Raw genomic sequence first — 72089 nt, forward strand, 5'->3', positions numbered from 1 at the left:
ATTTCAAGCTGGCTTCTAGTTTCTGCAGGAACGAAAAAGAATATGGAGGTGCCGCGATATATGTGAGACGCGACATTCAATTCAACGTACTTCGTAGTGTGAACAATCTCTCAGTGAAGGGTGTTTTTGAATGTGCTGCAATAACTACTAAAATAGGGAACAAGAATTTCGTTGCCGTTTCGGTATACCGACCATCAGGTAAACCTCTAGATGTTTTCTTCGAGAGGCTAGAGAGAATGTGTTAGAACATTTTTGACTGTGAAAAAACAGTTTTCATTTCGGGTGATTTCAATGTTGACCTTAAGTCTAATGATAGTGTTGACTTAATTGTCCTTATGAATACCTATGGGCTCAAACAAACTATTTTTGAGTGTACACGCATAAAAAGTTGTATTGACAACATTCTTACGAACCATGAAATATTAAGTACAGAAGTGTTTGATGATCATATTTCCGATCATGCGGGACAAAAGGCAATTTTTGAGGTTGAGAGAATAGAATCACAATCAAAAACGAGGACATTTTAAATTTTAAGTTCAATCTCCGACAGCAAGATTGCGAGAATATTCTCGACATATCGCTACCGGATGTGAATTCTCAGTGGGACAGCTTCATCGGTGATTTCCTTAGATTTTTCAATCAAAGTTTTCCTCTCAAAAGAGTTCATAAGAAACCGAGAAGAGCTGTTTCATGTTCTGATGAGACTTCGCGTCTGAAGCGGGAATTAGATGTGTTGCTACCTCTGTCACAGTCAAATGATTATTATAGATCTCTGTATAAGCAAACCAAATCAAAGTATGATAAATCATTACTTTCAGATCGGAAAAGGTGCTATGCCGAACGCATTGAAAAATCTGACAATAAGTCCAGGTGTTTGTGGTCCATTTGTAATGAGATATCTGGAAAAAAAAGACAGGGTGGTGATTGTCAAATCGAGGGCGTTGATTCTGAGATAGCCGACTCATATAACGATCATTTAGCATACACAATTCCTAAACTACTAGAAAAGCTTCCGCTTTCTCAGTTTCAATGCTCCCTTGAGGAGAACAATCAGTCTATTCACTTTACACCACTTACATCTACTGAGCTCATAAATTACGGATCGAAACTTAAGAATAAAAAAACTAGTGGTCAAGACGGCATCCCCACATCGTTAATAAAAGCATGCTTGGAAGATATTCAGGATATCTTATGTCACATTATAAATAACTCCTTAAAATACGGTGTTTTTCCCGAGCAGCTGAAATTGGCACAGATTATACCCCTTTTCAAAAAAGGCGATCCTCATAAACTTGAAAATTATCGTCCTATTAGTTTATTACAGAGTTTTTCAAAATTATTCGAAATTATTGTCCTTTCTAAATTACTAGCGTTTTTTAATAGCTGCAACATCATAAATACGAATCAACATGGCTCAATAAAAAATAAATCTACAACCACAGCTATCTTTGATTTCACTCAAAAAATTGTCGAGCAGCTCGAGAGGGGAAATTTGACTTTGGGGATGTTTTTGGACCTTTCCAAGGCATTTGACTGCATCAATATAGAAATACTTCTGAAGAAACTGTATGCTTATGGAGTGAGAGGTCCGGCATACTCTTGGTTGTCCACTTATTTAAATGGAAGGAAACAATATGTTTCAATAAACAGATCAGGCAGAAATTTCATTTCTCGTGTTGTTGAATTGATGGTAGGCATTCCACAGGGCAGTATTCTGGGCCCCTTGCTCTTTTTGATCTACATAAACGATCTAAGCCTTGTTTTGTACCAGCTGTTGAAATATGTTGATGATACAGATATCCTAGTGTGGAGTGATATTCTTAGCAATATTGAGGAAATAGCATCCGAACAACTAAATTCAGTGACAAAATGGTTTTCAAATAACCGATTGGTTCTAAACACTGATAAGACAACCTCTATTTTGTTTCGGACAAAGAGGTCAAGGGTAGATTTACCTGAAAACCTGACTATAGATGGCATGCAAATCAAATTAGAAAAGAACCATAAATTTTTAAGTATCTACATTAATGAATTTCTTGATTGGGGAACTCATATTGACTATTTATGCCATAAACTGAGCACCACATCTTTCGCAATCAAAAATGTTTCAAAAGTTATAGACATCAAGCAATCTATTGTTCTCTACCATGCATGTTTGGAATCTGTTGTTAGATACGGCATTGTATTTTGGGGGACAAATGCAAAGGTTCAAAAAATTTTCATTATTCAAAAAAGAGTCTTACGCTATATAAATAAGATGAAGTTCAGAGATAGTTGTAGGGGAGTGTTCAGACAGAATAAAATATTTACCATCTATGCATTGTACATATATGAATGCCTCCTATTTCTATTCAAATACAATGAAACTTTTTCATCTCAGGCCAGTCACAATTATGCCACAACAGGACTAAATATAAATTATCCTCCTCATTCATTGTCAATAACAGAAAGGAGTACGTATTATAGATGCATCAAATTTTATAACTGTCTTCCAAATCAAATAAAGTCATTACGATTTGATAGTGTTTTCAAGAAAAAAGTTAAGGAATATCTGATAAATTTGGAACCTTATTGTCTTAATGATTTCTTGGCTTCAAGGGGGGTACCTTAGGTTAAGAAAGTATTGTTTTCATGACGCCATTTCTTTATAATTTGTAAATTATTCTGGAATAAAGAGATTTATTTATTTATTTATTTATTTATTTAATATTGGGTGAATGCGTCTGAGGTAACAGGCTTTGCTTTCTATAACTACTATTCAACCCCATCTCCTCCATATCAAAAAGCTCAGAAAAAATAGTTCTCACAAGGAAGAAATCGTTTTGAAATTGAGATCGTATCAGCTGTCATATCTGAACTCTCGTCAGCTAATAATCCGGTTAACACATTGGTATGCTGTTTATTGAAATCTTCCCTGAGATTATCGATTTCTCCGAATCGTATTTTGAAAAGCGTGTGTTTAGTTTTATCCGATTTAGCTTCAATGGCTAAAGCTTTCAAGGTTTCCATTTCAGAAATATCAATGGCTCTGGTTAGTTTGGCCTTTTTCAAACGCGTATCAGTCATGATGAAATATATTATATGAACAGTAGCGTAAAGTAAACAAGTTGAGTCCAACAATGGATTAAGGAGCGAATTCAACAAATGCGAATATTGCGAAGAATATTTCAAAAGGTAATTCGAGTGATTTACGAAGAGCGGTGCGATTTCAAAGCGTAATAATTTCGAAATGCGAGCAATTTATCCTCAGAAGGAGAATCGAAAAATGTGTTGACTTTGTTTATATTCACCCAACGACCGGTGAAAGCAGACTAGTTTGTCAAAGCGAAATGCGGACCAATCAAAGGCTGCGAGAAAGTCACCTGAGAGAAATTGGATTTGCGTGAGCGCGAACAACGTACACTTGCGCCTTGAAAATTTTCAAGAACTCCAACGAAACGAGTGAAATACAAAATGCGACGAAAAAAAAGATTTCAAAATGGAGATCTATGAAATGAAATGCGTATGAAAAGATGTAGGTATTCTAGGAACATCAACGATTAAGTTTGCGTTTTTCAAGTGGTTCACTGTCAGATAAATCACGAGACAAATCAAATAACCCTCCGGCCGCGAAAAAAAGCAAAAAAAAACCTCACTATAAAAGATATATGAATGTTCAGTAATGAAACCTACATTCAGAATGTACTCCAAAAGACCTCTGAAGGAGGCCCAAAGGACCAATAAATGTTGGCGTTTTACCGTATTTAATATACGTAGAGCTAGTGTGGACTGTATTTTCGGAGATGTTGCGAAAGCAGACACAAGTATAGATTTCAAATCATAAAGAGACTGAACATAAAAGTCTTACCGACAGCCAATGGTGTTGGGGGCTTCCTTGAACTTGCAGGCCGGGAGGGATCCCTCAAATATGACCAGTCACTTTCCATACACTGGACACTGGACGAATTCTGAATGCTTCAATTGAAGCTAACTAACTCTAAGGCACTGTCTCTATCAGTTAACAATTTGTTCAGATGAATGCGGTTTTCACACAAGTTAAACGAAAAATATCGAATAAGCGAAATCACTGTTTGATTTATCAAAAAATGCAGAAAATGCAATAACTATCGAAATGCACTGGTGCAGTTTCTTAAGACGACTGTTCTCTTCACAGTTTAACACCACTGTTAGCAATTGACTTTATTTATTATCCATTTTCAGGGAGAAGTGGACTGTATAAGTTGTTTATTAGATCGTAGTTTCTTGGAAAGCAGGAAGAAAGACTTTTCAATTAACAATGATATTTATTCGTTGTCAAAGTCGAATACAATCTGCCTATTCACATTATCTCAATCTCCGTCAACATATGTCGAGATTCTTCCGCTGCATGCGTGATGGAAATATAAATTAAATGCATTTTTACAGTGACGGATCTGTGGATACGAATATAATACTTATTGATCCTTAACATTCCACCCACTTCATTTTATATAGGTAAAATGACAAAGCTGATAGAAAAAATAATACTAATACACACAGCATATTAGACAAATCGAAAATAAATGGGAATATTGTATTTAATAAGGGCATGAGAGGCAAAAAGAAATTGTAGTCAACACAAATATCCAAATGAAAATAGCTGTGAATACAAAGATACATCAAAAAATTATTAAGACGGTGTTAACGGTTCGTAATTTTACTACGCGAACCAAGTCATCTTTACCACGAAATACTTCTACAACTCGTGCCAAAGGCCTATTGGGGGGGGAGTATTTTCAGCTGCAATCAAAACAAGGTCATTCGATTGAAGAGAAGGCTGATTGAACTGCCATTTATTTCTAACTTGAAGTGATTGCAGATATTCTCTCGACCATTGTTTCCACCAATGAGCAAGCATTTGCTGAACAATTTTCCATCTCTCAGAAGGAGAAATTTTGAAATCTGAACAAGAAGGTTCAGGAACGATGAAAGAAGGTGCATTTATCAAAAAATGTGCCGGAGTAAGCGGCTGTATGTCACTAATATCATCGTACAAGCTCGTTAAAGGTCTAGAGTTCAAGCAGGCTTCTACCTGCGTCAGCAGTGTATAAAATTCTTCGAATGTAAAGCTGCATTCACAATCAATTCGCGGGCCGAAGTGCACTTCGGCACGAAATTTACCATTCGCAATAATCTTGGAACCAAATACTCAAATGAATCAAAAATGTAACTGATCAAAACATAAGCATCAGCATCATCCATAGCCGGCACGAAATTCCTTGCCGAAGTGATAGTTTGCAACTTGCAAGAAATTTTGTCTTGAATTTCATTGTGAATGGTAACAGAGAACGCCATCTGCTAAGCTTCCGTGCCGAAGTGCACTTCGGCCCGTGAATTGATTGTGAATGTAGCTTTAGAGTATGCGAGGCTACAACTCGTCGCAGATGGTGTTTGGCAGACTGTGACGAGGCAGATTTTACCCCGCCACGAAAAGGAAATTTCTCTACCGATACTTTCTTAATAGGACCTGACAATCGAAGTATTTCGGAAGAAAACCGTTAAATTATCATAGGGGGGATTTACCGATTGATTTCATGTCATTGTTTTCCACCGACCAGTCCCATATTTGTAGCGGAGACCGAATATATCTTGTTTTCAGAATTCATATATTTTAGAATTCTTTCCGTTGAACCGTACTTTTTCTGACTCGAATAAGGTCTTTCAACTTGTTCCATTTTTCCTTCTCTTCAATTGTTTCTGTCTCTTTCCGAGCCCGTTGATTTACCAAACAATTTGAGTTTATCCAATGGGGGACTGAGTTACCCATGGTGGGGACAATTTTCCGGGGTACCTACTTCTTCGAGTTCCGTCGCTGAAGGTCAAGATCAGTATGAATCGTTGTTGAGAGTTGAACGAGTGAGGTGATTGTCAAGTGAAAACCGTACTTACGAGACACAAAGGAATTTGTAAGGCAAGTGATATTTGAAATTATTACCGCTTCATTGCACCTTTGTGGAATAATATTCTCCCTAGACTTGTGCTTGGCTGAAAACCGTGAGCTAACCATTTCCTGCTGTATATAGCTTTCCGTTACCGTAGGGTGGCATTTGGGTCCCAGGAGGACGTTGGGCCCCCCTGATTTTTCCGATTCCTGAATATTTGACCGTTTCATCCCGATTTCCAACCGTTTGAATTATAGTTATAGGTTAGATTCGCCGAGCATAGAGTTGGGATTCCATAACCGTCAAATACCCTCACCGCCGGACTCTGTGGCCGCTGTTTGACAGTCAGCCAGCTTGAGGTCACCGAGAGAGAGAGAGAGAGAGAGTCCGAGGGACACCGGATCATGGACAAACCACCGAGACAGAGATAGAGGGCGTACCCCGGTGAACTGGTGTTTTTAAATTTTGACCTGACTGAATTCCGTTTATTATTTTAAAACCGTTCGTACTTTTCATTCAATTGTGTCTTGCCTTAGTTGAAATATTTTTCCGAAACCGTGCATGTTTCTTTACACTCAGTTTAGTTGAGACTTGACTTACTTCCGTATATTTCCGGAACCGTCCATTTTCCTGAAGTGAAATTTTGCCAGCCGTCCTGCGCCGACCAGACACAGCCGTTGACGTCCACGATTTGGTCTACCTGTATATTCTCTTTTGTGTACAGTTTATTTTAATAGAAATAAATAGTTGAACATTTATTTTTGTTGCCAATTATTTTGCCAGTGAGAGTCTATTTATTAAATCAGTTTCATCTAAGAGTTTAGTTAGAAGAGGTAAGTACTCTTTCTGACGCCTAAAGACCGTTGAAAAGCAGACACTGAGAAGACGCTACCGCCCTAGTCTTCATCGATACCCTTCTCCACTGATACTCAAGTCTACCCGGGCTCTCCAATTCTTTGGGGATTCTGTGAGAGACGTGGGGTTTGACTGATTGCCCCACTGGCGCCCGAGCAACCGTAAGGAGCTGCCAGAGTACGAAAAGTCTATCACATCTGGCGCCCGAGCAGGGACTTCTGCTGTTCTGTGAGTAGTTCCTGTTACCGTAACCGTACCGTTTTTTTTTAATGAGAAATATAGTCACAATACCATCCACCAACCATTACTCTAAGTTCTAACATTATTATTCATTAGACTATCATAAATTTTGCTGAGGTGTTGAGTATCCTCCCTGAAGTTAACTGTATTGTGTGTTCTGATGTGAATCATTTCACTAATTAACCTTCTGTTGTAATGTTGTTCTACGTCCAATATTGTAACCCCGCCAAAGTCAAATCTGTGTCCTTCTGTGTGAGTGTGTGCCGTCAGTGCCGTCTTTTGTGTATTGTCAAATCTCCTTGAGTCAATAGTATGTTGTCTGATTCGTTCTTGTAGAAGTTGTTTTGTTTGTCCTATGTAGCATTTTTGGCAATTAGAGCATTCAATCTTATAGACCAGTTCTGATTGTTTCAAAAGAGGTGTTTTGTCCTTTAATTTGGTGTAAAACAATCTTTTATTATCCATTTTGTTATAGAACGCAGCAGTTCAATTGTGTTCTCTAAAAATTTTATTAATTTTATATGACAAAATTGGGTAGAATACTAACTTGGAAAATTTTTTCAATGTGGTCTGTGATGATGATGTTTGTTGGTGTGGTCTGTCTGTATTGTCCTGAGTGTCAGCATTTGTTGTCATATTTGGTCTTCTTGTTTGCCGATAGTTATTGATACATGTTTTTACATAATGTATCGGATAGTTATTACTTGTCAGTATTTTTGTGACCTTTTGGAGATTTTCAAAATGATATTCTTCATTACTCAACACCACTGCTCTGTTTATTAAATTCATTGCAATGTTTTTCTTTTGTGAGGCACTATGGTTGGAAAAGTAGTTAATACATCTATTTGAATTTGTGGGTTTTATGTACCAGTTAGTTTTGAGTTCATTTTTATCTCTGATTATTACTATGTCCAAGAAGGTAATGCTAAAATATAATATAATAGTGTTCAACAAACCAGGCAAAGATAAAAAATTCCCCCAAAACTACAGGCCGAAAAGTTTATTGTCCGCCCTAGGAAAAGTAGTAGAAAGGGTAATCGCTAGGAGGCTTACAGAAGAAACTGAAAATCTGAATCTCATTCCAGCAGAGCAATTCGGATTCAGAAGAGACCACTCAACTGAACAGCAATTACTGAGACTCACAGAATACATAACAGAAGGATTCCAAAATAAACAAGCAACCGGTCTTGTACTACTAGATGTCGCCAGAGCATTCGACAGAGTATGGCATGAAGGATTGATTTACAAAATGAGATATGCTGGATATTCAATGAAACTGTGCAAGTTGATTAGGAATTATTTGAGGAACAGAAGATTCTACGTGAAAGTGGAAGGAGAAAACTCCACAACCAGATATATGGAAGCAGGGGTGCCTCAAGGGTCAGTACTTGGGCCGTTACTGTATAACATATATATTCACGATATACCAAAATCTCCAAGGACTATGCTGACACTATATGCCGACGACACAGGAATCGCAATGCGACATCGCAAGCCAGAAATCATAGTAGGAATATTACAAGAAGCTATAGATGAAATAAATGACTGGTGTATTAAATGGAAAATAAAGCTCAACGGACAAAAGAGCCAAGCGATATTACTGCAGAAGAGGAGACTAAGAACTACAACAAATCTAGAGGTAGATGGAGAAGAAATCGAATGGAAAAACGAAGCGAAATATTTAGGTATCACCCTAGACAAAGGTCTAACATGGAGAAGCCATATCAAACAAGCCGTTGACAAAACCAAGGCAGCGATGAATATGCTCTACCCGCTGATAGGTAGAAAGAGCCACATGTCAAATGAGACAAAATTGAAAATAATCAAAGCCGTTGCTAGACCGCAACTGACTTATGGATCAGGTGCTTGGGGATTCGCGGCAAAGAGCCATATACAAAGAATTCAGGCAACAGAAAACAAGCTACTACGATGTGCTATAGATGCGCCTTGGTTTGTCAGGAACAAACAGATATATCGAGATTTGAAGTGGGAAACCATCACCGAATTTATGAAGAGGAAAGCTGAAAAGTTATTCGAAACAGCGAAGGAACATCCAAACGAAGAACTCAGGAGACTAGTGGACTACGATCCGGAGGAAGACAGAAGAAGAATGAGAATTTCCAAAAGGAGACCGCGAGATCAATTGAGGAGAGATTAAAATGAGTTCGAAAACTTATTAAAACTATACTAAGAAGAGATATCCGAAATGGACGAACATAAAAACCCTAGCACGACAATGTGCAAGAAGAAATTAACCGATTAAGGGATAAATGGTTTATAGGCAAATGCCCGGAACCAATAAAAAGCAGGTTAGGTTTAGTGGGTCGCGAACTCAGGAGAGTGAGTAACCCCACAGTGTTCCCTAGAAATGGGTTCCTCTGGGCGAGAGATAGAGCCCCGTGTTTTCACGGTCGCAGATTCCCCATGCTATAAAAAAAAAAAGTTCCTTTTTCTAATGCGAGATCAAAGTATCAAGAGTTCAGTTGCTATAGTTATAGCAAAGAAAAGATAGATGACAAGATATTTTGTCTAGAGGAGTAAAAAATTGTAGAGCTACGAATAATAAACGTTCTGCTTATAAAATTGAAATAGTCTTTATTACTTGAACCTGTATATCGACATCAACAGGATCAATTCTCTTAAGCAGCTCAGCTCCAGTAGATGCACCACTCTGTTTTTCTTTAGAAGTGATAATGAGAGATAAAGTTATTCTTCAGGAATTAAAACCAAGGCTTCGGATATTTTCCGAGACTCTCTTGTTGCTTGTGATGAGTATCACGCTGTTGTCCTCACTGAGACTTGGGTTGATTCGTCGGTTTCGAGTGCTGAGTTGTTTGACACCCAAGTGTTTTTCGCTGTGACAGAGACTGTCACAGAGAGCTATCTAACACTTCAAGGGGTGGAGGGGTCCTAGCTGCCATCCGCAACGATATAGGGGCAACCAAAGTCGATCTTCATAGTATGCTTCATACCAATTTTTCTGAACTTCATTTTACCGAGGTTTTATGCATTAAGCTGCATTCACAATCAATTCGCGGCCCGAAGTGCACTTCGGCAGGAAATTTACAATTCGCAATAATCTTGGAACCAAATACTCAAATGAATAAAAAATGTAATTGATCAAAACATAAGCATCAGTATCATCTATAGCCGGCACGAAATTCCTTGCCGAAGTGATAGTTTGCAACTTGCAAGAAATTTTGTCTTGAATTTCATTGTGAATGGTAACGGAGAACGCCATCTGCTAAGCTTCCGTGCCGAAGTGCACTTCGGCCTGTGAATTGATTGTGAATGTAGCTTCAGAGTAAATTACAACCATTTTAAATTTCATTTGCTCATTGTCTATACTTCTCCAGCCACCACATTGAGGGATTATGAGCTGTTGTTTGACTCCATTGAGTGTCTTGATTTCCTTTACGACCATGACATATTGCTCTTGGGTGACTTTAATATTACTGAGTTCTACGATGACTTTGTTACCTCTTCCAAGTCACCTCGTTCTCAGAGCATTTCTGACTTGGCTAGTTTTTTCTCGCTGCAGCAGTATAATTTTATACTTAATGACAATAACAGACTATTGGACTTAGTATTGGGTTCGAGAAAGTGTGAAGTATCTGAACCTATGCTGTTGATAACTCAGAGGACTCACCATCATCCTCCTTTATCAATTGATTACGAAATCGCATCGATACAGAAATCTTAGGGCTGATAGACAGGAGACGATGAAGTCGTTTAATTTCAAGAAGGCTGACTTCCTACCTTTATACGATGCACTTGCGCGTCTTGACTGGGATTTTCTCGGTGACTGCATGTCGGCGGAGTAGGCACTTGACGCACTCTACGAAACGCTTCACAATGTTTTTTGCGAATTTCTGCCTAGAAAAAAAGCTCCAGTTGGAAACTATCCATCCTGGTTCAATCCCGATATAATTGCATTGATTAAGCGGAAGAGGAAGGCTCGTATTGCGTTGAGGAAAGAACCGAGCAGTGATAATTCCAGAGCCTTTAAAACTTTGCGAACCTCTTTGGCTAACAAAATACGCTCAGCCTATTCTGAGTATATTAATCGGACTGAAGCTGCTTTCAGAGAGGAGCCGAAGTCGTTTTGGAATTTCATCAACCAGAAACGTCAGATAAGATCAGTTCCAAATTCCATGCACATTGATGGAAGGGTATTCTCCAATTCCAGAGATATTGTTGACACATTCGCTGATCTCTTTGCCGGAACTTTCAGTTCGTCGACCAGTTGTGACATTTCGGGCGACTCGGTGAACTCCGATTTGTTGCTTGTTAATAGTTTTTCTGAAGGTGAGGTCTTTGTTGCGTGTAGGAAGACTAAGCCGAATATGACCCCTGGACCTTATGGTATTCCCGCATTTCTCATCCATGACTCTGCTGCACCCCTTACATATATTTTTAACATCATTCTTAGGAACAATGCTTTTCCACGACAATGGAAAACCTCTCGAGTGACTTCTATTTTCAAGAATGGTGACCGCGAACAGTTTGGTAACTACAGGCCTGTGTCAATAGTCTGCAACTTCGCTAAGATATTTGAGATCACACTTAACGAGTATATTATTAATTATAGTAGAAATCGGCTGTGTATCCATCAGCATGGCTTCCTGCCGGGTAGGTCAACTGTTACTAACTTGGTTGATGTAACTGAAAATATAATTGAATGGGGGTGGTCAGGTTGATGTGATATACACTGATTTTGCCAAAGCCTTCGATAAGGTCGATCACGGTTTGCTCTGTTCTAAGCTTGCTCGTTTCGGATTTGCCCCTTCTTTGGTGAAGTTGATTCAATCCTATCTTGACAATCGAATAATGTATGTGGAATGTTGCGGCAATAGGTCGCGTGAATTTGTGCAGTCGTCCGGGGTTCCACAGGAAACAGTTTTGGCTTCTATTCTGTTTATTATATTTATCGATGACCTCACCTTTGAACTAACGGATTATTTTTCTCTTTACGCCGATGATCTGAAGACCTATTTGAGAATTAATTCTTTATTTGATTGTCTGACTCTTCAGGAAAACCTCGAGGCGGTTGTGAGGTGGAGTGTTATGAATAGAATTCCTCTCAATGCTGAGAAATGCGATGTCATGAGCTTCACCAAGAAGAGACTCACTAGAGTTTTTCATTATAACTTTGGTTCAATTGTGTTGGGGAGACCCGAGTACGTCAAAGATCTTGGAGTCACATTCGATAGAAAACTTTCGTTCGGCAAACATGTTGAGATCATTACTGCTAGAGCGAAGAAGAATCTAGGTTTAATCTGTCGAAATGTACGACATTTTTCGGACGTGGACTGCATGAAGTCCCTCTATTATTGCTTGGTGAGATCTGGCCTGGAGTATGGAACCCACACCATCGTATTTACGCTGAGTCGCTTGAGAGGGTTCAAAGAAGATTCTTGAAATATCTTTCCTTCAGACGGGATAAATCTTATCCACCTCGGGGTACCCCTGAGGGTATATTGCTTCTGAGACATCAGTTTCTGTCTTTGGAGGATCGTCGACTGCTCCACAGTGTAATGTTTTTGTTCAATGTTCTTCGTAATTCCATACACTGTCCCACTATCTTGCAGAGGCTTAATTTTCGTATCCCTCGTCTGTCTGGTCGCGGTCAAAGCTTGTTCTACGGGCTCAGATCTCGTACTGACCTTTTGAAGTTTTCACCTGTCAACCATATGATATCGTGTTATTCGTCGATTGAGGACCAATGTGATATTTTGGCTCCTTTGACCAAGTACTCCTTCAAGAGGTCAGTCATTCAGGTTCTCAGGACCAATCAGTTGTGATGGTTTATATCTTTGTTCTAATGTGTTTTGTGTTGAAAATTCTGTTTTATCGCTTTTTTATTTTTTATATTGATTTCTGTATCTCTCTTTACGCATTGTTTTAGTGTTCACTGACTTTTAAATTGTCTTATAATTGAATATTTGTATTCGCTAGACAATAAATTATTATTATTATTATTATAAAAACAACGAAAAAGCTCTGGAATAGTTGTTTTTACCGCTTTTTTTCCTCTTTTGGCTTTTTTTTTCTTATTTTTACTCTTTCCTTTTTCTTCTTATTTTCCCTTTCCTCCCATTTTTCCTCTTTTTTTCTGGGGGGAGGGGCACCGTCGACATCTGGGAGGGACACAGCATCCCTGCCCCCCATATTTCCGCCTATGGATCCATATACCAGCTTGTTTTCAACATAGCCAAGGTCAAAGGTCATCCATGCACTATAATGTCAAAATCCAATCAGTTTGACTCTGTTTTTTCTATAAGTGTTTGTGAGTGCAATAAACTGGATGAAGGTTTAAGGTTCAATTCAAACATGCCATCTTCGAAATTGAAATAACAGGTAGATATTTATCTGCTTTCAATATACATATCGGGATAAATCAGCCATCGAATCGCAGAAATACCGAAAAATCGGTATTCTTGGGCAAAATTCGTTGTTTACTGAGAGGATCTCGAGAACTATAGCAGCTAGAAAAAAACGGATGACACATTTCCGAGCTCTTTTTCGAAGAAACAAAGAATGGTGAAAACCGCAACCTCCTACGATACTTCGTTTTTGAGTTTGACAATTTCGTAAGTTCACCCCAATCCGAATTTATCTTTTTCGGCATATTTGCCACAAATTACACAATTTCCTGGCATGCCGACAAGGAAATTCTTGATCTCAAGTCTTTGAAAGAAACACTAGTACATCGAACACAAATACGATAATTAACATTCAAATATTGGGGTAAACGTAAACAAACATGGCGTAGATGCCATAGACTTATGAATACCATGGACTCCGCATGTGAGAGAGAAGTCGGTTGGTTGAATAAGATGGAGAGTTTGTGGGCAAGCTGTCAAAACAAAAGCATAAACGTCAAAAGTTTATCGAACTCTCTAGAACTTGGAGTGTTTTTGTTTATTGTTTATTTTGTACGTGTTTCGTGAGAAGAAATAGTATACTCGTTTTTTCAGTTCTTTTGAGAGCTAGGAATAGTAAATCATAATGCCACAATCTTGTGTAGCTTACAATTGTTACATCAGACATAGGAAAGGGGGAAATTTGAAATTTCATACGTAAGTAGTATCGCTAATATTCAATTATGGCAACACAAATGCATTGAAAACTGATGATTAATTGAATTTACAGTTTTCCAAAAACAGGATTATTGAGGGATAAATGGATAGCAGCGTTAGGAAGAGCTGATTTTGTACCTTCTACATATTCAAGAATATGTAGCAAACATTTTCATGAGAATGATTATGAGATAAACGCTCATGGAAAAAAAGTTTTGAAGAAGGATGCAATTCCTTCTAAATTTTGCTTTGTAAATAGCATTGCAAGATCCTCAGATGCAAATGTATAAGGTTAGTATATATTTACGCAACTAATTATTTTAGATGCTTCTTATTTGAATTGATGACATTATAATCTGACAAGCTTCTTTATTGAATGTTGTCTCTTAAAATAGTTCCAGAGGTTAGCAACTTTCTGTTGGAGGAACATATTACAACAGATGCACCGATTTCGGTGCCTACAGACCCTACAGTGATAGAATCCCGATCACTAACGAGAACAAAAGAGCCTGCCTTACCTTGCAGTATCATTAGAAAAAGGTGAAGGAGAAATTCAACTTACACTTCTCATGAAACCCTGTATTACTACTATTATCACTCATTAACTTCTTCATTATCTTTAGAAAGAGATCAGTTCCTGTGTATGTGGGAGATTTCGTAGAAGCTGACCTCAAAAATCCAGTAAAACGTCGTAGATATTGGAATGTTTCACAAACTGTTATTACTGTTATTTCTAATTTGAGAAAATCCAATAAAAAACACTGTGCCCTGGTTAGCAAATACAAGAAAAAAATTGAAAACTTGAACGATCTATGGTAGATGCACAGTAAATGTCAACAAAAACATAGAGGTGTTGGACACACTTTTCTTGTTGTTTACGTTATCTTCCCCTTCCTCTATCTACGGGGTGACCAGACGTCCGTCATTGTGACGGACTGTCCGTTAATCGTACAGAATGTCCGTCACTGGAAAACGTCCGTCAAAATGTCCGTCAAAATCTTGAATTTAATTCAGTATTTTTCTCTCGAAAATTTGAGATGGATCTTAAAAAAAGAAAGTACGAATTTACGGAAGATCTTTCAAAATAATTTCCATCATTCGATTCGAGCATGCGTGTGTTGTAGACGTGTTCTACCCTGCTCCTCAAAAAAGTTTTAAATTCTACAGTTCAATAAAGTCAAGAATTGTTTCAACCTCTGCAATTTGGTTTATAAAGTGTGGATTGTGAAACGGTCCAAAAAGTTGTCCATTATCATTTCCACAATGAGTACCAGGAACAGAACATTGGCTGACCTTGAGAAACATTTTCTGAATCAAATGAGGGAATTCGAAGAGAAGCTTAAGAGTATTCAGGAACCTATCACTTGCGAATCAATCTGTAGTGCCTGCTCAATAACATCGTTAAGAGCCGAGTTTGAGACATTTAAGTTGGAGATAACACAAAAATTAGAAAATTTTGTGGATGTAGTGTCGCAAAAGGATATCTCCAAAAACGTCCTCATATATGGCGTCAAAGAGAATCCAGAGGAAGATATTTACACTACTCTTTCTAATATAATCAAAAATAAATTGAATATAGATGTAAATAAACATCAATTAAATAATTGTTATCGTTTGGACAAGAATGCAGATGGCCGGAAAGAAAACACACGGAGAAACCGACCGATCGTAGTGGAATTCAGTTGTCAGTGGATGAAGGATGCTGTGTTTTCAATTAAATCTAAATTCAAAGGTAGCGGTGTTGTTTTAGTGGAAATGTTATCGAAGTGCAAGTTGAATCTCTTCAAGAAAGTGAGAGAAAAATATAAGAATAACTGTTGGACTATAAAAGGTAACATCAAATTATTTGTAAACAACAAAATTTTGCAGATTGACAGTTATGAACAGTTCAACCAAATTAAGAGTACTTAGTTTTATTTTCATTGTATTATAACTTGGGCTAAAGTATTTTGATCACTGTGACGATTTCTTCAATCGTTTTGAGCAATTCGAGGCTAATCTCAGGTGTAGATAATTTTGGGGTGTACGGGGTGTTATCGTTAAGTGCTAAACCACTTTTTTTTTGCTGTGAGCATTCAATTTTGCCGTGCCTGGGATTGATTGATTTGCGGAGTTTCGAAGACGAGTTGAATTTTCCTTACAGCTTTAATTCTTTCATAACTCAAAATCTTTTATTCGTTTTGGAAATTTAATACTTTCAGAAATATTTTCTTTCCTTTCATGTTTTATATCCTATGAATGAATTTTTCAATGATGGGATTGTTTAGCCCAGATAGGCTTCTCTGGATATAAAGAACGATTTGATTTTGAACTTTTATAGATGGATAAACTGAGACTAGCTCATTTGAATGTCAGAACACTTGTTGGTCACTTTGCGGATTTTAAAAATATGGTATTGTCAAATTCTTTGGATGTTGTGGTGGTGAATGAAACTAGATTAGACGGCACAATAACCGATGATATAGTAGGTATCGATGGATATAGCCTGGTTCGTTGTGATCGGAATAGGCGTGGTGGCGGTGTGGGGTTGTACATTAGGTTGGGCATAATGAGAATGATAAAAAATTCTGGTCAAGCCTCAGATCCTTGAATATACGACATAAAAATTCGAATTATATTCCTGAAAACCTGAAAGATTCAAACATTATCAATCAACATTTTATCGAATCCATTCCAAAAATAACGATGGATAGTGATCTGTTTTCGTTTTATTCCACCAACGTCAAGAATCCAGCATGAAGCAGTTTTCATTTTCGGAGGTTGCAGAATTCGATATCTTTAAAATAATTCAAAAAATAAAGTCTAAAGCGATGGGTCATGACGGTGTCAATATGGCGACAATTCAACTCTGTTCTCCTTTTATTCTGCCGTATGTGACGCATGTGGTGAATTACTGCCTGAGAAATTCTGTTTCTCCTTCTGCTTGGAAAAAGGCATTAGTGACTCCGTTTCCCAAAACCTCCCATCCGGAAACTTTGAATGATTTGCGACCGATAATTATACTCCCAGCTCTATCCAAGATCATAGAGCAAGTTATTCGAAAACAATTGCGAGAACATTTAGAAAAATATAAAATCATTCCCGCCACACAATCTGGCTTTAGACCTGGACACAGTTGTTGTACTGCCCTGCTCAATATTACTGACGAGATATTCAAGTCTATCGATCAGGGAGATCTCACTATTTTGACCTTGCTAGATTTTTCGAAGGCTTTTGATTCAATAAATTGTAATGAAGTCCAGTTTTCTGAGGAAAATTGGAATTCATTTTAGTGCATTCCTTCCGTTTTAAAGTACACGCTACGTGATCTGTATATATGTGGCACTTCGAGGAATTCCCCAAAGTGACCACTTGTTCCTCGAAGTGACCGTTCTGTATATGATTTGTTCCCCGAACTGACCGCAACGCATACATATATATATATATATATATATATATATTTTTTTTTTTTTTTTTTTTTTTTAATCACCATATAGGGTAGGCAGCTCTGGGGCAGCCGAGCACATCATCTGCCAAGGCTGCCTCAAAGGGACGTTAGGAACTTCCTCACTATCCTTGTATTTGCGAGGATGACTTCTTTTTGCGCCAGGCTTATCAGCTTTCTGTCCAAGCCCATTCGTAGGGTGTTCTCCACAAGATGCCTCTCAACCAGTCCGTTCGTTGATATGACTAGTGGAAGTATAGATGTTGACTTCAGGCCATAGATTGTCTTCATCTCGAACGCCAGATCATGATACTTGGTTAGCTTCTCAACGAATGCTCTAGGCACATTATCGTCGGCGGGGATAGCAACGTCCAGGATTTCAACTGTTTTGTTTTTCTTATCGAACAGCAAAATATCGGGCCTATTATGTTTTATTGCCCGGTCCGTTGTGATGAAAGTATCTCAATACAGCTTATAATTCTCATTCTCCAGGATGTTACATGGTCGATATTCAAATGGCTTCATGATTTTCCTTATTAGCCCACACTTCAAGGCGATTTCCTGGTGATAGACTCTAGCCATCGCGTCGTGCCGCTGTGTATAATCCACCAATGCCAAAACAGAGCAGGATGATGTAACGTGCTGTATGGACTCAGTCATCTGGGAGCACTTTCGGCATTTATCTGTTGGTATATTCCTTCCCGTAATGTTCTTGATATATGATCTCGTCGAAACCACTTGGTCCTGGATGGCGACTAACCTGCCCTCTGTTTCAGGAAACAGATATCCAGCTTTCAGGTAAGTAAGTGATTCCGACTTATCAACGTGACTATTTTTCAGACTCCCAGGGTATCTTCCGTGGAGCGCCTTGCCGTGCCACTCCTGTATGAGCCCCTCGTTCGTGAGTCGCACCGGTTCCAGTTGGCCTGCCAAGTTTAACGGACTCAAGTTTTCATCTTCCTGACATAGAGCACTGTAGAAAGGTGAGTTTTTTGATAGAAAATACTCTCTCATACTGCGCACTGTTTTATCATGTACCATTTCCAGGTTCTGCAGCCCACGCCCGCCGTCCTGTCTTGGGATGTAAAGCCTATTCACGGACGCATGTGGATGGTGAATGCCATGTCTGGTGAGTAGTGCTCTTACTTTTTGGTCGATATCTCTCAACTCTGTATTGGACCATCTCACCACCCCGAAGGAGTAGGCTATGCATGGTACCGCCCATATGTTTACAGCCTCAAACATTGATTTGGAGTTGAGCTTACTCTGAAGCACCTTTTTTAGCCTGCTAAGAAACTTATCTCTAAAGATCTTCTTCATGTCGACTATCTTTATGTCTAGGGCCTGTTGCACGCCCAGGTATTTATACGTCTCCTGCGCTCCCAATTCAGGTATCTCCAGGTTCTCCATCACCCTAAAGACCTCTCCCTCCTGCACTCGACCTCTTTTTACATGCACAACAGCACACTTTTCCACCCCCAACTCCATTCCTATTGCCTCAGAGAACGCTGCCACTATTCGAATTTGCTTCCTGAGTTGTTCCTCATTCGTAGCATAGAGCTTAAGATCGTCTATGTACAACTGGTGGTTAATTCTCATGTTCTGCGCCCTTTGTAACTTATATCCGTAGATCTGCTTCTTCAGTAGTCTACTCAGGGGGTTCAGAGCCAGACAAAACCAAAGAGTGCTCAGTGTGTCTCCCTGGAAAATTCCTCTTCGGATTTTGATCTCGGTGGTTTTATAGTATTTGTTTTTTGTGTTTATCACCAGTTGTGTGCGCCATGTCTTCATTAGATGTTCTAGAAGAGTGATGACTGGCTTCGATATACCATACAATTGTAGTGCTTTGATCAGCCAAGTGTGTGGAACGGAATCGAAAGCTTTCCGGTAGTCGACCCATGCTACCGATATATTCCTCTGTTTCTTCTTGACCTGTTTAGTTATTATGAGGTCGGTTATCAAGAGCTCTTTGCATCCTCGGGCGTTTCCACGACATCCATTTTGTTCTCGTGCTAATATGTTATTTTCATTCACGTGTTTCCAAAGGTTTCGGGTAAGAACTGCTGTTAAAATCTTATAAATGCTTGGGAGGCAGGTGATCGGCCTGTAGTTTTTGGGGTCTGTGGTGTCATTTCCTTTTGGCAGCATGTAGGATATACCAAGCGTGAAGAAACCTGGTATCTTTGTCGGGTCCAACAAAACTTCCCGAAACAGCCTTGCAAGGTGACAGTGCGCAGCCGTGAAGTGCTTCCACCAATAATTTTGTATCTTATCCACGCCAGGAGCTGACCAGTTATTCGTCTTTTTCAATGCGTCTTTTATATCTTTCTCCGTGATTTCTATGTCCTCCATGTGGTACTCATTGGACTCTCTCTCTAGGTCTGTAATCCAATGTGCTTGTTCGTCATGCCTTTTTTCTTCCTCCCACATTTTCTTCCAGAACAGGTGCATAGATCCCTCATCGGGCGGGTTTAACTCTTTAGAGGTCTCTTGTTCGAGGTGGCGGAAAAATTGCTGTCTGTTCTTGTAGTAGAGCTGGTTGTTTTTGTACCTTTTTACCCGTTCGTTGTACCGTTGGATTCTACTACCTAATGCTTTTATCCTTTGTTTTAGCCTGTCAAAAACCACCATTATGCTTTGCCTGAAGTTACCACTCCGTGCTTTGATCTTGAACTCCGATGCAATCTGACGGGTCAGCCTTTCGACTCTATTGGACGGCGTTTCCGTATTCAGGTAAGTATGCAGTATGCCAATGCTCCTTCTTATGTTATTGATCTTCTTTTCCAGGCGGTATTTCCAAGGAGGCGTTGTTTCGCCTTTTTTCGGTAGCGCATCTTCGATTTTCATTCCCAGCTCAGAGCATACTGTGAATGCGCCCGCGTACACGAAATCTGTGATATCTTCTAGGCGCAAGGTTGCTGGTAACTGGCGCTTCATTATTTCATTTTATATATATATATATATATATATATATATATATATATATATATATATATATATATATATATATATATATATATATATATATATATATTTTTTTTTTTTTTTTTTTTTTTTTTTTTTTTTTTTTTTCTCCACCATTTCGGGTAAGGCTATTGAGGATGCCGGGTCACCGCAGACCAAAGCGTTCCTCAATTGCTCGTCAGGAACCTACGCACGATGCGTGTAGTCCATAGGATCACTTCCTTCTGTGCGTCATCAATCACATGTTCTTCGAGGCCGAGCTTTTTAGTGTTTTCCAGCAGATGTGTTTCAACCAGGCCATTGGTGGTGATAATCAGTGGAAGAATTGTGGTACAGGTAAGTCTATTAATTTCTTTCAGTTCGAAGGCAAGGTCATGATATTTCACTATCTTCTCCGTATATGCCTTCTCGATGTTGTCATCAGCTGGTACTGTTATGTCTGCAATCGTTACTTTCCTCTGTGTCTTTTCGAAAAGTACGATGTCTGGACGATTATGAGGAATTGATCTGTCCGTTACAAGTGGGTGGTCCCAGTAGAGTTTTACCTGTTCATTCTCCAGTATTTCCTTAGGTAAGTACTTATAAACTGGTAGAGTTGATTTGACTAATCCATACTTTTTGGCAATAGCTTGATGGTATGCCTTCGCCATAGCGTTGTGGCGGTCTGTGTACTCTTTGGGTGCGAGGATGGGGCAGGATGACGTTACATGCTGTATAGTCTCAGGTGATAGCGAGCATTTGCGACACTTATCTGTGGTTAACTTTTTCCCGATTATGTTTTTCTGATACGCTCTGGTGGGTATAACCTGATCCTGAATTGCTGTTAATCTGCCTTCAGTTTCTGGGAAAAGGTAACCAGCCCTTAGGTACGTGAGCGATCTTTGTTTGTCGACTTTCTTATGTTTTAGTGCTGTTGGGAATCTGCCATGAAGTGCTTTGCCATGCCATATGTTGGATAACTCTTGGATGTTGGATGGTTCACTAGGATAACTGTTAGATGACAGGTTGAGTGCTGTTATATTGTCATCTTCTGCTGATAGTGCTTTAAGGAGAGGTGAGTTTTTCGATTTAAAATATTTCTTCATTTCCTTCACAGTGTTATAATGAGCCATTTCAATGTTCGGTAGTCCTCTTCCTCCATCTTTTCTAGATATATAGAGCCTGTTGCTGGAGGCGTTTGGATGGTGTATTCCATACTTAGTTAAAAGCTTCCTTACTTGGATGTCAATGGCTCTTAGGTCGGTGGTTGACCACTTTATTATTCCAAAGGAATATGCTAAGCATGGCACTACCCAAGTGCTGATGGATGTGAACATTGCTTTGGAGTTGAGCTTGCTTTGTAATATTTTCTTCAGTCTGCCAAAGAATTTGTGCTTGAAGGTAGTCTTGGCCTCGTTAGTGTTTATTTCTAAGCCCTGTTGGATACCCAGGTATTTGTAAGTTTCCTCTGGGCTCAATGTTCGGATTGTTAGTTGCTCCTGTATTTCTAGCGCTTCTCCTTCTCGTATCTTTCCTCTCCTCATGTGTACCACAGCGCACTTATCCAGTCCCATCTCCATTTTAATGGCGTCAGTGAAGGATGCCACTATTTTCAGTTCTCTTGTCAGTTGATCTTCGTTGGCAGCATACAGTTTGAGATCGTCGATGTATAGTTGGTGGTTGATTTTGGTGTTGTTTCTTCTCTCTATTACGTAGCCATATTTGGATTGGTTCAGCAGCTTACTTAGGAGATTTATAGAGAGGCAGAACCATAAGGTGCTCAACTTGTCCCCTTGGAATATTCCTCTTTGGATCCTGATTTCTTCCGTTGTATAGTTCCCTTTGTTCGTATCCACACTCAGTTTAGTTCTCCATGTTTGCATCAGATGTTCGAGTAGATTGATTACTGTTTCCGATACGCCATATAATTTTAGAACTTTCTTAAGCCACGAGTGTGGTATGGAGTCGTATGCTTTCTTGTAATCAATCCACGCCATGGACAAGTTACGCTGTTTTTTCCTTGCCTGCTTTGTTATTATTGTGTCAGCGATTAATAGGTCTTTACACCCTTTTGCATCTCGTCGACATCCGTTTTGTTCTCGTGCCATGATGTTGTATTTTCCCACATGCCGCCACAGCTTTTGAGTGAGAACTCCTGTTAGTATTTTGTATATCGTCGGCAGGCATGTTATTGGTCGGTAGTTTCTAGGGTCTTCATTATCAGTTCCTTTGGGAAGCATGTAGGTGATGCCAAGTGTGCAGGAATCAGGTATAATTGATGGGTTCTTTAGGGCTTCCTGAAAAAGCTTCGCCAGGTTGTCATGTGTTGAGTTGAAATACTTCCACCAGTAGTTATGTATACCATCTGTTCCGGGTGCAGACCAGTTGTTTGTTTTTTTGAGTACTGTTTTTATGTCTTCCTTAGTTATGATAACTTGTTCCATGGTATATTTATGCGATTCAGTTTCCGCTTCCCTGATCCAAAAGGCCTCGTCATCGTGATCTCCTGCATGGCCCCATATCTCTTTCCACGTTGCATGCATTCTTTCTGGCGTTGGATTAGTTTTATTGTCCGTTGTTGTCCCATCCAGTGTGCGGTAGAATTGATTGGTATTCTTGTAATAGAGTTGGTTATTTCGGTATCTCCTAACCCGTTCGTTATATCGCCTTATGCGATTTCCTAATGCCTTAATTTTCTGTTTCAGGGTATCGCTTAGTATTACAAGTTGCTGCCGTAAATTCTCCTTGCGGCCCTTTATGTGATGTTCTGAGGCTATGCGCGATACTTTCTTGCATATTTTCTTTGTCGGTTGGCTGTTATTCAGGTAAGTATGTATCGTGCCTATCGTTCTTCTGATACTGATAATTTTTCTTTCCAGGCGTATTCTCCACGGCGGTGTTCTTTCCTCTTTCGGCCTGGATTCTTCACGACAAAGTTGAATTCCATTTTCCTCACACACTGTAATCGCTCCCGCGTAAACACAGTCAATCAGGTCTTCAATCGCACAATTATCTGTTATGTGCGCCTTCATCGCCATGTTGGTTCTTTCAACGCTTTCAAGGATTTTTCTTGAGCCCTTTAGTCTAGGTATTCTGGGTCTCTTCTGTGGAGACACTCTTGAGTACATCTTCATATTCTTCTCGAAGAGTCGGGACGTTTTATTGTTCTGAGTAGTTGGTTGAATCTGAGGTTCTAGGTGAATTTCCTCATTGCTTGTGTTATCATCATCTGCTGGAATCGGTGTGTAAGGTCTGGTACTCTTCCTTATGACCTCCAATTCAACACTGGAGAATTTTTCATTCTCCAACATCTGCCTTATTCTGTTGGCAAGAAGGTTTGGGTAGGAAGGTCTCCATGGATTGATCTCATTCCACGTGGTTGTTAGAATTTCTCTGTAGGTTCTTCCTGTGTCTTGTTGTAGTTGTTGAGCAATAAAGTGAGTACGCATTAAGAGGATATTTTCCTCCTGCGACCATCGTACTCTTCCATCTCGTGAAACTGGTGCCTCAGCGGGACGGCTACGAGTTCCATCCAAGCTGATGCTCCTTCTTTCCCTTCTGTGAGGGTTCGAGTTCGGACGTACGGTGCCATCTCGGGGGGCTGCGCCGCTTGCCCCACAGCTGACCCCATCAGGCTCTACCTCCGGACGGCTCCGAAGAGGGCCAGCCCGCTGCCCTCTACCGCCCTGGTTCATGCTTCTTGTGACAGGAGCTTCTTATTCTACAGCTTCCCAGGTTGCTGGCCTGGGGGCTGGGTGACTGGGGTACGCGGGGTCGTCAGTCCCCGAAAGCATCACGCTTCCCTGCATATATATATATATATATATATATATATATATATATATATATATATATATATTATATATATATATATATATATATATATATATATATATATATATATATATATATATATATATATATATATATATATGAACCCGTAGTTCGTTGTTACCTCCGTTAAGTTCATTGGGCGACCTGACCTCCGGGTGAAGGAGTTTTTTAATTGGAATAATTTTTGCTTATATATGTAGAGGGGAAGGTAAATAACAGGGGTACCTAAAGAGGGGAAAAGATTTTCATTGAAAAATTTTTCTTTAAACGAATCAGACCTTACTACCTCCGCATATATTTCTTATTAGTAGCAGTGGCGGCGCAAGACCTTAATTTGATGTGGGCAAGATACATTTTGCGAGGCCCTCTGGTGACGCCAGAGGACGTTTTCATGAGAAAGCGACTGATAATAAAAAATGAAATTTAAGAAATATAGAATTTTCTACTTTCAGCCTAACTCACTTAACTGAACTAATTAATTATCAAGTCATGGCCCACCTGAGATGCTAGATCATGCTTAGTTAAAAATTTCAAAATAACTACTGAGGACTAGTTCAAATGAACGCGCAACAACCTGTGATTGGATCCATACACAGTGCAAGATTGTGTTGAACTCGGTCAACCGTTTACATGGTCGCGCGTAATTAATTACGCGTAAACGGTTGCCGGAGTCGCGCGATTCTTTGAACTAGGCCTCAGTGTATTTAGTAGGCTTAGTTCAGATGATAGTGCGTAAACGCGCGATCCACAAACCGCGCGACTAAAGATATAGAGGAGTCATATACAAATGTTCATATGGTCGCGCGACATCGCGCGTAGACTCCACTGTATCTTAAGGCTTAGTTCAGATGATTCGAACCAGAAACCGGACTACTAAAGATACAGAGGAGTCTACGGGCATATGAACATTTATATTTGACTCCTCTGTATCTTTAGTCGCGCGGTTTGTGGATAGCGCGTTTACGCGCTATCATCTGAACTAAGCCTTTTATTCACTTATGTGCATTCAGTATAGGTCCTTTCGTTTGCATAAAAAGTATAGCACTTTTCTACACTCGATTTTAGTATTCGTTTGCTGATTGGATTTACACCTTTTGACTAGGTGTAGATAAAGTACAGCCCCTCTACACTGGTGTGAATCAACTCGAGTGTAGAAAACTGCTACACTTTTTATGCAAACGAAAGTACCTAATATCATAGTCGTATAGAATTATAAACTATATACGCCAATTTAGTGAGTCTCAATGACTTTTCTTTAACATCCCTATTTAAGCATGAAAAAATTTCATGGTTTCATGGATTCATTCTGAAAATTGAGTTAATGTCAAATTGTTGATAACCCAATTAAAGTCTTGTGAAACCCTCTGTTGGACGTCAAGCTCAAGCGGTGTAGTGGATCCTCAAGGTAAGCGTCCACAGTTAAGTCACTCGGGCGAAAATTATTCGCTTCGAGCGAAATTTCGCAGTACCTAAAACAAAGCGCAATTCATGCAGAGCGAAATTGTCGCGTGTAGAGACCTTTGATGCGCTGATAAAAACCAATAGACCACCGACTCGCAGTGAGGGCCCTAGCCCGGCAATTACTCGGTACCAAAACTTTATAATCTTTGCTCGGTACCTCTACACTAGGCGCTTTTTAAAAAGTCGGTCTATTTCATAGAGTTTCTTGATTGAATGTATATGTTAATCGCTGTTTTCATGACAGAACATTCTTTTCCTTTTGGCTACTCCTTCCTTTCTGAAGTAATTTTGAAGATCAAAACGGTTTTCCTTAATCAACTCTTCGACTCTAATCAATATTCTTTGATACTGTTTGAAAATGTACGCAAATGTTGTAAAGTGAAGGAACTTTTAAATTAACTTGTTTAGATTGCTACAGGAATATGTCTCATCCAAACATGTTGGTGGAACTTGAAAATGGCAGAACAATTATCTGGATATACCCAAAACCCTCAGATTTAGACACGTTCACTGTTTTTATTGCATAAACCTGATGCGAGGGGCTCTTCGGCCCGCGAGGCCCCTCAAGCCGCGAGGCCGTAGGCCGTCGCCCACGTCGCCTACGCCTTCCGCCGCCACTGGCTCTCACCTCCCGCAACGTTGTCAGATTTCAGGAGGACAGAAAGTAGGGCAGCTTGAATTCTACTCATATACAGCTGCTCTTCCGATTCATTCACACATACTGAAACCTGTAAATAGTTCGAGAACGATACTGATATTAATAAACTTCATACGCTAATAATTGATTGATAAGGATTCGGAGTAAATGAATTTGGACAGAAATTATTATCTTTTCTTCATGAATATCAACAGTTTTGAATAAGTATGCTATGTCTACGATACTTCGTCCGATAGGGGAGTTTAATACCGTATAGGTCCTAAAATGAGTGATACATGACAATGAAATTTTTCGTTACATATGAGATTAATTCCAAAGACAATTTTACCGAATTTGTTCTGGTATGAAATAGTTATCTAAATTTTGTGCATTATATTCACGACATGAGGAACTCCATTGAAATGTTTTTCCCGAATGAATCAACAAAGATATACGTTTTACTTTCAGCTTCTATACTTCATTCACTTTCATTTTAGCACAGGATTGGCCATGGAAATTGAATACCTTTCACTCTGTATGGTACGAAAATGTTGGGTTAAGACGGTTGTCAAAACATTTTTGAGTTTTAAATAAATGCTACGTAGTCCGTTCTACGTGAGACTCTCAGTAATTACGTATTTCATCACAATGTCAAATCACTTCGGAAAATATTGCGTCGAAAATATGTAACGAACATAATTGACATTTATACAAACTGATTGAAGACATACCAAATCTATTTATTTACATGGAAAATAGAAGTAATCAGTAGCTTGAGGAGAGTTACTGTTGTTTATTTTCTTTGGCTGAAGGCTGAAGATTTTACATCAGTTGTAGAATTCAAAAAAATCAACCCGAGGATGAAATGCATTTGATGCAGTGTTAGCATTGAATTGAATACTTATAGGTGGTAGGGAATGGGTATCTCTTGAAGAAATGAACGGATAATTACGAGAATGTTGAATTCCTCAACAAAAATCATCTTGCGTGAATGGTAGTCAAAATAATTGAAAGAAGTTTGAAGCAACAGGAGCTTCACCTTCAAACAAAACAACTGACTAGTATTCATGTCTGTTTATTTTCAGTACATTGATATAATAATAATAATTATACAGGGTGTGGCGTAATGAATGGATAATATGGAGCCTGCGGGTAGAGTACTCTATGGGGGTTCAAATAAATATATTTTACGTTTGGCAAAAGTGCCTTGGTTTTCGAGATATTGGGGATTTTCGATGAATCACCCCAAATAATAATAATAACTGGATATTGACATTTTTCATCATAGCGGTTCAAAAGAAACTCCTTGATTTAATGGCATTTCTTAATTGCTCGAGGAGTCTTTTGAAATTTTTCAGTACACAGGGTGTTTCACAAGTAAACGGACAAACGAAAACCGTGAATAGAGGGCATTGAGCTCAGTTCAAAAACACCTCATATGTGTGTCTTAGGCATTCCGTTTCCGATATAGAGAGGAGTTTATTCAAATTTCCCTAATTTTTGTTCGGCCATAACTCCAAATATTTTAGTTGGATTCGGCTAAAAATTCATTATCCGCTTAAACTTCTAAGTTTCAATAAAACAGAACATTAAAAGTTGACGAACACAGGACCGGACTCATTGAGGATATATTCAAATTTAAACTCATGCAAAACACTCTGTTTGTAGTTTTTCTCGTCATAATTTTGAATTTTTCAGGTATCTTCATTGATTTTCCCAAAATCAATGAAACTTTGGTATGCCTTTTCAGATTATTTCTAATGAATAATTGTTTGATCGTGAAATGTCTGGAAAAAACAGCGCTGCATATTGACTTTTACTTCACATTAATTAATGGGATGAATATGATCGCCAATCAACTGAGGAAATCTAAAAATGGAATTGGAAATGTTCAACTGAATTTTTTCGTTCTCAATATATGTCTTGCATTTGTTTTTGATATTTATAGCATATCTATTTATTCAGATAAGTGATTAACAGTGATAATAAGCTTTATTATTGATAATAAACAAAAATAGAAAAAACTACCCTATCATGATCATGAAAATAATAATTATAATTCGATATCTTCCGAATGAATCGCTTTTTATGGACAACGTGGAACTGAAGTAATTTTCCGAACTGATTTTCACCTCATTTGGTCTTTTAGTGAAGGTAATGATTGGCACTTCGAATAAGTGTGATAAATGCACTTTCGAATTCTTTACTGATTCCGTTATAGTCATTATTGGATCTATGGAAATCTATGGATTGTTCTGGTCTTATTACAATTTGTTATTGAAACATTGATGATATTCATGCACCAGCAAAAGTATTTATCAGTATTTCAGGTCATTTTATTAGAAGGGTAGGACCACAATATTGGACTGCTAGATCTCCAGATCTGACACCCCGCGATTTCTTTCTTTGTTTTTATTCACACAACTAGTTGTCCATAGAAAAATAGATTCATTCTGAAGATCAAGTTTTAATTTTTAGTTTCAAGATAGCGTAGTGTTTCGATCCATATTTGGGTATCATCAATTTTGAAACATTTTATCCTTGTGAAAGATTATTTTGAAGACCGAATATGGTATAATCGTTGAACACATTCAACAGAATATTCTTCGAAAAAAAATCAATTAAGGATTTCTAAATACATTTTCATGAAGTGCTCTATTCCTTAGAGGCGTCTGACCAAAACAATTATTTCTAGAACATGATCAACAGGTGGGGCAACCCAAAAATCAATTCAATTTGAGACAATAATAATGCAGATAACAAAAAAGTTGAAATTATGATTAAAAAACTACATACACGGTGTTTTTATGAGTTTGAAGTTAAGTAAAGCCTCACTGAGCCCGGTCCAGATTTTTGTCGAATTTTAATGCTCTGTTTCAATGAAATTAACATTTCAAAGCTAATTATAAATTTTCAGTCGACTTGATCAGAATTTCAGGAGTTATAGCCAAACGGAAATTCGAGAAATTTCAAAAAACCCCGAAGAAACCTATATATAGGGTGCCCCAAAACTATTGAATCAAACGTCACACCACGATAGAGTAGATCAAATACTATCGAATGACACCAACATTAGTTGAGCGAAAATGTACCGTTTCTAAAAAAACCTAACCTAAAGTTGCCGATTTTCGAACTATTTTTTCAGTCACAAGGCCAATTTGTTATTAAGGATAGCGTTTTTCTCCCATATTATCACCCCTGTTTATTCTGAGTATTAAAAATCATGTAGAAAAAACAATTGTTTTAATTTACATTTACTTAGGTTATGGTTATCGATTAACTACTTAAAATAATTTAAATTAGGGGAGATGAAACAATAATATTACTTCAATATAATTTAAAATCGATATCCTTTTTCACAAACTGGCCCTGTTATTAAGAAAAATAGTTCGAAAATCGGCAACTTTATGTATTTTAATAAAATTCTGATTATTTTGGAAACGGTACATTTTCGTCGAACTAATGTTGGTGTCATTCGATAATATTTGGTTTACTCTATCGTGGTGTGACGTTTGATTCACTAGTTTTGGAACACCTTGTATATGGTATGATTCTGAACTCAGCTCAATGCCCTCTATTCACGGTTTTCATTTGTCTGTTTACTCGTGAAACACCCTGTATACTCCTTGTACTCTGAAAATTTTAAAACGAATGCCCTCACCGTCATATGAAAATTCAAATTCTTCTTGTTGTAAGAACCGTTCATCCTTTCACCCAACGCCGACCCTAGTTACATGGCCCGTTGAAAACGAAATCGGCATCTGTTTACTGCAAAACACGTGTTCGCTGATATGAAGGGTTCAAAATTTTCTACCTGATTCGGGCTTTTTAGGAACGAATTGCTCAAGATGCCGAGTTCGAATAACATTTCGTTTTGCGTGTTATATTGGATAAAATTGAATTTATTGCATGGATGATTCGAGAATTATTGATGTCCAGAATGCTCCAGAATGATGAAAATTTTCAGATTTCATTGAAATTCTTGCGAAAATTATCTCGTATATTTTCAAGTTTAGATTTTAATTCATTCAGAACTTTGAATTTCGGCAAATAATGATGTAAATGATATAGATAACAGTCAATCACATTTCCTTCAGCGCAGTTGTTGTTTTGAAGAAAAAGCAGTAGATTCTCGCAAAATCCGAAACTCTACATGTATAGCAGTTGTTCAGTTCGGGATTAAAGTTTATCCTAGATTGATTTTGACATTTCAGTTCAGTTCTGTCAGATTATCTAGGATCATCTTAAATCTCTGCCTCATCCTGAACTGAACAACCGGGCCTTATAGTAATAGCAACGTAGCATTCATTAAGTCGGTATATTATTGGAATAATACTAATTTTTTATAGCGGAGAATAGTGGTTTTCAGCCTCGGTAGGTATTCACGAAATTCATTTTATTATGTTTTTTTAAGGTGAATCGGCCCGAAATCTTGGATCCCCCGACCTGCTAGTTTCGTATACTTCTATGACAATAGCATAATAACTCAAATTTCAACATTTTCACAGAAATTTTAGAATTTAAGGGAGAGACACATTGAAAAAATCGATAGCAATTTACCGCCTAAACTACGAGCTTGCCGAAGTTGAAACTGGTAACAATCTACTCAGTGCTTCATAATATGTATAGTTTTATGACTCAGTGTTTTTTAGAACCTGTTAAAAAAATTAAAAACTGTAAACTCGTCATCGCCTTCCAAAGGCTGTATCTTGGAAGGTCTGTCGATTTGGAAAATTTACAGGAAATACCCCCGCTTATTTTCATTAAGGAATCATCTCCCTTATTCCTTCGCATTTGTTTACAGATATCCTGTATATAGCTATATTTTATCTATGTACCTTTATATTTTAGATAGTAGAAGTTAATCAATCATCTGTATCTCAATCATATGTATCCGAGTATGTATCTATATTATTAACTTCATTTTGAAGATTCATTATATCTTGACAAAAATATGGTTGCAATTTCCAAATATGTTGACTCGAGGCCTTCCAAAGACTTCAATATTGTTTATTTTTTCCCTTACACCCTGTATGATCTATCGAAAAATGCAAATCTGTTTTGGCGAATTCTTCATAAAATCTTACTTGTTTCGATATAATTGGTAATTTTCTTTATGATACATCACTGAAATATTTAAACCAGAGAGATGCTACAAGCTCTTAAAATTTTTTTGAAAATCCAATATTTAAACATAATCGATAATAAAAGAGATGTTTCTGAGCAAAGGATTCCTCAAAATCTTTGAGAAATCTGATTCAAGAAAAATATAAAGAGCGTTCCATTTGAAATAACACAATGTCAAACATTCGGTTTAGCCGACGTTGTTCATTTCTGTGATATTGTTAAATTTGTAGCATTTTTTTCTCCTGATTCTGAAATAAAAATTTTCGGATTGGCTCATTGTCCTTGAATATTCATCACCATTAACATCTGAATTTTCTTATCCAAAAAATGTTTCTCTCTGAACAGGTTATTTTATTATATGCAATGATACAATACTGATTATTCGTTATACTAATAGGTAGTATTATCTATATGGATCATTTCCATAGAGAGAAGAAATATCATTATGGACAAGACTCAAATCGATTCGTTTTCAGATAGGTAATGAAATAGTTCGCCAAATTCAGAATTATAGTGTAAGCTTGAGATGAAAGAAGTTCAACGGATGCATAGATATACGCACGATGAAATATAAACAGTCATAATCCCATTCGAGAGAGCCAAGATTGGTTCTCTTTCACGTGATTCTTTCCCCTACAAAGGAATGCGATAAAAAATCGTTGAGATATGCCGCCTGGCTTGCAATAATGGAGGAGAAAACGCCCTGCGCCTCTCATTACTTAATTCCTCCGTATACTGATATTCCGCCTGTCTACATCTGCTTGCACAGTACAACGTTGCCATTTTCGGAGGTGCAAACGAGCAAAGAGTCTTTCAGAGTAATTCTCCGATATACAGCTCAGCACACTAGCGCCAGTGATATACACTCGAACTAAAAGATTGTTCAGTACATAAAGGGGGTGCGTTGTGACCTCAAAACGATTTTTTGATATGTTGGTCCCTGAAGCCTCCTGAATCTAACAAGCTAAAAAACAAGGCAAAACGTTGTCACCTCCGATTTCGGAGGTGACATCGATATATATGAGGTGAGAGCGTTAAACGAGTTACTATTTTGGAGGTGGTATTAACACTTTATAACTATATATATATATATATATATATATATATATATATATATGTTTCAGGGAATAGAGGCTCACTTTTGATAGGAAAAAATGTGGTACTCTTTTTTCTAAACCAAGCTTTCGCAATACTTTATTGCTTCTTCAGGGTGTCTAAAATAAACAGATACAAACATTAATACATTCACGTAAATTAAAATCATCTCGTACATTACCGAATTTGAGGTTATTTAATGACAATTGTAACTGGTGTAACATTTTATGGAAAAATTTTTTGTTTTTAAAATACAATTTGGTATGTTCATTGCATGAATTCTTAAACTTAAAAAGCACTGTAATATTTTCTCTCAACTTATATTTTCTGGGTCGTATTTCTCGAAGTAATGTCATCTGTCCTTCTGTCCAATCACTCATCGAGTGGGCCGTCATAGAATTCAGTTTCTTTTTTTAACAGATAGCTGTATATATTACTTAATTTTTTGGTGTCAGATTTTTTATTTATAGAGTTTTCTCTTTTATTTATTTGGATCATCTCGTGGATAAGTCTCTTGTGGTAATTGTTTTCAGTTTTTAAAATTTCTACGTTTTCAAAGTCAATTTGATGGTCCAGGTTGTGCGCATGTGTCGCCAATGCACATCTATCTTTATAGTTTTTAATGTCTGATCTGTGTAGACTTATTCTGTTTTTCACCCATTGGGAAGTTTGGCCAACATAAATACCATGACAATCTTGACAACTTAGTTGATAAACAACATTACTTTTTAATGTCTTCTGTATAGGGTCCTTGAGTACGCTGTATAATGATTTGACGGTTTTTTGGTTGTAAGTTGTTATTAACACTTCCTCATCTCTAAAAATGGATTTGATTTTTGATGTCAGCCCCTTGATATCCGGAAAGGAGGCATAACGTTTGTCTGTTTTGTCTGTTGGTTCATTTCTTTCTTGGTTTTGTTCGTTCGATCTAGGTGTTTCATTTGACGCATAAATCAATTTATTGATCATTGATGTTGGATATCCATTTTGTTTCAAAATCTCGAATAATCTCTTTAGTCCATCTTGTCTGTAGCTTTCATGGCATATTTTGTTTATTCTCTCTTTCATTTCTTTTATGAAATTTATTTTTATATTTATATTATGATTTGATAGGTAGTTAATGAATTTATTCGATGAGGTGGTTTTTCTGTACCAATTTAATTTTACAATATTTTCATGTCTGTGTACCTTGGTATCTAGGAATGGAACTCCTTGATCATTGTCTTCCTTTTCGATTGTGAACTGTAAATCTTTGTTGTAGGCGTTGAAGCATTCAAGGGTTTGTTCAATTTGATCTTCAGGTATTGCTGCAATGATGTCATCCACAAATTTTTTCAAGAATGGAACTTTGAAATTTAATCTTTTTGTGCACTCATCCAGTAGATCATCCATAACATATAACGACAATATCGGGCTCAATTTGGACCCCATAGCACAGCCAAAAATCTGCTGATAAAATTTTCCTCGGAAAGTGCAATAATTATTTTCCAGGATATATTGAATTATTTCTAAGAACAGATCTTTATCCATCTTTGTATGATGTTGAATTGTTTCCCACTTTTTTTCCAAAATTCTAATTATGTTGTTTTTATCTAGGTTTCCGAATAGATTTACAACATCAAATGATACTATTTTATGATTATTAGGTAGTTGAAAATTATTTATTTGTGTTGCAAAATCGAATGTATCTTTAATATAGTAATCATTTTCTGTATTGTATGCTGACTTTAAGATGTCTGCCATAAGTTCCGACAGTTTTGTCATGGGACTATTCACACTGGATATTATTGGTCTTAATGGGTTTTCTGGCTTATGGACTTTCGGGTTTCCGTATATTCTAGGACATGTGGAATTGTATGTTTTGAGTTTTTTAGCTTGTTGTTCTGTAATGTACCCCTTGTCATGCATTTTCGATACGTATTTATTGCATTTTTGTTGTATACTTTGTGTTGGATCCCTGGGTAATTTTTTAAAATCTTTCGAATCAAGTAGAGATTGTATTTTATTTTCATATTCGGTTTTTTCCATTATGACTGTCACACCTCCTTTATCACTATCTAATACTATAATATCATCGTTATCTTTCAAAAATTTCTTTGTGTCCTTGTACCATTTTTGAATGAATGTATCCGATTTGTTGTTTTCGTGGGTGAAATTGGTAATCATATTTGTCGCTCTTGCTCTGAGTACATCTCTTCTGTCTTCAGGTACTGTTAGTAGGGCATATTCTAGGTCCGCAATAAGATTATCTACTTTGATATCTTTTTTCGTTGTTGGTACACTGAATTTAGATCCAAGTGATAAAATATTTTTTACTGTTGTTGGAAGGGGTTTGTTTGTAAGATTTTTTATCCATCTCTCTTGTATTTTAGACACCCTGAAGAAGCAATAAAGTATTGCGAAAGCTTGGTTTAGAAAAAAGAGTACCACATTTTTTCCTATCAAAAGTGAGCCTCTATTCCCTGAAACATATGTTTATAGTTCAAAAAGGCTCTTACCTCAAACTACAGTAATAAAAATGGGATTTTATGAAGATATTAGTGACAGATATGGACCTGAAACAACAAGACAATTGAAGATATGGAGTAATATAAACAACAAGTTGGCATCAGCACGAAATAGGAGGATATTCTTGCTTGAATGCAAGAGACAAGGAGTAATACCGAAACATATTGTAGGTAACTTGAAGAACGTAATGGGATTATTTGAATTCAGTAATGGAAAACTAAATAGAAGCTTAAGAGAATTCAATGACAGAACAATTAGAAAGATACTAAATTTGGAAATAAGTCAGGTAAATTATAAGATAACCAAACTAGAAGTCAAGAAAGAAAACATCCTCGCTAATTTAGAACACGTACCAAATAGTATAATTATGGAATATAGTCGTAGAATGCACATAATATACAATAAAAATTTTCATAATATTAAAACAACAAATTTAAAAAAGATTAATGATCTGTGTATGAGAAAGCAAAATCCAGTAGAAATACAAGAGAGATGGATAAAAAATCTTACAAACAAACCCCTTCCAACAACAGTAAAAAATATTTTATCACTTGGATCTAAATTCAGTGTACCAACAACGAAAAAAGATATCAAAGTAGATAATCTTATTGCGGACCTAGAATATGCCCTACTAACAGTACCTGAAGACAGAAGAGATGTACTCAGAGCAAGAGCGACAAATATGATTACCAATTTCACCCACGAAAACAACAAATCGGATACATTCATTCAAAAATGGTACAAGGACACAAAGAAATTTTTGAAAGATAACGATGATATTATAGTATTAGATAGTGATAAAGGAGGTGTGACAGTCATAATGGAAAAAACCGAATATGAAAATAAAATACAATCTCTACTTGATTCGAAAGATTTTAAAAAATTACCCAGGGATCCAACACAAAGTATACAACAAAAATGCAATAAATACGTATCGAAAATGCATGACAAGGGGTACATTACAGAACAACAAGCTAAAAAACTCAAAACATACAATTCCACATGTCCTAGAATATACGGAAACCCGAAAGTCCATAAGCCAGAAAACCCATTAAGACCAATAATATCCAGTGTGAATAGTCCCATGACAAAACTGTCGGAACTTATGGCAGACATCTTAAAGTCAGCATACAATACAGAAAATGATTACTATATTAAAGATACATTCGATTTTGCAACACAAATAAATAATTTTCAACTACCTAATAATCATAAAATAGTATCATTTGATGTTGTAAATCTATTCGGAAACCTAGATAAAAACAACATAATTAGAATTTTGGAAAAAAAGTGGGAAACAATTCAACATCATACAAAGATGGATAAAGATCTGTTCTTAGAAATAATTCAATATATCCTGGAAAATAATTATTGCACTTTCCGAGGAAAATTTTATCAGCAGATTTTTGGCTGTGCTATGGGGTCCAAATTGAGCCCGATATTGTCGTTATATGTTATGGATGATCTACTGGATGAGTGCACAAAAAGATTAAATTTCAAAGTTCCATTCTTGAAAAAATTTGTGGATGACATCATTGCAGCAATACCTGAAGATCAAATTGAACAAACCCTTGAATGCTTCAACGCCTACAACAAAGATTTACAGTTCACAATCGAAAAGGAAGACAATGATCAAGGAGTTCCATTCCTAGATACCAAGGTACACAGACATGAAAATATTGTAAAATTAAATTGGTACAGAAAAACCACCTCATCGAATAAATTCATTAACTACCTATCAAATCATAATATAAATATAAAAATAAATTTCATAAAAGAAATGAAAGAGAGAATAAACAAAATATGCCATGAAAGCTACAGACAAGATGGACTAAAGAGATTATTCGAGATTTTGAAACAAAATGGATATCCAACATCAATGATCAATAAATTGATTTATGCGTCAAATGAAACACCTAGATCGAACGAACAAAACCAAGAAAGAAATGAACCAACAGACAAAACAGACAAACGTTATGCCTCCTTTCCGGATATCAAGGGGCTGACATCAAAAATCAAATCCATTTTTAGAGATGAGGAAGTGTTAATAACAACTTACAACCAAAAAACCGTCAAATCATTATACAGCGTACTCAAGGACCCTATACAGAAGACATTAAAAAGTAATGTTGTTTATCAACTAAGTTGTCAAGATTGTCATGGTATTTATGTTGGCCAAACTTCCCAATGGGTGAAAAACAGAATAAGTCTACACAGATCAGACATTAAAAACTATAAAGATAGATGTGCATTGGCGACACATGCGCACAACCTGGACCATCAAATTGACTTTGAAAACGTAGAAATTTTAAAAACTGAAAACAATTACCACAAGAGACTTATCCACGAGATGATCCAAATAAATAAAAGAGAAAACTCTATAAATAAAAAATCTGACACCAAAAAATTAAGTAATATATACAGCTATCTGTTAAAAAAAGAAACTGAATTCTATGACGGCCCACTCGATGAGTGATTGGACAGAAGGACAGATGACATTACTTCGAGAAATACGACCCAGAAAATATAAGTTGAGAGAAAATATTACAGTGCTTTTTAAGTTTAAGAATTCATGCAATGAACATACCAAATTGTATTTTAAAAACAAAAAATTTTTCCATAAAATGTTACACCAGTTACAATTGTCATTAAATAACCTCAAATTCGGTAATGTACGAGATGATTTTAATTTACGTGAATGTATTAATGTTTGTATCTGTTTATTTTAGACACCCTGAAGAAGCAATAAAGTATTGCGAAAGCTTGGTTTAGAAAAAAGAGTACCACATTTTTTCCTATCAAAAGTGAGCCTCTATTCCCTGAAACATATATATATATATATATATATATATATATATATATATATATATATATATATATATATATATATATTTTTTTTTTTTTTCTCTTCACCATATAGGGTTGGACTCTTCGCTGCCGGGCAAATTCTGCCAAGGCAGGTCAGAGGGATGTCAGGAACTTCCTCACCAGTCTTGTGTTCGCGAGGATAACTTCTTTTTGGGCTGCGCTGATGATCTCCTCGTCCAATTCCAGTCTTGTCAGGAACTTCCTCACCAGTCTTGTGTTCGCGAGGATAACTTCTTTTTGGGCTGCGCTGATGATCTCCTCGTCCAATTCCAGTCTTGTGTATTCTCAACTAGATGTTTCTCGACCAATCCATTTGTTGACATGACCAGGGGCAGTATTGTTGTTGACTTTAAGTTGTAGATAGTCTTCAGTTGAAAAGCCAGATCATGGTATTTTGTCAACTTTTCGATGAACGTTTTGCTCAGGTTATCGTCGGCCGGGATAGCGACGTCCATAATCACCACTGTTTTTTCCTTCTTGTTATGAAGTAGAATATCCGGTCTGTTATGTTTCACTGGTCTGTCCGTCGTGATGAAAGTATCCCAGTATAGTTTGTAGCTTTCGTTCTCAAGGACGCTACTTGGCTGATACTCAAACGGTCTTAACGTTCTTTTTATAAGGCCGTATTTTTTGGCGATAGCCTGGTGATAAACCTTCGCAATCTCATTGTGCCGTTGAGTATAATCCGTAGGCGCCAGCACACTACATGAGGAAGTCACGTGTTGGATGGATTCTATTGCCTGCGAACACTTGCGACATCTATCTGTAAGTATATTCCTGCCTGTGATGTTTTTTATATAAGATCTTGTCGGAACCACTTGATCTTGTATAGCAATTGCCCTTCCTTCTGTTTCCGGGAACAAATATCCTGCTTTCAGGTAAGTAAGTGATTCCGACTTATTAACATCTTTATTTTGCAGGGCTCCAGGGTACCTTCCGTGAAGTGCCTTGCTTCGCCACTCCTGGAAGAGTCCCTCCATGGTAAGCTCCGGAGGTTCCAGCTGGCCCGCCAAGTTCAATGGGCTCAAGTTGTCATCTTCTTGAAGAAGTGCTTGATGAAAGGGTGAGCTTTTAGAAGTGAAATATTCTCTCATACTGCAGATTGTATTGTTATGCGTTATTTCCAGGTTGAGTAGGCCCCGGCCTCCCTCATTTCTCGGGATATACAACCTGTTCACGGATGAGTGTGGATGATGGATTCCATGTGTTGTAAGTATTGCTCTCACTTTCTTATCCATATCTTTTAGCTCCGCATTGGTCCATCGGATTACTCCGAACGAGTATGTGATACAAGGTATTGCCCAGATGTTAATTGCTTCAAACATCGATCTTGAATTGAGCTTGCTTTGGACCACTTTCTTCATTCTGCAGAAAAGCCTTTCTCTGAAAACCTTCTTCATCTCTGTTGATTTAATATCCAGGGCCTGTTGGACACCCAGATACTTGTAAGATTCCTCCGTGCCTAGTTGCGGTATTATAATGTCCTCCATCACCCGTAGACCAGCTCCCTCCTGTATTCGGCCTCTTTTGACGTGGACCACAGCACATTTATCTACGCCCATCTTCATGCCAATGGACTCGGAGAACGATGCCACTATTCTGAGTTGTTTCTTCAGTTGTTCTTCATTCGCGGCGTAGAGCTTAAGGTCATCTATATATAACCGGTGGCTGATTTTGATATTTCGTGCCTTGTGAACAGTGTATCCATATATCTGGTTCCTCAGTAGTTGGCTTAGAGGATTCAGTGCTAGACAGAACCATAGGGGGCTTAGTGTATCCCCCTGGAAAATTCCCCGTTTGATCTTAATTTCCGCTGTCTTATAGCTGGACTCTGCAGTATGAACCACCAGTTGTGTGCGCCAGGTCTTCATGAGGTGTTCGAGTAGCGAAATTATCGGTTCAGTTATCCCATATATCCGAAGTGTTTTTATGAGCCATGAGTGAGGCACCGAATCGAACGCCTTCTGATAATCCACCCATGCCATCGATATATTTCGCTGCTTCTTTTTGACCTGCTTAGTTATTATGTAGTCAGTGATCAAAAGCTCCTTACATCCTCTGGCGTCTCCTCTGCACCCGCTCTGCTCTTGTGCTAGTATATTATTTCTATTTACATGCTTCCAGATGTGTCGAGTCAGTACCCCTGTTAAGATCTTGTATATAGTTGGGAGGCAGGTGATCGGCCGGTACTTTTTCGGATCTGCAGTGTTGTTTTCTTTTGGTAGCATATACGAAACACCAAGTGTGAAAACATCCGGCAACCTGGATGGGTCCCTGAGGGCAGCCTGGAAAAACCCCGCCAGAAGGCCATGCGTCGCCGTATGCTATCGACTCCTGGGGCTGACCAGTTGTTCGTCTTTTTTAATGCAAGCTTGATGTCGTCTTCCGTAATCTCTACTTCGTTCATGTGGTACCTGGCAGAGTCCGCTTCTGCTTCCCTAATCCAATGCGCTTCATCATCGTGTACCTTTTCTTCTTCCCATATGTTTTTCCAAAAGGCATACATGGCTTCTTCTGCTGGTGAGTTATCTTGATCAGATGTTTCATGCTCAAGTTGGCGGAAAAACTTTTGCTTGTTCTTATAATAGAGTTGGTTGTTCTTATACCTTTTCACTCGCTCATTATATCGCTGGATTCTGTTACCTAATGCTTTAATTTTTTGTTTCAGCCTGTCACACATTTCAATAACCCTTTGCCTGAAGTGATGGTCATGGGACTTGATTTTGAATTCCGACGCTATTTGTCGTGTTCGTTTCCCGACTCTGCTGGAAGGAGTTTCAGTGTTCAGGTAAGTGTGCAGTATACCTATGTTTTTCCTAATATTTTTTATCTTCTCTTCCAGACGTTTCTTCCAAGGTGGTGGTGTTTCCTTTCTCATCGGTTTAACAGAATCCGTGATCTTTACGCCCAGCTCTACGCAAACTGTGATTGCCCCTGCATATACAAGGTCTACTACCTCCTCTATTTTTGTGATGGTTGGTAAATTCTGCTGGATTATCTCATTCACCTCCTGCACCTTTTTCAGCATGATTTTGGAGCCTTTCATTCTAGGTATCCTAGGCCTCTTTTCAAGTGGAATCCCAGCATACATCATGTATTTTTCAAGTAGCTTTTGTTGTAATTTGCTTGTTTTAGGTACAGCGCTTTCTCTTGGTAGTTGACTTAGGATGTCTTCTGCAGACTCGTCAGCAGAACTCGGTGTGGCGCCTCGTGGGTAACAGCTGAGCATTATGCTGTTCAGTTCGATTTCGGTGAACTTCTCATTATCAAACATCCATCTTACTCTATTGCTCAAAAGGTTGGCGTACGACTGTCTATGTGGATTGATCTCGTTCCACACATTCGTGAGGGTCTGCCTATAATTCATGCCCTTGTTCCGTTCCAATTCCTTTGCGATGTAATGAACACGTAATAGGAGGATGTTTTCCTCTTCGTTCCAGCGTGTTCTCCCATCTCGTCTTGGAGCGTCAGCGGGGCGGGTATTTAACCCGTCCAAGCTTATACTCCTCCTTAATCTGCCGATCAGGCTCGAGACCTGGCTTACGGTTCCGTCTCGGGGGGCTGCGCCGCTCGCCCCACAGCTTACCCCAACAGGCTCTTCCTCCGGACGGTTCCGAAGAGGGCCAGCCCGCTGCCCTCTACCGCCCTGGACCATGCTTCTTGTTATAGGAGCAACTATTTCATCAGCTGCTAACCTGAAAGCTGGTTGACTCGGGTACGCGGGAACGTCACTCCCCGATAGCCTTGCGACTACCCTGCGTATATATATATATATATATATATATATATATATATATATATATATATATATATATATATATATATATATATATATATATATATATATATATATATATATATATATATATATATATATATATATATATATATATATATATATATATGAACCCGTAGTGCGTTGTTACCTCCGTTAAGTTCATTGGGCGACCTGACCTCCGGGTGAAGGAGTTATATAATTGGAATAATTTTTGTTTATATATGTAGAGGGGAAGGTAAATAGCAGGGGTACCTAAAGAGGGGAAAAGATTTTTATCGAAAAATTTTTCTTCAAACGAATCAGACCTTACTACCTCCGCATATATTTCTTATTAGTAGTGCGCTCTCACCTCCCGCAACGTTGTCAGATTTTAGGAGGACAGAAAGTAAGACAGCTCGAATTCTACTCATATATAGAATACAGCTGCTCTTCCGATTCATTCACAAATATTGAAACCTGTAAATAGTTCGAGAACGATACTAGATAATATTAATAAACTTCATACGATGATAATTGATTGATAAGGTTCGTGATCTCGGTGTAAATGAATTTGGACAGTTTTGAATAAATATGCTTATGTCTACGATACTTCGTCCGATAGGGGAGTTTAATACCATATAGGTCCCAAAATGAATGATGCATGAAAATGAAATTTTTCGTGACATATAGGATTAATTCAAAAGACAATTTTACCGAATTTGTTCTGGTATGAAATAGTAGTCTAATTTTTGGGCATTATATTCACGACATTAGGAACTCCATATAAATGTTTCTCCTGAATGAATCAATAAAGATATACGTTTTACTTTCAGCTTCTATACTTCATTCACTTTCATTTTAGCACTGGATTGGCCATGGAAATTGGATGCCTTTCACTCTGTATGGTACGAAAATGTTGGGTTAAGACGCTTGTCGAAACATTCTTGAGTTTTAAATCAGTGCTACATAGTCCGTTCTACGTGAGAATCTCAGTAATTACGTATTTCATCACAATGTCAAATCACTTCGGAAAATATTGAGTCGAAAATATGTAACGAACATAATTGACGTTTATACAAACTGATTGAAGACATACCAAATCTAGTTATTTAAATGGAAAATACAAGTGATCAGTAGCTGTAGTAGATCAGTAGTTGTTTATCTTTTTTGGCTGGAGGTTGAAGACGTTACATCAGTTGTAGAATTCAAAAAAATCAACCCGAAGATGAAATGCATTCGATGCAGTGTTAGCATTGAGTTGAATAATCAAAGGTGGTAGGGAATGGGTATCTCTTGAAGAAATGAACGGATAATTACAAGAATGTTAAATTCTTCAACAAAAATCATCTTGCGTGAATAGTAGTCAAAATAATTAAAAGAAGTTTGAAGCAAGAGGAGCTTCAACTTCAAACAAAACAACTGGCTCGTATTCGTGTCTGTTTATTTTCAATACATTGATATAATAATAATAATTATACAGGGTATGGCGTAATGAATGGATAATATAGAACCTGCGGTTAGAGGACTCTATGGCGGTTCAGATAGATATATTTTACGTTTTGTAAAAGTGCCTTGATTTTCTAGATATTGGGGATTTTCGATGAATCACCCCAAATAATAATTATATCTGGATATTGACATTTTCATCATAGCGGATCAAAAGAAACTCCTCGATTGAATGGCATTTCTTAATTTCTCGAGGTGTCTTTTGCGATTTTTCAGTACACAGGTTGTTTCACAAGTAAACGGACAAACGAAAACCGTGAATAGAGGGCATTGAGCTGAGTTCAAAAACACCTCATATGTGTGTCTTGTGCATTCCGTTTCCGATATACAGAGGAGTTTATTCAAATTTCCCGAATTTTCGTTCAGCTATAACTCCAAATAATTCAGTTGTATTCGGCTAAAAACTCATTATCCGCTTAAGCTTGTAAGTTTCAATAAAACAGAACATTAAAAGTTGGCGAACACAGGACCGGACTCATTGAGGCCATATTCAAACTTAAACTCATGCAAAACACTCTGTAGTTTTTTTCGTCATAATTTTGAATTTTGCAGGTATCTGCATAGATTTTCTCAAAATCAACGAAATTTTGGTATGCTTTATCAGTGGATAATTTTTAATGAATAATTATTTGGTGGTGAAATGCCTCTAGAAAAAACAGCGCTGCATATTGACTTTTAATTCACAATAATTAATGGTATGAATATGATCGCCAATCAGATGTGGAAATCTAAAAATGGAATTGGAAATGTTCAACTGAATTTTTTCGTTTTTGATATTTTAGCATATCTGGTTATTCAGATAAATCATTCACAGTGATAATAAGCTTTATTATTGATAATGAACAAAAATAGCAATAAAAAACTACGCTATCATGAAAATAATAATTATAACTTGATATCTTCCGAATGAATCGCTTTTTATGGCTAACGTGGACCTGAAGTAATTTTTCGAATTGATTTTCACCTCATTTGGTCTTTTAGTGAAGGTAATGATTGGCACTTCGAATAAGTATGATAAATGCACTTTCGAATTCTTCACTTATTCCGTTATATTCATTATTGGATCTATGGAAATCTATGGATTGGTCTGGTCTTATTACAATTTGTTATTGAAACATTGATGATATTCATGCACCAGCAAAAGTATTTATCAGTATTTCAGGTCATTTCATTTGAAGGGTAGGACCCCAACATTGGACTGCTAGATCTCCAGATCTGACACCCCGCGATTTCTTTCTTTGTTTTCATTCACACAACTAGTTGTCCATAGAAAAATAGATTAATTCTGAAGATAAAGTTTTAATATTTAGTTTCAAGTTAGCGTAGTTCTTCCATCCATATTTGTGCATTTTCAATTTTGAAACATTTCATAATTGTGAATGACTATTTTGAACACCGAATATGGTATAATTGTTGAACACATTCATTTCATTTCTTTGAAAAAAATCAATTAAGAATTTCTATTTTTCATGAAGTCCTCTATTCCTTAGAGGCGTCTGACCAAAACAATTTTTTTTAGAACATGATCAACAGGTAGGGCAACCCAAAAATCAATTCATTTTGAGACAATAATAATGCAGATAATAAAAAAGTTCAAATTATTATTAAAAAACTACATACCTACACGGTGTTTTTATGAGTTTGAAGTTAAGTAAAGCCTCACTGAGCCCGGTCCTGATTTTTGTCGAATTTAAATGCTCTGTTTCAATGAAATTAACAACTCAAGGCTAAATATAAATTTTCAGTCGACTTGATAGAGAATTTCAGGAGATATAGCCGAACGGAAATTCGAAAAATTTCAAAAAACACTGAAGAAACCTATATATAGGGTGCCCCAAAACTATCGAAACAAACGTCACACCACGATAGAGTAGATCAAATACTATCGAATGACACCAACATTAGTTGAGCGAAAATGTACGGTTTCTGAGGAAACCTAACCTAAAGTTGCCGATTTTCGAACTATTTTTTCAATTACAAGGCAAATTTGTGATAAAGGATAGCGTTTTTGTCCCATATTATCACCCCTGTTTAATCTGAGTATTAAAAATCATGTAGAAAAAACAATTGTTTCAATTAACATCAACTTAGGTCGAGACTTAGGTTATGGTTATCGATTAACTACTTAAAATAATTTCAATTAGGAGAGATAAAACAATAATCTTAGTTCAATATAATTTAAAATCGATATCCTTCTTCACAAACTGGCCCTGTTATTAAGAAAAATAGTTCGAAAATCGGAAACTTTAGGTATTTTAATAAAATTCTGATTATTTTGGGAACGGTACGTTTTCGTTGAACTAATGTTGGTGTCATTCGATAATATTTGGTTTACCCTATCGTGGTGTGACGTTTGATTCACTAGTTTTGGGACACCCTGTATATGGGGTGATTTTGAACTCAGCGCAATGCCCTCTATTCACGGTTTTCATTTGTCTGTTAACTCGTGAAACACCCTGTATACTCCTTGTACTCTGAAAATTTTGAAACAAATGCCCTCACCTTCATATGAAAATTCAAATTCTTCTTGTTGTGAGAAACGATCATCCAGAGACTCTGGTTCATCCCCCCGACCCTGGTTACATTGCCCGTTGAAAATGAAATCGGCATCTGTTCACTGCAAAACACGTGTTAATGCTGATACGAAGGGTTCAAACTTTTCTACCTGATTCGAGCTTTTCAGGAGAGAATTGCTCAAGATGAGTTCGAGTAACATTTCGTTTTGCGTGTTATATTGGATAAAATTGAATTTATGCCATGGATGATTCGAGAATTATTGATGTCCAGAATGCTCCAGAATGATGAAAATTTTCAGATTTCATTGAAACTCTTGCGAAAGCTGTCTCTTATATTGTCAAGTTTAGATTTTAATTCATTCAGAACTTTGAAGTTCGACAAATAATGATGTAAATAATTCAATATTATATTTGCCCCAAGACTCGGAACTTTTCGAGAAACGATTTATTTAATGATTTGATGACGAATGAATCAAAAAATTATGTGTGTTGATATTATATTTTCATTCATTGAAGAATATTTAGAATAATGAAGTTCAACAAATGATACGAACAAGATACTTATTCAATTAACCTTATGATCCGAAACATTTCAGAATTTATTTCGTGTTTAGATAATCCGCTGCAGATCGTTTTTCACAATACGACTGTCAATTTAGGACCAATTATAGAACGATTTAATTAATAGATCAATAGCTTTCGAAAATGTTGGTCAGTCTCTGAACTGACAACTCATTTTGATAAATGACGGATTTCAGTATCCGACTGCTATATAGTATGATGAGAGTTCAAAAAAATTTGTATGGACTACAGAATTTAGATGGTTGATATTCCGCGTCGCTAACAGTCAATCACATTTTCTTCAGCGCAGTTGTTGTTTTGAAGAAAAAGTAGTAGATTCTCGCAAAATCCGAAACTCTACATGTATAGCAGTTGTGATGAGAGTTCAAAAAAATTTGTATGGACTACAGAATTTAGATGGTTGATATTCCGCGTCGCTAACAGTCAATCACATTTTCTTCAGCGCAGTTGTTGTTTTGAAGGAAAAGTAGTAGATTCTCGCAAAATCCGAAACTCTACATATATAGCAGTTGTTCAGTTCGGGATTAAAGTTCATCCTAGATTGATTTTGACATTTCAGTTCAGTTCTGTCAGATTATCTAGGATCATCTTAAATCTCTGCCTCATCCTGAACTGAACAACCGGGCCTTATAGTAATAGCAACGTAGCATTCATTAAGTCGGTATATTATTGGAATAATACTGATTTTTTATAGCGGAGAATAGTGGTTTTCAGCCTCGGTAGGTATTCACGAAATTCATTTTATTATGTTTTTTTAAGGTGAATCGGCCCGAAATCTTGGATCCCCCGACCTGCTAGTTTCGTATACTTCTATGACAATAGCATAATAACTCAAATTTCAACATTTTCACAGAAATTTTTGAATTTAAGGGAGAGACACATTGAAAAAATCGATAGCAATTTACCGCCTAAACTACGAGCTTGCCGAAGTTGAAACTGGTAACAATCTACTCAGTGCTTCATAATATGTATAGTTTTATTACTCAGTGTTTTTTAGAACCTGTAAAAAAAATTAAAAACTGTAAACTCGTCATCGCCTTCCAAAGGCTGTATCTTGGAAGGTCTGTCGATTTGGAAAATTTACAGGAAATACCCCCGCTTATTTTCATTTAGGAATCATCTCCCTTATTCCTTCGCATTTGTTTGCAGATATCCTGTATATAGCTATATTTTATCTATGTACCTTTTTATTTTAGATAGTAGAAGTTAATCAATCATCTGTATCTCAATCATATGTATCCGAGTATGTATCTATATTATTAACTTCATTTTGAAGATTCATTATATCTTGACAAAAATATGGTTGCAATTTCAAAATATGTTGACTCGAGGCCTTCCAAAGACTTCAATATTGTTTATTTTTTCCCTTACACCCTGTATGATCTATCGAAAAATGCAAATCTGTTTTGGCGAATTCTTCATAAAATCTTACTTGTTTCGATATAATTGGTAATTTTCTTTATGATACATCACTGAAATATTTAAACCAGAGAGATGCTACAAGCTCTTCAAATTTTTGGGAAAATCCAATATTTAAACATAATCGATAATAAAAGAGATGTTTCTGAGCAAAGGATTCCTCAAAATCTTTGCGAAATCTGATTCAAGAAAAATATAAAGAGCGTTCCATTTGAAATAACACAATGTCAAACATTCGGTTTAGCCGACGTTGTTCATTTCTGTGATATTGTGAAATTTGTAGCATTTTTTTCTCCTGATTCTGAAATGAAAATTTTCGGATTGGCTCATTGTCCTTGAATATTCATCACCATTAACATCTGAATTTTCTTATCCAAAAAATGTTTTTCTCTGAACAGGTTATTTTATTATATGCAATGATACAATACTGATTATTCGTTATACTAATAGGTAGTATTATCTATATGGATCATTTCCATAGAGAGAAGAAATATCATTATGGACAAGACTCAAATCGATTCGTTTTCAGATAGGTAATGAAATAGTTCGCCAAATTCAGAATTATAGTGTAAGCTTGAGATGAAAGAAGTTCAACGGATGCATAGATATACGCACGATGAAATATAAACAGTCATAATCCCATTCGAGAGAGCCAAGATTGATTCTCTTTCACGTGATTCTTTCCCCTACAAAGGAATGCGATAAAAAATCGTTGAGATATGCCGCCTGGCTTGCAATAATGGAGGAGAAAACGCGCTGCGCCTCTCATTACTTAATTCCTCCGTATACTGATATTCCGCCTGTCTACGTCTGCTTGCACAGTACAACGTTGCCATTTTCGGAGGTGCAAACGAGCAAAGAGTCTTTCAGAGTAATTCTCCGATATACAGCTCAGCACACTAGCGCCAGTGATATACACTCGAACTAAAAGATTGTTCAGTACATAAAGGGGGTGCGTTGTGACCTCAAAACGATTTTTTGATATGTTGGTCCCTGAAGCCTCCTGAATCTAACAAGCTAAAAAACAAGGCAAAACGTTGTCACCTCCGATTTCGGAGGTGACATCGATATATATGAGGTGAGAGCGTTAAACGAGTTACTATTTTGGAGGTGGTATTAACACTTTATAACTATATATATATATATATATATATATATATATATATATGTGAATCGGTCTTTTCGGGGACATTTCAGAGCATGAATTGGTCCATTCGGGGACATTTGGCCCATTTGAGGACGGTCCTCAAATTGCCGATGCAAGGATTGGCTCTTTTGGGGACGGTCCTCAAATGGGACGTCTTTTCGAGGACTTTCGAAAAAATGGACCTATGTTTTTCTGAATGATTCTTGACGAGTGTGAACTTAGCATACCTTTTCGAGGTTTCCAGTGGCTCACTGAAATTTGTTCATTATTAATGAGAACCAGCCTAGGTTCTCATTAATAATGAACAAAAAGTTCTCAGATTCGCTTGGATTTCTATTAAACAATGAAAACGAGGGTTAATTATAGGAATGATTTGGAAAAGTAATCACAATAACAAACTTTCTATGCAGAACATTTATATCAAATTGATTGATTGAAGAGAATTTCATTAACTTTCCCTAGAATGCGGGATAAGTTTCCAACCTTTAATTTTCAAAATTCAATATCTCTAGAACACTACAATGAGATTGGGCTAGTAAAAAAATTATATTGATGTGAACGTTCGCTGAATGTAATGGGATCCAGGGGATGAATTTCCATCGCCCAATTTTCAAAAATTGATATCTTCGAATTAATCAACTTCGCATAATGAGACTGGGCATGTAGAATTGTTATATGGTTGTGAACATTCGCTGGAAATTTCTTTAACTTGAGGATCCAAGCGGTGCAGTTCCATCCCCTAATTTTCAAAATTCAATATGTCGGGAACGTTAGAAAAAAACTTCAGATTCGTTTGCCGGAAATGATTTCAACTTTCGTTCATTGAATGCAGTGCCCAGTTTTTTCATTCATAATCAGATTACTCCTTGAATTCTACGCAAAGTTTCAAGGGCGCAAATCAGCGCAAACTAACCTATCAAAATTCAACACAATTTTTTTTCGAAAATCAAATTTTCAATTCCTCGAATCATTCATATCAGTTAGTTTGTAGAAAAGTACGTTAGTACGTTTTTCATTTTGGGCTTACTGCTGTTTTTAATTATAGTCCTATATATTTTAGACACATTGCAGTTTGAAAAAAATAAAGCAGAAAAATCAAAGACATTAGTAGTTCTATATGAATTAAGAAGCGACACTCTCATAATCATTTCATAAAATTATGTTACACAAATCTATTCAAACTTGGGTATGCATTCACAGTAAGCCTAAAAATGCGGTAATATTTTGTTCTGGCAACACTGAACAAAGCGCACCAGCAAAGGGATGAGTAATTGATGCAAGAAGGAACCGAGATCTGAATTCCAGTAGCAGGTAGAAAAAGCGAACGCTCGCTTCTTTGAAGTTGACCCGATACTTATTGGAACAATATTATTATGTTTCCTATTCGACGTCATGAACAAGACATTGGATTTATTCTTATCAGGTTGAAAATGAATTCTGAATTTATATAGGCATGAATGAAATGGAACTTGTCTAGATTTCAATCTTCTATCATGAAGTTATAAGAAATGGGTGTTTTTTGGGTGAATCATACCTATAACAGTCGATAAGACTAAGAAATTATTTTTCCAGTAAAGAACATTTTTTATCAATCATATAAATTATCGTCATCCAAACTGCTAGTATCAAAATTCATTAAAAAACGACTCGAAGTCATGAAATGAACCTACTTTGTGTTAATTGAAATTTCAACAATTTTGTATGTTTCAAGAGGAAAACCTTAGATAAACAATTGGAATTTTATAGTTAACCTTTGCTATAGATAGTCATGTTCAGATACATAAATCTTATGCTTCAAGCAAAACGAAAAATGTTGAATTCATTGAAGATATTTTTTAGCATTTCAAAATACCCGTTTGAAGTTTCAAATGAACAGGAAATTGTCCATAGAAAACATTAATTCACAAACTGGATCTTATTCAAGAAATAAAACTAATGCCAGAATATTAGTTCCAACCCAAATCTAGTCGTAATGGATATAATTGAAAATAAACAATTCCAATGTTGAATTGAAAAAATTTAGTTTCATTTTATGTAAATTGAATTTTTACTACCTCCTTAAACTATCAGGCATATACCTTAGGTTTAATTGGCAGTTTCTATGAAGAATATAATTTTTCTATATTATTTTGTATTTTCTAGAATAAATGAATTGAAAAAAAATTGTCCAATTTGGTTATCAAAAGCGGTAGTTTTGGATATCAGAAAAATTTCAAATGGAACGAATTTAACTCTTGTTCTGATATTTTGGCATATTTTTCAATTGAACACCTAAAAAATATGATTTGAAAATTTCAACCTCTTATACATGGTGTCCCAAGTTCGAGTGTCTATTAAACGTTTCTGGAGAACTGAACATATATTTTGAAATCTGAAAATTGGCATTATGATATTGTTCGAAATTCTTTACTAAGCTTAAATATTTTAAGAGACCACTTCAGGTTATACAGGGAGCGAAAATAAATTTGTTGAAATTTTTTTTTCGATATCTTCGTTTCTCATATGATTGAGTATTCAATTTTGAATAAAATTCCCTTAAAATCATTGTATCTTTTCGAATACTTTTCAAAATATCGAGAAAAAACTGAAAATAAAAGCCACATATTCGTAGTCAGTATTAGGTTCATTTTTCTTATTCTCAACAACCATAGCGTGAACCTTCCTCTTAACATCAAAGTTGTTTTTCTTCTCTGGGTGGTTTTTTGTTAATTAGTCCAGTAAAGGAAGGGATGAAATCACTTTTTTGCGGAAAGAGCTGCATTTTTGATATGTTGTTTGTTATGAAGAGAGAAACATATGGTCAAAAACGCAGGTGTCAAAATTTTCAGGATTATTGAAAAATTCGTGAAAATATAGAAAAAAATACGGTTTTCCTGAAATTTTCGCGAATGAGAAGGTTTATGAAAAAAAGTTTCAAACAAAAGTTGTACAGCGGAAAATTTTAGCCGAAATTACTTACTTTCCTGTTTTCGCGATTTTGTATACTGATTATTAAGGTATTTCTCTAACACGGTGATAACAGTGAATTCGCAATTTGGCGCCTACTGCAAACTGCAAAGCGAGCGGCCGTAAACGTCTGAACCTCTTGAACAGGGTAGGATTCAAGATGAATTATCTGGAGAGTGTTATTTGAAATTCCCGGTCTATTTTAAAGAATGAATAACAGCTCGTTTGGGCTATCAATAACACTAAGTTTGAAATCGGTATTTCAGTGACGAATTGAAATGAATAATTGCCCCAACAAAATTTCATTTTCATATTCTCAAGTAAATCGTTGACGAGATTCTGAATACTTACAATAATAGATTATTGTATAAATATTTTTCTGTCCCATCTGAAATTAGCATTAGTATCTTTTCATAATAACAATATAATGAAGGTCCTTATGATCCTATTCATCTTTGTGAACACCTCAGGAGATGATATTCAAATTCTTACACTTTCACTGTATTTAGTTCAACAGGTATTAATTTAATGGATAGAAAGTGTGGTAGCTACATTGCGATTTTATCTTTATTATGCACTCAATCAAAATGGAAGCTATTTATTTGAAGAATTATTAGTAAAAATAAAAAACTGTTTTTCCTGATATTATTCGATGCAAAAACTTTAATTTTTATTCAATATTGTCATTGCTCTTCAAATAATAACTACATACATCTATTCAATTCAACTTTTGTCCCATTACTCGGAATAAATTCCTTTCCTTCGTAGAATTACCTTTTATTTCACTATCAGAAACATACCTACGTCTAAATTATTATTCTCGTATGCATCTTAAGAAAATTCAGCCAGGAATTCGAATTCGTTCAAAATTGCGGCTGAAAAGAATATTAGTTTCTGAATTAATTGAATTTGCATTTCAATTTGGTCAAATTAAGAAATTTCCTTTTTAAATTACTTTTTTTACTTATTGTTACCGTTTTCTAGGACTCTGCAGAAGGCATAGTTATTTGCCGAAAGCTAGGTCATATGACCATAAAAAGGTTTCAACATCAGTCGTATAAATTTGACCAAATAACCTGATAATCTCTACGTTAATTATCATCAGTTGGTCGATATTTTTTCCTGAAATTCCTCTTCAAAATTTATCCAAATCAAGAATTTCTGACATTTTTCATTTTACTTTTAGCCTCCCTTGAAGAATCTATATCGCCTTCTACATAGGCGGATTTAGGGGGGGGGGATGAGATGGCACGTGCCCCCCAGATTATATATTTGTGTACTCTGGAGATTTCATCACAGTATATCTTCTTGGACATCTTTAGCAAAAAGCTTAAAAGAAAACTGTCTTTATCAAACATTCAATATTTCTATTGTATTGACACTTTGATGAACCTTTATTATACGTACTTGTTATTCTTGACTTTTTGCCCATCCGCCCCTTGTGAACACCTAGGGTTCCATGTAATAAATGCAATACAAAACGAGACGAGAGTCCAACTCTGGCGAATATCTGCCAGATGTTTGGTTCAGCGTTTAGATTCAGGTAGTCATTTCATCCAGCGTCGAATTTCAAATTTGTTGCCATTGCGCTACTCTACTAGGGATGCAAAAAACAACAAAATCATGTTTCACGAAGTTCAACCATCTTCTCTTAAAAAATAGCGTATTTACAGGTGTAGGTACCTACGTATTAAATTCGGTAGAAATTCCAATGTAGAAAGGGCGCAAATTGATAACAGATGGTTTTTTTATGGTACGGACGTGCTCCGTAGTGTAGTAGCACTTAGAATTGCAACATTCATTATTAGGTGGGATTGAAATATTTTTGGATATCATAGGTTAAAATCAGGTTAGTTGTTGGATTGTTGACTTAAGCTGCATTCACAATCAATTCGCGGGCCGAAGTGCACTTCGGCACGAAATTTAGCATTCGCAATAATCTTGGAACCAAATACTCTAATGAATCAAAAATGTAACTGATCAAAACATAAGCTTCAGCATCATCCATAGCCGGCACGAAATTCCTTGCCGAAGTGATAGTTTGCAACTTGCAAGAAATTTTGTCTTGAATTTCATTGTGAATGGTAACGGAGAACGCCATCTGCTAAGCTTCCGTGCCGAAGTGCACTTCGGCCCGTGAATTGATTGTGAATGTAGCTTTATTTGAGATAAGTTGCAAATTTAAAAGGAAAATAAAAATTAGGATGACATGCTTACTTAATTCAGTATCGATACTTTGAATTTCAGTATTCAATTGATATCGAAACCGCAGCGTCAAATATCGAATAAGTATATGGTATCGATATGGAATACGCTGTTAAGGTAAGCGTATTTTTCCGTCCCGATGCGACCCGGCCTGATCGGCCTAATGGACGCTTACCTTTAATCATCAGGCCCGGATCTACGATTTCTTCTGACCGGGCAAAAATTCATGATGACGCCCCTCCACTCAGATTGGATATAAGAATTGAAAGCTTTAAAAATGTACAGTCTGATAAAATTTGACCATAATCATAATCTTGACAGTTTATTTTTAGGCAACCCAATCGCTGTATATTCTTCTACATGCCAAATTTTATATGTAGGTATGTATTTTTTTTTCATCCATTGAACAGATGGGTACAATCTTTTCCTATTCGTATCCCTGATTATTAGGAATAATTGGCGCTTCATCTATAGAGTATCCCATCATTCCCATCACGATTTAGAGAGAAATATCCATTTGGAATTTTGTGGTCCCAGAACTACACAGGTGTCCCAATTTCGAGTGCCTATTAGACGTGGCTGTAGAACTGAATATAATTGAAATCTTAAAATTGGGATTATGATATTGTTCGAAATTCTCTAATGAGCTGAAATATTTTTGGAGCCCTAGCTAGTGAAAATAAATTTGTTCAAAAATATGTTTCAATTTTTTCCATTCTGATATGATTGAATATTATATTCAATTTTGAATACATTTATGTTAAAACCATTGTATTCATTCAAATAGTTTTCAAAATAACGAGAATAAACTGATAAAAAAGTCAAATATTCCTCGTCAGTATTAGGGTCAACATCCTGAGCGTAAACCCGGTAAACCGTTCTCATAACATTCAAGTAGAAAAATGTGGAAAGGTCATGCGTTTTTAGAATTTCAGAAATATCATCACAGGGTGTTTCAAATTTTGTGTCGAAAACTAAGATTTAAAATATGTCATAACTTCCCGTTTTTCAAATTAGAACCCTATTTTTTATGATTGCGTTGGATTCTGCAAAGAAGAGTAATGATAATGATTCCTGATTTTTTTTCCATTTTTTTTATATTTTGTTCTTAATTCTTTTTTTAGAGTACGATCTTTATTTTTCTTTGCAGAATTCAACGTAATCATAAAAAATAGGATTCTAATTTGAAAAACAGAAATTATAACCAATATTCGATAACAGTTTTCGACACAAAATTTGAATCGCCGTGATGATATTCCTGGAATTCAAAAGATGCATGACCTTTCCACATTCTTCTACTCCGATGTTATGAGAATGGTTAACGCTCAGGATGTTGAAAATAGTAAGAATGAACATAATGGCGACTACGAATATTTGACTTATTCTCTAGTTTTTTCTCGATATTTTGAAAAGTCTTTGGAATGGATACAATAGTTCTAATAGAACTGTCCCTATTTAGAATTGAATACCCAATCATATCAGAAAGGAAAAAATAAAAAAAAATTTTTTTTGAACGAATTTATTTTCGCTCAGGCTTCAAAAAAATTCTAGCTCAGTAGAGAACTTTGAACAATATTTTCAAAGTTCGAATATGTCCAGTTCTCCAGAAATGTCTAATAAGCACTCGAACTTGCGACGCCCTGTATAGTTCTGGGATCAAAAAATTCCAAATGGATATTGCTCTCTGAATCGTGATGGGAAAACCTATAGATGAATCGCTACCAATAACTCATATAACTTAGGAATACGAATAGGAAAAAAATTGTATCCATCTATTCACCGGTGTGAACCTGGCGTACACGCTTCTTGGTTTTAGCGGCCGATTGGCCAGTTGCGTCGGATGTGAAATTAATAATATCGTAACTCCCGTTTCGCGAACAGCAGCTATTAGAAATTTATAGAGATTCTTCGGGAAGTCATTTCGGATGGTTTACCCTGATATCAACGATTCAACGATTTTACTAAAATGAAGTTAGAAAATTGAGCGAATTGTTCAAAATGGTATAATTCCTGATCTAGTTGAATAAAATAACCAATTACACATTATAACTCGGATATATTATAATTCGTAATTTCGATTGATTCGACTACATGGCTTGATGAATAATTTATCATAGAATAAATGTTCTGACTATTCATCGAACAGATAGTAACTGCATCTTAGCAATGCAATTCACAGTGGGTACATTTCTGACCGAATTCAACTTCACTATTATTTCTATACACAGTATTCTATAATTCAAACTTTCGATATTTGATTCCATATACCTAATCACATAAATTATACAAGTGGACAATTTTGAGTAACACAATTTTCAAAAACTCAGCCCAAGAATTTGTATTCAACTTATGTATAAATAAACACTTATGAACAAAGAAATGGACTGGTAAAGACCATCATATGAATGACCATTGGAAACGAGCCATCATCAAGGTTGAGTAGTGACAGACCGGTTTCGCTCTTACCAGTCCATTTCTTTGTACATATGTACTTGCCTAAATAGGCATGATATTTTCTTATTAATAAACACTTATATATAAAAATCTTTATTAAGAACAAAAATGATGTTATATGATAAAAAAAAAACACCAATGTCTCATTGTCAGTTAATAATTACCAAAATTTGAAAGATAATGAAAAGAAATAGCATACACAAATATTCTTTAACTCCCTGGCCAAAACATTCACAATCAATTTATATTTCAAACATTTTTGTTGAATGGAATGCGTGCAAAATAATTAGCTCTTGGGGATTAGAATGTCAAAGTAAATGATCTCAATGCAGGACTGTATATCTGTGTTGATAGGTCTTTCAACTTCCTCTCAAACATTTATTCCTTTACCAGAAAGAGGAGCCTACAAAGAGAACATAATTGATTCTTATACAGAATAATGTTCCCAGGTGACCAGTTACATATCTGTTATGTTTTCTTGGGAGATCGAATGGGGAACTTTGTTATGTAATATTTTTCTGTAACCATTACGTGTCTGATACGATATTTGGGATGTACCTGTGCTGTATCGAAATTATATCCAAATGTTGTAAATTTCATGTTCCCGCTCCATGATATCCACGTAACATATTTGTAACATTGTTCTTTATTTGCCATGTATCATTTTGAGATCCTGAACGGAGCATGACACCATAAGCGTTTTAACTACCGTCGAGGGCGCTGTAAAACGTAAACAAATATGGAGGATTGTGAGAAATGCTATTGATACTGCTGTCGTTTCAATATGTCTTTATTATCATTTAGACGTTTTGTCAGTTGAATAGTGTATTACTGAAAGTGAAGTGCAGATATTGAACGTTTGATAAGTTATTTGTGTATCATAGTGATTTTCCAGTGAAATGGTGAATTACTGAAAAGACAGTGCTATGGATATCGAACTGTAGGTCAATAAATCATTTCTCGTATTTTCATAGCAGTCCTATGAAAAATAATAGGCTATGTTTTTATTATATCCAGCATATAAAAATTATATTTGAATAAATAATATCCTGTTTGATATACTTAAATTTCGATATAGGTTATTTCCTCACGTGTTGCATGTACCTCATATGTAGAAATAAATGAATAAATCATATACTTATATTGAAAATTTTCTTCAGAAAGATATGAAATATGCATAAAGTATTCTTTTCATTCTCACAACGCATAACATGGACAAAATTCTTCTACAAACTTATTGACCTAAGCCAAAAGATTAATAAACTGTTGATTATTCTTTTTATGGAATGCAGGAAAGTGCAAAGACCAGAAAGACATGCCCTAATCTTTCTTGGAGAACAATAATCATGATTCCTGCAGTTTGCATGATGTAATTTATTCTTTCTAGTTCTATTAACGTGTGCACTAATTTTGTAATCTGAAATTTATGAAAATATATTGTTTTTGAACATTAGTTCATTCGTTCACATACCTCGCCGAACTGATGTGAGATGTTTTTGAATTTTATTTTCAGAAATGATTGATAAACACACACTATTTGAACAATCAAAATACGAGTTCAATATTACTGCAGTAGTTTAAATTAATTTCCATAATTTTTCATCTTTTTGTTGAAAGCGTTTTCAATAACAAATGAAACATAATAAACAGAGCACATGAACGTAATATATATAGATCTCCCATGGAACAAATATTTGCATGATCCATGTTTGAACTATTTATGCTCCTTTTAGAAAGGAGATGTGTTCCTTGTTTGAGGCGGACATAGGAGCATAGCTGCTACATAAGCGCTCTGTATTTGTACTCTTAGTGTGATATATCTGTTATAAAACAAGGAGCGTGAGATACATTTCTGCTTCATAACTGTTATGAGATATGGTCACCTGGGTTTATTCATGAGGAAAATTTAAATATTTTTATGTTGGATTTTGTGAATACTACACCTTAGAAGCAGTTATAGATGACTGTGATGAAAGGATTTACTCTGAAATATAGCAGATTATTCAAGTTCCATAGCTTCGACTACAGAATGAACATTACTCCGAAGCGAAAAATAGTTCTCCTCATGAATATGAAGTTTGGCCTTGTTTTATCCGAACTGAATTCTTCTTCAGCCATGTCCCAAACATAGGTTTTTCTAAAATAACAAAAACATATTTCAATAATGAATCTTTAAATGCCACACCTAGCTTACCTACTTCGTTTGATTGCAGAAACTTTAGGTTCAATGTTTTCTCTGTAAATATTTTCTCTGATTGAACAATTTCTTCTGATGCTTCTTTTCAAAAGGTTGGGGAGGGTCTGGAGGTTTTACTCATGTATATTGTATGTAGGTATGATAACAACAAAATAATTGGTAACTAATTTTGCCCTAGGTTTCCTCTTTGGAAAAGTGTCCTCTGATAAAGTACTCATACTTCTAATCAGAGAAGTGCTAAAATATGAATACAGTCTCAAGAAGTATTTTGAACAACAATGAAAATTCTCACCTTGAAGTCTTAGTCTCTTTGCTCTCAAATGTATGGAGTTGGAAGGGCAATGGGCTAACGTTTACTAATCTTATCACAAATTATATTCAGTTGAAGTGATTCGGGCATATATAAATGAATCTAGGATTTTTCCGATCAATTTCCAAACCTCAAAGAGAAAACCCATCATTTCGAATCTCGATTGGGAAGGCTATAACAAAAAAAATATTTATCCATTGAAACCATATAATTGAAACCAGTGGTATGAGTCGACACTGAAAACCAAAACAAACATAAAGTTAACCTATACTTACGAATGTGTTCCATTTACAGAATCCTTCGGATTTAATTCATGAAATTATCCGTATCTTACCATTATGAAAACTTTCTTCGAATAAATTTCAGAAGTTTTAGATTGTGAAACACTGCCTGTAACGCTAATTTCGAAAATAATTACAAATTCATACAGATTCCAAAGGTAAACATTCCGATAGTACGGAGTTGCCAAATTGGGCTGAATCTCTGATGTTTATCTTTTCTAGTGCAATTTCAGGAAAAATATATTTACTCATTTTTGAATGAAAAGTATTCCTTTTACCAAATCAGAAATGAAAAGGTTTGCTTTATGAGTTTCGATCTCTGTCTCAGCAATTTTCTAGCCCAATTTCTTTAGTTTTTACATTTTTTAGTTAAAAAACATGCTCGTTACGGCTGACCCTCGCATAGAGTTGGCAACAGCGCAAGTGAACAAATTTAAGGTGTGTTCCCAGTAAAATGTAAACATACTAACTTTCTTATTAGTCTAAGCTTTGAACAATAGGCGCCAAATTTCGAATTCACTGCTATTGCCGCGTTAGAGAAATACCTTGCTAAACAGTATACAAAATCACTTTCCACGGGAAAGCAAACAATTTCGACTAGATTTTTCCGCTTCACAACTCAAAAGTGATTTCAGCCCTTCCTTTACTGGACCATTCTACCTGCTTTGGGAATTCGCATCTCGGTTCCGTCTTCCGTCTTTAAACTCATCCCCTAGCTAGAGGGGCTGGTCTGAGCAGCGTTGCCAGATAAATTTCATTACAGAATATTATGGCGATTTTCCTTGGGGGCATTGTGACTGCTCACCTTAATTCAAATGAATTTTTGTTACATTATTACATGAAATGATTATGGGACATAGTGTTGCATTCCTCGAAACGATGATACATATTATAAAATTATTAATGAATACATGCCAATTATTTGTTATCAAATAACTGCTACTCAGTATATCAATGGATGATTTGAATAATACAGTTCTTCGCTCAATAAATACATGCTCTACATAGGGTGATAAACTGCGATGGCCCATTAAGAAGTTCAATTTAATTATCATTATATCCTGAAAGCGAATCCAATCATTTTATGAAATATTGGTTATGATGATGTACAGGACTGAATTTTTACATGAATTCATTTCTTGACTTTTATTCCTTTAAATTCACAGCATATTGAGCATAAAATCGTTCAAAGAAGTGATTCACCATTGTAAAATCCAGCTTCAATATATGAAATTAAATAATGATTTAAATTTTTTTTTCGGTTGCTAAATATCATTTTTGTTTGTCAAGTGGTCAATACTATTAGTGAATCAACTCATTTTATTGCAAAAATATAAAAAGTAAGTCTACTACAACAAGGAACGAACCATGATATTCCAGGCGAAACCCAGAACTAGCTGTTCGGCTACGTGCGCCCCTTTCAAATTTTGGGTATATCAATTCTAATTGAAAAGCTAAAGTTTAACTTTTGAAGATCATTTTCTCTGAATCTATTGAGCGTTGCGCTTTACCATTTCTAAGGAAGATCACCCCAAAAAAGTCTCATTCCAAAATGAATTCCCAAGATAATGCCCTCCTTGTGAGCTTCCCCCCCCCAATAGCTCAGGACACCCCTAATTTTGCTGGTTTCCCTGAATTTGAAACATACTAAGACTAAAATAATTACAAGATCAGCAAAAATATCTAAAAGTTCTCCCGTAAAAAGTCGGGACTGGTTCCAGTGTATCCGCGCCTGAATCCTGGTGTGCTAATGTAAAATTTCTTCGAAAAGTATGAAAAGTGGTGTGTATTGCAATTCAGTACAAAGCTGAAGAAGAATACACAACCTTTATCCAAAAAACCACAAAAAAAAATTTTTTTTCGAGCGTCCCCAAATGGTCACATACATGCATTTTTCCCTATAGATAGCAAAAAAATTCACATATGGGCAAACGGATCGAATTATATGACCCAGAATTACAATGCGAACCTAACTATGTCATTATATTTGATATATGAGAAATATATGAAATGTCCTCAAAAAGACCGATTCGCATATATATATATATATATGTCAGCTGTGGGGCGAGCGGCACAGCCCCCCGAGATGGCACCGTAAGCCCAATTTCGAATACCTCAAGAAGATTGAGAAGAAGTATCAGTTTGGACGGAATCAGAAGCCGTCCCGCTGAACTTCCAAGGCGAGATGGGAGAACGCGCTGGACGAAGGAGGAAAATATCCTCATAATGCGTGTTCACTTCATAGCAAAAGAGCTTCAAGGAACAACAAATAGAACGTACCGGGAAATACTAACCACCACTTGGAATGAAATAAATCCAAGTAAGCTATCATACCCGAATTTGCTATCGAACAGAGTAAGATGGATTCTTCAAGAGGAGAAGTTCTCGAGTGTCGAGCTCGAAGAAATTAAGAGAAGTACAAGACCTTTTGCTCCACCACCCAAAAATGAGACCAGAAACTCAGAGGAATTACCACCAGAGCCTCAAATTCCAATAAGACCTCAAGTGGGAAAGACAGAGCGAATGTTCCATAAAAATAAGTTGATGTACACAAAGGTCCCACCCGAACTTAGACCAAAAATTCCGAGACTGCAAGGATCACGTAGAATCATTGAGAGCGTAGAGAAAGTAAATGCGATCATAAAATCTGAAATAAAGTACAACTCAACCCTCGAAGATGTCCTAGACTATGTGTACGCCGGTGCGATAACTGTATGCGAGGAGAACGACATCAGGATAAATCACACACAGCCAAAGCCAGCAGAAAATAGAACACCACCGTGGAAGATCCGACTGGAAGGAAAAATAACGAACATTAGAAAAAAGATAGGAAAAATACATACTTACCTCAATACCAGTTCGCCAACCAGGAAAATGGCCAAAAAGATCGCACAAATTGCATCGGAGCACCACATCAGGAACACCAATGAACAGTTCAAGGAGCAACTCACTGTAGTACATGACATCCTAAAACAAAAAGCCAAAGCGCTAGGAAACCGAATAAAAAGATACAATGAGAGAGTCACCCGCTATAAAAACAATCAGTTGTACTATAAAAATCAGAAACAATTCTACAGGCAACTTGAAGGAATAAAGAAAACCGAGGAAGAATTTCCGACACCCGAAAGCATGCACAAAACGTGGGAAAAAATCTGGAGCAGCAGCGGAGAACACAATGATGAAGCTTCCTGGATACGGGAAGCAGAGGCAGAATCAGACAAATACAACATGGAACAGATAAACATCACAGAAAACGATATAAAAACCGCACTAAAGAAAACCAACAACTGGTCTGCACCGGGACCTGATGCGGTTCACAATTACTGGTGGAAGTATTTTGACTCTACTCACAAAAGACTAGCTGAAATATTCCAGAGAGCACTAACAGACCCAACATGTATACCAGAAACCTGCACACTCGGAATAAGCCATATGATCCCCAAGGGAGCTAAGAACGGAGACCCCACCAACTACAGGCCAATCACATGCCTGCCGGTAATCTATAAAATACTGACAGGAATAGTGACACAAAAGATCTGGGACCATGTGGCTAAGAACAGCATATTGGCCCGGGAACAAAACGGATGTCGGAGGGATGTGAAAGGATGCAAAGAGTTGCTGATCATTGACTCCCTAATAACAAAACAGGCAAAGAAAAAATTGCGGAGCCTTTCCATGGCATGGATTGACTACAAGAAAGCCTTCGACTCAATACCACACTCTTGGCTACTAAAGACATTGGAGCTATATGGAGTGTCGGAGGCTGTGGTCAATCTGCTGAAACACCTCATGGGAACATGGAGGACAAAATTACACGTTAACACCAACGAGGGCGACTACACGACAGCCGAAATCAAAATCAAAAGAGGACTCTTCCAGGGCGACAAATTGAGCACTCTATGGTTCTGTCTAGCGATAAACCACCTCAGCATATTATTAAATAAGTCAAGATATGGATATATAGTAGAAAAGAGAAATAACATCAAGATCAACCACCAACTGTATATCGACGACCTGAAACTGTACGCAGCAAATGAAGATCAACTGCTGAGACAGCTCAAGATTGTCGCATACTTCACTGAAACCATAAAAATGGAAATGGGCCTGGACAAATGTGCGGTGCTGCACATGAAAAGGGGGAAACTGATAAGTGGAGAAGCGATGTTGGTGCAGGATGAATTGCAAATACAAAGATTAGGCCCGAAAGAGACTTATAAATACCTGGGAATCCAGCAGGGACTAGAAATAAATACCGCAGAAACAAAAACAGCCTTCAAAAATAAATTGATGAGCAGAATAAAAAAAATCTTGCAAAGCAAATTGAATGCCAAGCCGACATTCACATCCATAAGCACGTGGGCAATTCCATGCCTCTCCTATTCATTTGGCATTGTTAAGTGGTCCACTACAGACCTCAAGGCAATAGACACTCAAATAAGAGTACTATTAACTAAATATGGCATGCACCACCCCAATGCATCCACCAACAGGTTATATATACCTAGGAAAGATGGAGGGAGAGGACTGGAGAATGTTGAAATCACGCACCACAGAGTAGTAAAGGAAATGCGAGAGTACTTTAAATCCAAAAACTCACCTTTCTTCAGGACACTATGCGAAGAGGATAACAACATCACGGCATTAAATCTGGCCTCAAGAAATCTCCCAGCGGAACCCCCTAACATCAGCGAGTTGTCCGAGATCTGGCATGGAAAAGCACTCCACGGAAGATACCCCAATGCCCTAAAAAGAAACAGAATTGACAAAGAAAGATCTGTGAAGTACCTCAAAGCAGGTTACCTGTTCCCGGAGACAGAAGGCAGGTTGGCGGCCATCCAAGATCAAGTGGTTTCCACAAGAGCATATCAGAAAAATATTTTGAACAAAAACTTACCATCAGACAAATGTCGGAAGTGTTCACAGGCGGCGGAGACGATACAGCACGTCACGTCGTCCTGCCCAATCCTTGCTCCTAGGGAATACACGGACCGCCACAATGCCATGGCAAAGGCATACCACCAGGCCATTGCCTTAAAAAAAGGGTTAATCAAACAACAGAAAAAGATCCATGAATACATACCCAAGGAAATCCTAGAGAATGATGAGGTAAAACTGTACTGGGACCATCCGCTCATCACTGATAGACCCATCCCCCACAATCGTCCAGACATTGTGTTGATCCTGAAAACAGAAAAGAAATTAATTATAATAGACATCACTGTCCCGGCAGATGACAACGCTGAACGAGCATATACGGAAAAGATACTAAAGTACCACGATTTGGCTTTCGAACTCAAGGAAATATATAAACTTACCTCCACGTCAATCCTGCCTCTCGTGATCACCACGAACGGTCTAGTGGAAGCACATATGCTGGAGAGTACAATTCAGCTGGAACTCGACGAGCACCTCATTGAGGAAGCACAAAAGCAGGTTATCTTGTGGACCACAAGAATAGTCCGAAGATTTCTGACAAGCAGTTGAGAAGTGCCTTGATTAATACAATCCGGCACAATCAAAAAAGCCTTACCCTAAATGGTGATAAAAAAAAAATATATATATATATATATATATATATATATATATATATATATATATATATATATATATATATATATATATATATATATATATATATATATATATATATATATATATATATATATATATATATATATATATATATATATATATGTATGTATGTCAATCCTACATTTTGGGGACGAAAAAATCCGAGGATACTACACTTTGGACCCAGAGCCTACAGTTCGGGGACGTCCCCAAAGTGTAAGTCATATTCTTGGTCAACTTATCGTACACTTTGGGTACAAAGTCCCCAAACTGTAGCATCTTTAAATATCCTACACTTTGGGTACATTTTGTTAGTTTGTTAATGCTACAGTTTCGGTACATCTGAAATATCAAAATATTCTTCGATTTACTTTATATGGATTTAATTCAAACTTTTTCTAATAAATAATTGATACTTACATCATTCATACCATATAGTAAAAGGCTATTTTTATTTTTTTGGTCGGAAAAACTTATATCAATCGTTTGTTGGATTCGGGAAAGGTGGGAGAAGGGGGTGAATATTCAAATGATCTTATAACGAATCGTAGTTTATCAGATGACGAAAGTTATTGTCCGTTGTCAAATCGAAATATTACGACAATTATCGACTGTATTTTTTGAAAAAAACGCTCATAATTCAGAGATGATATGGAAGTTCCACTTATATTACGGAATTAGTTTTATCTTCGCATTTAATTAATATGAGTTTGGGCCTTTGGGGTAGGGGGGAATATTTTCAAGATATTACAAATGTTTCGCGATTTGATATGCAGGGTGTCTGTAAACAAATGCGAAGGACTTAGGGAGATTATTCCTCGATGAAAATAAGAAGGGGTAGTTCCTATATAAATTTTTTTCGAAATCGACCTCCCTTCCAAGAAACAGCCTTTGGAAGGCGATGACGAGTTGACAGTTTTTAATTTTTTTTGCGGGTTCTGAAAAACACTGAGTCATAAAACTGTACAAAATATATTATGTACTGAGTGGATGTTACTCACACAATTTATTTCCCCCGAACATCAATATTTGAGGTTATGAAAGTCGAGTTATCAAAGTTCACATATAATTCGCCTATTTTGGCGGATTCTATCCGCTAGTAGTAAGAAACTGAATAAAACAGTTTCGAAAACAGCTACTTTCGATACTGATGTTTGTACGATTCAATAAATCATACCGTTAGTTCCATTGTCGGGGCGACTGCTGAAAAATTAATATAAGTATATGCACAGCCCTCTTAACAAGGGCTGTGGTATATGATATGTATATACTCTCATATCGAAATAATATGGTTTTAATGCTCTGATTGATACATAACATTAACAGATCATTCGAAGTAAAGTGTGCATTTATAAATAAATATACCATATACATAACATGCTCATTCACAATGATACATATCACAGATAATACGAAATAGATATACCATATACTTTTCATGAAAAACATTACAAATTAATGTATATGATACATAAACATTATATTATGTTTGAAAGGTATCATGTGAAGTGAGCACGTTATGTATAAATATTTATTCATAAATCCACAGTTGTATTTCAAATGTTCTGTTCAGGTTATGTAGCATCCTTCTGCATGTAATATGTTGGTTTTCTGGGGTTGCAATATGTATGACACGCTGATGTTAGGCAATTGTGTTTGCTGGGAAACGACTTGCTGAATTGATGAAAACTTAATACGTTACTCCTTGTTAGTAACAAACAAACAACAATAATGAATGACAATTGACATACTGTCACATTCCTGCATCCATCGACCGCCTTCCCCTTGCATAACAAGAAATTTAAATCCTGGGGCTACAGCCGTCCAAAATTCAATCATGAAAATAAAATAAATTACCATTTGAAGAAAGGAAATGGTGATATAGAGATGACGAGATATAGAAGTATATATATCTCGTTCACTTTCAACAAGATTCAGCTTCACCTCATTACTTTCATCCAGTGAGGACAAGGGGTAGGGGATTTACGGGGAGAGTATCGAAATCCATACGATCTGCGGTAAGGTGAACTTTATCTCAAAGTTGACCTCTGAGGTGAATATCTGATTGATTGGGTTTCAATTGTTATTACCATACCCTCAGAAAAAGAAACTATATCCGCCTTTGAGTGAGGCAATGGTATTTCCAAGAGAAATGGATCGTTAGAGAACGGCCAATAGAATTGCCACTACGCTGCCCAGACTTGACACCTTCTGACTGTTTTTCCTCTACTCTTTCGAAGTAGATGCGATGTAGAAGAATTGAAAGTAAACTGGATAACGCATGTCGAGAAATTCAAGTTGAAGTTTTTCAGAACATTAGGCATGAATTTGAAAATTTTAGGTTAAATTTCTGTACAAAATTATGGACAACATATTGAAAAACTTTTATACTTAGTGGAAATTTTTCATTATTTTCATGGCTTATTGCAACTCTTGCTACGGTAACTATTGTACTGTTTTTTTTTTAATTTTTCGAATGTACTGGTTCAGCGTAGAGAATTTTTGAAAAAGTCATGATATCTTATCTTCAAAATAAGTAACTCAACACGCCTTCTAGATTATAGATTTTATGGTAGCCTGTAATCATGCTCGCAGGGTTGATAAAAATTGATTGGAACCGACCGTATAAAATGTACCCCTACTCTACTAAAAAGATTTTGAGCGAGATCCGATATTGCTGGTGTTACTGGCCCCTTTAGAAAAACAATAGAACCGCTTTTTTGTTGTTGAAATATCAATAAGAGTTTTGAGGTCGTCATCGAGACCTTTAAATCCGATATTTCACGTGAAAATATTCAACGTCGCTGGGCCGTGATTGCTTCATTCATATTCTAGAAACGGGTTCGTGTTCGAATACCGAGTGATCATTAAAATTTTTCTATGCTCGCTCGGTAGCGCCGAGGGTCCCATACTCCACCTCGCGTCCCCGACAAATAGGGGTTCCAAACACACGATTTTTTTTTTCGAACGAAAATGGGGCTCAACATCTGTGTACCCCACTCAGCCCTGCGCATACATTTTTTGAAGCCCTAGCACACTAGGACACCCTGGGTTACACACAGCCTGGTACCCCCGGAGGGTAACATACGAGTCCGCAGCAGTGAAATCATGGGATAATAACGTTACATTATAATTAGTAATTCGTTAATTTTTCTTCTGATTATATATTTTCATTTCGAGAAAAGTATTTCTTCGAATTTATTATGTTCTCAGAATGTGGTAGAGGATGGCAATTTATTTCACCTATTCCTCTGAAGCTTACCCTCTGAAATAACAATTCGACTGGACCTTACTTTACGGACGGTGATCGATTTTGTTAGTAATTTTTTATACATCCAATTTTTTATAAGAAATCGATTGGTACCAGTTTCAACTTCGGCAAGCTCGTAGTTTAGGCGGTAACTTGATCTCGATTTTTTTAATGTTTCTCTCGCTTAAATTCAAAAATTTCTGTGAAAATGTTGAAATTTGAGTTATTAAGCTATTGTCATAGAAGTATACGAAACTAGCAGGTCGGGGGATACAAGATTTCCGGAATTTCCTGAATACCGACGATAAAAACCACTATTCTCCACTATAAGAAATTAGAATTATTCTAATAATATATCGACTTAATTAATGCTACGTTGCTACTACTATAAGGCCCGGTTGTTCAGTTGAGGATTAGGCCGAGTTTTAAGATAATCCTAAATTAACTTGACAGAACTGACTTGGAATGTCAAAATTAATCTAGGATAAACTTTAATCCCGAACTGAACAACTGGGCCTATACGTGTAGAGTTTCGGATTTTGCGAGAATCTACTACTTTTTCTTTAAAACAACAACTACGCTGAAGTAAATGTGATTGACTGTTAGCGACACAGAATATCAACCATCTAAATTCTGTAGTCCATACAATTTTTTTTAAACTCTCATTATACTATGTAGCAGTCTGCGTCTGATACTGAAATCCGTCATTTAACAAAATGGGTTGTCAGTTTATAGACTGACGAAAGCTCTTGATCTATTTATTAAATCGTTCTATAATTGGTCCTAAATTGACAGTCGTATTGTGAACAACGATATGCAGCGGATTATCTAAACAAGAAATAAATTCTGAAATGTTTCGGATCATGAGGCTAATTGAATCTTATTCGTATCATTTGTTGAACTTCATTATTCTGAATATCTTTCCTTCAATGAATGAAAATATAATATCCACCCACATAATATATATAAGAGATAATTTTCGCAAGAGTTTCAATGAAATCTGAAAATTTTCATCATTCTGGAGCATTCTGGACATCAATAATTCTCGAATCATCCATGGAATAAATTCAATTTTATCCAATATAACACGCAAAACGAAATGTTATTCGAACTCGGCATCTTGAGCAATTCGTTCCTAAAAAGCCCGAATCAGGTAGAAAATTTGGAACCCTTCATATCAGCATCAACACGTGTTTTGCAGTAAACAGATGCCGATTTCATTTTCAACGGGCAATGTAACCAGGGTCGGCGTTGGGTAATAAAGGGATGAACGTTTCTTACAACAAGAAGAATTTGAATTTTCATATGACGGTGAGGGCATTTGTTTCAAAATTTTCAGAGTACAAGAAGTATACAGGGTGTTTCACGAGTAAACAGACAAATGAAAACCGTGAATAGAGGGCATTGAGCTGTTTTCAGAATCATCCCATATACAGGGTGTCCCAAAACTAGTGAATCAAGCGTCAAACCACGATAGAGTAAACCAAATATTATATTATCGAATGACACCAACGAAAATGTACCGATTCTAAAATAATCAGGATTTTATTAAAATACCTAAAGTTGCCGATTTTCGAATTATTTTTCTAAATAACAGGGCCAGTTTGTGAAAAAGGATATCGATTTCAAATTATATTGAACTAAGATTATAGTTTTATTTCCCTTAATTGAAATTATTTTGAGTAGTAAATCGATAACCTATGTAAATGTGAATTAAAATTTTTTTATTTTCTACATGATTTTTATTACTCAGAATAAACCCCCTCTATAGGGGTGCTAATATGGGAGAAAAACGCTATCCTTAATCACAAATTGGCCTTGTGATTGAAAAAATAGTTCGGAAATCGGCAACTTTAGGTTGGGTTTTTTTCAGAAACGGTACATTTTCGCTCAACTAATGTTGGTGTCATTCGATAGTATTTGATCTACTCTATCGTGATGTATGACGTTTGATTCACTAGTTTTGGGACACCCTGCATATAGGTGCCTTCGGTTCTTCGGGGTTTCCTGAAATTTCTCGAATTTCTGTTCGGCTGTAACTCTTGAAATTCTCGATCAAGTCGACTGAAAATTTATATTTATCCTTGAGTTGTTAATTTCATTGAAACAGAGCATTAAAATTCGAAAAAAATCAGGACCGGGCTCAGTGAGGCTTTATTTCACTTCAAACTCATAAAAACACCGTGTATGTAGTTTTCAATCATAATTTTAACTTTTTCGTTATCTGCATTATAATTGTCTCAAAATGAATTAATTATTGTGTTGCCCTACCTGTTGATCATGTTCTAGAAATAATTGTTTTGGTCAGACACCTTTAAGGAATATAGCACTTCATGAAAATGTATTTAGCAATTCTTAATTGAATTTTTTTATTAAGAATATTCTGTTGAATGTGTTCAACAATTGTACCATATTCGGTCTTCAAAATGATCATTCACAATGATAAAATATTTCAAAATTGATAATACCCAAATATAGATGGAAAAACTACGCTATCTTGAAACTAAAAATTAAAACTTGATCTTCAGAATGAATCTTTTTTTCTATGGACAACTAGTTGTGTGAATGAAAACAAAGAAAGAAATCTCGGCGTGTCAGATCTGGAGATCTAGCAGTCCAATGTTGGGGTCCTACCCTTCTAATGAAATGACCTGAAATACTGATAAATACTTCTGCTGTGCAAGAATATCATCAATGTTTCAAGAAAAAATTGTAATAAGACCAGACCAATCAATAGATTTCCATAGATCTAATAATGACTATAACGGAATCAGTGAAGAATTCGAAACTGCCTTTATCATACTTATTCAACGACCCAATCATTACGTTCACTAAAAGACCAAATAAGATGAAAATCAATTCGGAAAATTACTTTAGGTCCACGTTGTCCATAAAAAGCGGTTCATTCGGAGGATATCAAGTTATAATTATTTTTTTCATGGTAGCGTAGTTTTTATTTCTATTTTTGTTCATTATCACTATTAAAGCTTATTATCAGTGTAAATGACTTATCTGAATAACCAGATATGCTATAAATATCAAAAACAAATGCAAGACATATATTGATAACGAAAAAATTCAGTTGAACATTTCCAATTCCATTTTTAGATTTCCACATTTGGTTGGCGATCATATTCCTCACATGAATGTGAATTCAATATGCAGCGCAGTTTTTTCAAGAAGCATTTCACCACCAAACAATTATTCATTAAAAATAATCCACCGATAGGGCACACCAAAGTTTCATTGATTTTGAGAAAATCAATGCAGATACCTGAAAAATTCAAAATTATGATGAAAAACTACAAACAGGGTGTTTTTCATGAGTTTAAATTTGAATATAGCCTCAATGAGTCCGGTCCTGTGTTCGTCAACTTTTAATGTTCTGTTTTATTGAAACTTATAAGTTTAAGCGGATAATGAATTTTTAGCCGAATCCAACTAAAATATTTGGAGTTATAGCCGAACGAAAATTCGGAAAATTTGAATAAACTCTTCTGTTTATCGGAAACGGAATAGGTACCTAAGACACACATATGACGTGTTTTTGAACTCAGCTCAACGCCCTCTATTCACGGTTTTCGTTTGTGAGTTTACTTGTGAAACACCCTGTGTACTGAAAAATTGCAAAAGACTCCTCGAACAATTAAGAAATGTCATTAAATCAAGGAGTTCCTTTTGATCCGCTTTGATGAAAAATGTCAATATCCAGTTATTATTATTTGGGGTGATTCATTGGAAAATGCGCATAATAAACGAAACCGAAACGCTTCTAAATCACCCATATGTATATTTATTATGGATGTATCGTTCTTCATAATCAAGGTACAGGGTTATATACTGAATCTCCCCATTTTTTTAAATTAATCATAATTTCTACCCCACACGTTTTTTCAATATTTGATTCGAATAGGTATTGTTTATCCACAGTGGGGTCTATAAAATAATAAAAGAAGTCTTATTTCAAGTTCGGC

The 72089-nt window shown here is 36.4% G+C and overlaps 5 protein-coding genes and 1 long non-coding RNA gene across 6 annotated transcripts; 3 read left to right on the plus strand and 3 right to left on the minus strand.

Annotated features, from left to right (window-relative positions):
- Window positions 1-13963: 13963 nt before the first annotated feature.
- LOC123309685 (THAP domain-containing protein 1-like) lies at window positions 13964-14367 on the plus strand. The gene is made up of 2 exons (XM_044892909.1): window positions 13964-14077; window positions 14151-14367. The coding sequence occupies exons 1-2, from the start codon at window positions 14007-14009 to the stop codon at window positions 14365-14367; spliced, it is 288 nt and encodes a 95-aa protein (XP_044748844.1). The 5' UTR covers window positions 13964-14006.
- Window positions 14368-20632: 6265 nt separating this feature from the next.
- Window positions 20633-24139, minus strand: LOC123309687. The gene has a single exon (XM_044892910.1). It carries the CDS (start codon window positions 24137-24139, stop codon window positions 20633-20635), a length of 3507 nt encoding a protein of 1168 aa, XP_044748845.1.
- Window positions 24140-25563: 1424 nt separating this feature from the next.
- Window positions 25564-35030, minus strand: LOC123310247. Its single transcript, XM_044893716.1, has 3 exons — window positions 35026-35030; window positions 33787-34975; window positions 25564-25584 (listed from the first exon to the last, which is right to left on the minus strand). The coding sequence occupies exons 1-3, from the start codon at window positions 35028-35030 to the stop codon at window positions 25564-25566; spliced, it is 1215 nt and encodes a 404-aa protein (XP_044749651.1).
- Window positions 35031-35116: 86 nt separating this feature from the next.
- LOC123310248 lies at window positions 35117-36828 on the plus strand. The gene is made up of 2 exons (XM_044893717.1): window positions 35117-36766; window positions 36808-36828. Exons 1-2 carry the CDS (start codon window positions 35117-35119, stop codon window positions 36826-36828), a joined length of 1671 nt encoding a protein of 556 aa, XP_044749652.1.
- Window positions 36829-58466: 21638 nt separating this feature from the next.
- Window positions 58467-59389, minus strand: LOC123309769. The gene is made up of 3 exons (XR_006537283.1): window positions 59289-59389; window positions 58705-59185; window positions 58467-58643 (listed from the first exon to the last, which is right to left on the minus strand). It is a non-coding gene; the product is annotated as an uncharacterized LOC123309769 (long non-coding RNA).
- A 2131-nt stretch (window positions 59390-61520) lies between these two features.
- On the plus strand, window positions 61521-64270 carry LOC123310249. Its single transcript, XM_044893718.1, has 3 exons — window positions 61521-63457; window positions 63902-64117; window positions 64195-64270. Exons 1-3 carry the CDS (start codon window positions 61521-61523, stop codon window positions 64268-64270), a joined length of 2229 nt encoding a protein of 742 aa, XP_044749653.1.
- The last annotated feature ends 7819 nt before the right edge of the window (window positions 64271-72089 follow it).

The sequence above is a fragment of the Coccinella septempunctata genome, chromosome 3 (assembly GCF_907165205.1).
Source record: "Coccinella septempunctata chromosome 3, icCocSept1.1, whole genome shotgun sequence".
Classification (NCBI taxonomy): Eukaryota; Metazoa; Arthropoda; class Insecta; order Coleoptera; family Coccinellidae; genus Coccinella; species Coccinella septempunctata.

Coding starts and splice junctions, on each gene's coding strand:
- LOC123309685 (XM_044892909.1), top strand. CDS start 14,007: ATGCCACAATCTTGTGTAGCTTACAATTGTTACATCAGACATAGGAAA. Junction 14,078..14,150: donor GGAAATTTGAAATTTCATAC/GTAAGTAGTATC, acceptor TTGAATTTACAG/TTTTCCAAAAACAGGATTAT.
- LOC123309687 (XM_044892910.1), bottom strand. CDS start 24,139: ATGAACCAGGGCGGTAGAGGGCAGCGGGCTGGCCCTCTTCGGAGCCGT.
- LOC123310247 (XM_044893716.1), bottom strand. Junction 25,585..33,786: donor TTCCATTCCTAGATACCAAG/GTACACAGACAT, acceptor CTCAATTTTCAG/AATGAATCCATGAAACCATG.
- LOC123310248 (XM_044893717.1), top strand. CDS start 35,117: ATGGGATTTTATGAAGATATTAGTGACAGATATGGACCTGAAACAACA. Junction 36,767..36,807: donor TTCCATTCCTAGATACCAAG/GTACACAGACAT, acceptor AAATTGGTACAG/AAAAACCACCTCATCGAATA.
- LOC123310249 (XM_044893718.1), top strand. CDS start 61,521: ATGCGTGTTCACTTCATAGCAAAAGAGCTTCAAGGAACAACAAATAGA. Junction 63,458..63,901: donor CTGATAAGTGGAGAAGCGAT/GTTGGTGCAGGA, acceptor ACCTTTCTTCAG/GACACTATGCGAAGAGGATA. Junction 64,118..64,194: donor TTCCCGGAGACAGAAGGCAG/GTTGGCGGCCAT, acceptor ACTTACCATCAG/ACAAATGTCGGAAGTGTTCA.